The sequence below is a fragment of the Pipra filicauda genome, unplaced genomic scaffold, assembly GCF_003945595.2.
Source record: "Pipra filicauda isolate LSUMZ 115617 unplaced genomic scaffold, ASM394559v2 scaffold63_size3267554_pilon, whole genome shotgun sequence".
In the NCBI taxonomy this organism is placed as follows: domain Eukaryota; kingdom Metazoa; phylum Chordata; class Aves; order Passeriformes; family Pipridae; genus Pipra; species Pipra filicauda.
Genome location: NW_024104798.1, coordinates 1,424,483 through 1,494,559, shown reverse-complemented (window position 1 = coordinate 1,494,559; position 70,077 = coordinate 1,424,483). Strand labels below are relative to the sequence as shown.

At 41.5% G+C, this 70,077-nt stretch overlaps 4 protein-coding genes and 1 long non-coding RNA gene across 9 annotated transcripts in view; 1 reads left to right on the top strand and 4 right to left on the bottom strand.

Annotated features, from left to right (window-relative positions):
- The window catches only part of LOC113988935, a 2,454-nt gene extending 1,127 nt beyond the window's left edge, over positions 1 to 1,327 (bottom strand). Inside the window, exon 1 of one of the 3 annotated variants that reach the window (XR_005566145.1) lies at positions 1,307 to 1,327. This is a non-coding gene — a long non-coding RNA (uncharacterized LOC113988935). Of the gene's footprint in view, positions 1 to 78; positions 108 to 150; positions 271 to 1,306 lie in introns of those variants that run through there. The other 2 variants (XR_003541063.2, XR_003541064.2) reach the window with 2 other exon arrangements.
- An 8,443-nt stretch (positions 1,328 to 9,770) lies between these two features.
- EOGT (EGF domain specific O-linked N-acetylglucosamine transferase) lies at positions 9,771 to 25,992 on the bottom strand. The gene is made up of 17 exons (XM_027722990.2): positions 25,734 to 25,992; positions 25,112 to 25,158; positions 24,025 to 24,249; positions 23,561 to 23,661; positions 22,903 to 23,011; positions 22,717 to 22,811; positions 21,527 to 21,631; positions 20,288 to 20,394; positions 18,864 to 18,967; positions 16,257 to 16,349; positions 15,474 to 15,545; positions 14,873 to 14,959; positions 13,706 to 13,774; positions 12,598 to 12,659; positions 11,406 to 11,525; positions 10,372 to 10,474; positions 9,771 to 9,990 (listed from the first exon to the last, which is right to left on the bottom strand). The coding sequence occupies exons 3-17, from the start codon at positions 24,232 to 24,234 to the stop codon at positions 9,844 to 9,846; spliced, it is 1,584 nt and encodes a 527-aa protein (XP_027578791.1). The 5' UTR covers positions 24,235 to 24,249; positions 25,112 to 25,158; positions 25,734 to 25,992; the 3' UTR covers positions 9,771 to 9,843.
- Positions 25,993 to 29,513: 3,521 nt separating this feature from the next.
- TMF1 (TATA element modulatory factor 1) lies at positions 29,514 to 45,266 on the bottom strand. The gene is made up of 17 exons (XM_027722999.2): positions 44,896 to 45,266; positions 41,250 to 42,487; positions 39,667 to 39,770; positions 38,667 to 38,793; positions 37,634 to 37,739; positions 36,859 to 37,001; positions 35,982 to 36,148; positions 35,669 to 35,825; positions 35,102 to 35,194; positions 34,326 to 34,482; positions 33,440 to 33,632; positions 33,120 to 33,189; positions 32,944 to 33,036; positions 31,790 to 31,900; positions 31,357 to 31,503; positions 30,847 to 30,972; positions 29,514 to 30,044 (listed from the first exon to the last, which is right to left on the bottom strand). The coding sequence occupies exons 1-17, from the start codon at positions 45,035 to 45,037 to the stop codon at positions 29,901 to 29,903; spliced, it is 3,318 nt and encodes a 1,105-aa protein (XP_027578800.2). The 5' UTR covers positions 45,038 to 45,266; the 3' UTR covers positions 29,514 to 29,900.
- Positions 45,267 to 45,895: 629 nt separating this feature from the next.
- UBA3 (ubiquitin like modifier activating enzyme 3) lies at positions 45,896 to 57,576 on the bottom strand. 3 transcript variants are annotated; one of them, XM_027722940.2, is made up of 18 exons: positions 57,529 to 57,576; positions 57,370 to 57,411; positions 54,518 to 54,638; positions 53,533 to 53,613; positions 52,686 to 52,768; positions 52,044 to 52,124; positions 51,366 to 51,409; positions 51,013 to 51,077; positions 50,049 to 50,204; positions 49,825 to 49,927; positions 49,227 to 49,340; positions 48,696 to 48,749; positions 48,223 to 48,259; positions 48,062 to 48,143; positions 47,463 to 47,563; positions 47,279 to 47,342; positions 47,119 to 47,173; positions 45,896 to 46,670 (listed from the first exon to the last, which is right to left on the bottom strand). In XM_027722940.2, exons 1-18 carry the CDS (start codon positions 57,546 to 57,548, stop codon positions 46,582 to 46,584), a joined length of 1,392 nt encoding a protein of 463 aa, XP_027578741.1. In that variant the 5' UTR covers positions 57,549 to 57,576; the 3' UTR covers positions 45,896 to 46,581. The 3 variants fall into 3 exon arrangements, with proteins under 3 accessions (XP_027578741.1, XP_027578744.1, XP_027578742.1); XM_027722943.2 differs by having other exon boundaries at positions 57,518 to 57,571; XM_027722941.2 differs by lacking the exon at positions 57,370 to 57,411 and having other exon boundaries at positions 46,275 to 46,670; positions 57,529 to 57,563.
- Positions 57,577 to 59,136: 1,560 nt separating this feature from the next.
- ARL6IP5 (ADP ribosylation factor like GTPase 6 interacting protein 5) lies at positions 59,137 to 69,458 on the top strand. Its single transcript, XM_027722945.2, has 3 exons — positions 59,137 to 59,602; positions 67,203 to 67,420; positions 67,732 to 69,458. Exons 1-3 carry the CDS (start codon positions 59,427 to 59,429, stop codon positions 67,902 to 67,904), a joined length of 567 nt encoding a protein of 188 aa, XP_027578746.1. The 5' UTR covers positions 59,137 to 59,426; the 3' UTR covers positions 67,905 to 69,458.
- Positions 69,459 to 70,077: the final 619 nt, after the last annotated feature.

The window sequence follows — 70,077 nt, the reverse complement described above, 5'->3', positions numbered from 1 at the left end:
GATCAAAGAACTGCATCACCGTTGATGTTTAATAAATTAATGAGCTGGAAAAGCACACAAAGAATAAATGTCAAATACCAGAGAGAAGCTAGGAAAACTCCAGGGGCTCAGGAAATCTGCATGAGCAGACACACAGAAAAATAAACACACCCAGAGCACGATGCAGCCCTACTGCATAGACATGAGGATTTAAATTCACTGGAAATTGTTTCCAATAATAATTAATAGTGAAAAAGAACAAAATTAACTGGAGCTGCCTACAACAGCCCTGCCAAAACTTTTCTCTGTGGAGTGCTGGCTGGGAGAGTGGCTGGAAGGAGCAATGTTCCCATGTTCAGTGACATCAGACCCCACCTCTGACACAACCTCAGTGCCACTGAAATCCCAGGAGGGGCAAGTTGTGGATTTCAGTGAGGGCCCCATCTGAGTCCTATATCTCAGACTGATGGCAAAAATTCAAAGCATAACCAAAAGAAAAAAAAAACACCAAAAAGAAGCAGTCTGAGCCTGATTAACTCCCAGAGTAACTGAATATACTGGATGTAAATTGACACTTTCCTCCAGGGAGAGAAACTTGAGATGTCTTCTTCATAAAGAGAAAAAGGAAACAAAATTTTTAAAGTAGAAGAATGTAGATGGCCAGAATTTAAAAAGTGGTGGAAAGATAAGCTGGGGGGACAAAAAAATCTGCATGAAACGTGCTGTAATTGCCCCACAAGTCAGTGTCCAGCAAGACTTTACCCATGGTGGGATTTGCACGAGGATCTACACAGGACCCACAGTCACATTCCTTTTTACCCTTCCTCATCTAAATGTTCCAAGCATAAAATTTGATAAGCAGGTCACTGTACTGCTGCATTCAGGAGTAACCTTTCTCACACAGCAGTGCATTGCAATGCAAATATTCTCATGAAAGATGCTTTAATAAACCACTCTATTAAAAATAATCTGCCAGCAGAGGAGTATCGACTGTGCAAATATGATATTGGAGAGCTGGGAGAAAGTAAATATGAGAACAAGTAAACGTTATTTGGTCAGGAGGGGGCAAACCCCAAAAGCCCTAGAAATAAGTAAAATTGTTTATTTTTTCAAAACATAAGGCAAAAATATTTAGCCACGTGCTGAGTCAGTGGGATCTGGGAGGCCCTCAGCCAAGTCCTTTCTGCTGAGAACAAGCTCCTGCCAGGTAAACAGGGATTGTGCTTCCTCCTGTTGTCCCCAAAGTGACAAAAACATCCTCAACTGATGTTATTGCACAAAGCTAATATTAAATGCTTTCAAATATGATTAACAAAATGCAACTTACATTAAATGACCAGAAAGTTGTCAGTTTTGGTTTTCAGTCCTAGGCTTTCTCATGAGTTCCTAACTCAAAAGGAAAACACTGTGGCTATTAAGTAAGCAAAGATTGATTTATAACACAACATTCAGAAATGTTTTCTTTGAAGCATTAACAGGTTATTTAAATGTATTAACAGGTCAAATAGTTCTGACTTTTTCTTTGTTTGGAATGTTAAAAACACTCAATTGACAATATCCAGGGAGGTTTTGCAACCAAGGGCATAAGCAGGAGGTTTGGAGCAGTTGTGTTCCTCCTAATTTACTTAACCTTTTTTTGTTGTTGTTAAATTAAGGGGTTTAATATTCTGCATTGAACCAACTATCCCTTTCTCTTTTGTTAGGGAAAAGCAGGGCTACAGCCATGACGCCTTCCGGACCCCCCATTCCCGGATGCAGACCCGCCTCGCAGACGCTGCACATGGAATCTGGGGGGGTGGAATGGCACATCTGGCAGAGGTCCAAGCACCATACCCAGGGAGCAAACAGACTGCTGCAAGAATTCCAATCAAAGCATCGCTCAGGCTTCGCAGTGCGCAGACACGTTTCTCAGCCACAAACGCTCCTGTTGACAGTTACCCAACTTTGTAATTACTGACGAGACAGGGAATACTTTGTGCTCCAGGTGCACTTCCACCAAAGGGATCCCCTGCATCTCACCCACTGTCATGGTTTGAGATAGTCTCAAAATCCAATTCCCTAGCTCCATTCCCCCTCCCACATCTCAACCTAATGTGAGATGGGTTTTTCCAGACAAAACACACCAGACTCCAAAGTGGGGGAAAGGGAAATATATTACAATGACTGTACAAATAAATACCATATCACATTATACACATGATCACAAACTATCTCTATCATGACATATGTATTTACAATGGATCAGATCTCTTCTCCCCTCCAAATAAAAGTCCAGGAGGGAAAGAAGGACAGATCCCTTCCAGATCCTTCTTAGCCTCTGGGGAAAACAAGGTTCAAACCACTACACCCACGCTAACTCAGCTGCTGCTGCAGGAGGGGCTGTGACGGTGAAATGGATTTTCATGGAGTCCCGGGAGTGGGACTCCAGGTCCCAGCAGGAGCGGGGGTTCCCACCCAGCCGTCTGGGTGCTGAGAGCTGCAGTGTCCCGTTCTCTAAAGTGCCACTGAGCCACTTTCTCTCTCAGAAGAGCTCCCAGGCTTCAAAGCAACGTACATTCAAGCATCACTTCAGCACATATTCGAGTGCTTTGCTGGAGCTGCAGCGCTCGAGCTCTGGCTGCCCAATTCCTTTTGCTGCCAAGCCCTCTGCTCCTCACCAAGCAGGAGAGCTGGCGTGGGCACAGGAGGCGAGGGCTGGAGGATCAGCATCCCACCCACCCTGCCCCTTCCCTGTTGGATAGCCACCGACACGGACACACAAATAACTGGTAACATTAAGGCACTGGGGAGGAGGATATTTTGTAAAGCAGAACACAGGCTGCTTAAATAATGAATTAAGAGGCATCAAAAATGCGTATGTAAAAGGACAGAGGGGGAAGGTTTGATATTTTAGACTATGCTAGACCACAATGAATAAATTATAAGAAAGGCTGAATACTTTACTAAGTATAAAGACGTCTAGCAAAAGAAAAGTTCTTACTCTTCTCATCCCCCACTGGGTCCCAAATGATGACAGAGCTGAGAGGGCTCAGCTGGTCTGTGAGGGTTTTTTTCCATGTACATTTTCATCTGGACCGAGGCATTTTTGTTTAACAGCATCCACCCCGTCTTTAAGCCTTTCACACCAGAGACAGCCTCGCTTATTTTTCTGACGCCGCTGAAGTTCTCCCAGTCATAACAAACTAAGAACACCCAGTCAGTTTGACAAAGATGAAGTGATAGGTAGGAGGCACATTTCATTACGCTATCAAGGCTCCGGCGCGGTAATTGGTGAGGAAACAATTCGGAGCTGTCAGCTCGGCACACACGCCTTTGTGCTGATGGATGCTCAGAGCCCTTGATGGGGTAATGAATGATGTCCAGTGTGGTCACCACTGCCCTCTTACTGGTGCCAGGATCCTCACAGAGCCCTGACCAGAGTGACCATCCCTCCCCACCCCGGGCACAGCCGCCTCCTGCACGTCCCAAGCATCAGGGCAGGTTACCACACCTGACACATCACCATGATGAGCATTTTAATTACCTCCAAGATGCAAAAAAATCAAATGCCAAACAGGGATAACACCTGCTGTGGTCTCCACCAGAGCTGCCCACACTTCCCTGAGTGTTCAGGATCTGTCCAAGCTCCTCACCTGACACAGATCTGTGGAGAATGGCACAGAGATGCCAAGTTGTACCAGTCGGTTATTGACCTTCACTGTCCTCACCCTGCACCACTGAAAGCAAAATGATTTGAGGTTTCTTCACACATGGGGACACCAAAGAGCCCTGATTCAACCCAATTCAACCATCAAAGCTGAGGATGGACGTATTGCTCTTGCATCACATCTGCCCTCCTTCAGTGCTTCCACCATATTGCAAAACTCACCTGCTTTCCACCCTTCTTGCACGACAGTTCAAACAATTACTACCCTATATTAACATTTAAAGCTTATTTTTACTTTGCTCAGCTGTTGAAAGCTGTGGATCAGATGTGAGGCAGGGAAATCATCTCCACTGGCTTTAACCAATGTGCAGGGACAAGGTCAGACACCACAGCCCTCCCTGAGTCTGCCCAAAGCTTCCCAAACCTGCAAAGAGAAGTCAATCAACTCCCTTTTTAAAGACCAACTATGGAATTGGAACGTTTAGAAAGGGGGAAATCTACAAAACCAACCTATTTTTCTTTAAAAAACAAATGTCTTCATGGTAATTGCTTTTTTTTATAAACAGAATAACAACTCCACCATTTTCCAGTATTTTCTAACTGTTTTCCAAGTGTCAGTAGTTTATATTTTCACGACACCAGGTGCATATGCACACACACCCCCCCCCAGTGCACTACATGGGACAAGTAATTAGGTAGAGGAAGGTGCAGGATATATGGCATGACTGGGTAATGTGCTGCCTAAGTGGAAATCAAGATTTTGCAGCAAAACAGGAATTTCATTAACTACTAAACAAAAACAATTCAGTAAAAAGTGTTTTTAGAACAAAATGAGAAGCAGCATTTTGCAACAAAAGATTAACTGAAAATTTTTGCTGAACTGAAAAATAAACTGAAATTATTTTCCAACACCAACTAAGTTGCTTAAAGAAAACCTGGAGAAAAATATACCAATATTATAGCATCTGAATCATCCTGGGCTAAAAGCTAAAATCTCCCTGGATTAATTTCTTTTGCAGGTATTTCCTTCTGCAAACAGGAAGGTGGAAAACAAAATCGTGACTGCAGGAGCAGTTGCTTTGTTGTGCTCCTCCGTGAGCGGCTTCTGCATCTGAAATGAGATTCCCCTCGAACGTAGGAAAGGGCTCTAGTGACACCTACTGCACTCTGCCACAATAGGTAGGGAACGCTCGCCTGCCTTACCTGGAAATCGGGCGTCCCTCCGAGGCAAAAGGCATTTCCAGTCTGCAGAGAGCCCTGGGACCAGCAGGACACCGGGCTGTCACCTCCCAGCAGGGCACTGGGTGCCAGTGGGCTCTCCTGAAGGATTCGCTGAAACAGCCACGGCACTGCCAGGGAGCACGGGAGCACAGAAAGCAGATTTTAAGTGCTGAGCTGGCGTTAACCAGCATGGAAACAGAGAATCATTTAGGTTAGAAAAGGCCTTTTAGGTCACTGAGTCCAACCATTAACCCAGCACTGCCAAGGCCACCACTAAAAAGCCTCCAGGTGCCACATCTACGCATCTTTTAAACACCCCCAGGGATGGGGACTCCACCACTTCCCTGGGCAGGCTGTGCCAGTGCTTGACAACTATTTAGGTGAAGAAATTTTCCCTAATATCCAATATAAAACCTCTTCTGGTGCAACTTGAGACCATTCCCTCTCATCCCGGAAGCAGAGCCCGACTCCCACCTGGCTCCCCTCTCCCGTCAGGGAGTTGCAGAGAGCCAGAAGGTCCCCCCTGAGCCCCCTTTTCCCCAGGCTGTACCAGTGATGTCTGGTTTGGTAAGAGTTCATTTTTTCCCACATGTCTTTACTGAGAGTATTTTGTACTCAACAGCAACATTATTATCAGGACAAACTGGAAAATAACGGATCCATGCTGAACTTTTGCTTTTCAAATCACGATTGAACGTCATCTTTTCTTCAGTTTTCAACAAATCCGACACTCAAAGACCTGGCAACCAGAATTAATATTCCTGACACTGCTTTGTTCCCAAGTGATGGGGGAGCTGAGCTCCAGACAATTGATTTGTCACCCACTACTCAAAAGCTTTATAGACTTTATGTACTACATTAGTAAACACTTCTCTAAGGGCCCAAACCAGATCTGATTTAAAAAAAATACCCAAGGTAAAGAACAATGCCATTGTAGAAGTTATACATATTCAAAATAAATTTATTCTCTGTAACAGTGTCATTTTTCCTTTTTGCTACTTCTCCTTTTTGATTTGCCATGGAATGATTGGAAGGGGAAGGGAAACCAAGAAAACATAAATGAAATTAAGATACAGTTTGCAATTTGAGTTTTATTCACTTATCCAGAAGACATGGATAATAACTGAAATAGTTAATATTATGTATATTTATATATTACTGCATTTTATTCATATATAAAGGTTATTTCGTATTTATATTATATTTTTATATTATAAAAATACTTCACTTTTCTAAGAGAGGACAACAGCCAATTAAACTATACATCTGTGAATGTGCTGTCAGGTCTATCCAGCTGTGGCAACCACCCCTGGCCAGAACAAGAATTCATGAATGAACACCAAAAAGACCAGCTTCTGTGACCATTTCAGGGCCAAAGCTGGAGAGTATTTAATAGCAGTTCATTTATTTCAGACAAAAAGCCCAATCCATGAGAAATGTGTGTTCAGAGAAAGTAAGAGCGCAACTTAAGGCAAACACTGCAAATTGAAACAATTACTCAATGTTGAAATCAAACATTTTACCCTTCTGAGCACACAAAAAGCTCTCAAGGAGAACGTTTCCTTCCGTTTTTCTCCTTAAAAAAATACAAGATTAAGAAACATTCTAAACCCTGAGTTATCTCATTAATGGTACTGGTAAGATTAACAGAAAAATTAAATAATTCTATTATTATTTAACTGCTTTTAAAAATTTATTACTTTAATATTTATAATTGTACTCTTAAGATTAATAATCCTGATTTGCCACCTTCCCACGACAAACCATTTCTCACACTTACCCAACTTCTGCAGAACTTCCCAAAGAAAAAACCTGAAATTACACCTTGAAGCCTTCTGAAGTAAAAAGGAAAGACATCACGTGCATCCATAAATTATTTTTTATTTCAAATCCAGCCCCCAGTTTACACTGTACATGAGACATAGGCAATCCCATTAAGTGTTCAGGATTGGCAAGGTCATGTGAAGTCCCAAAATGAAATTCATCACGCTGATGCCAATGTGCCAGTTAAAAACAGACTCTAAACTTGGGTAAACTGGAGAGAGCAAAACAAACAAACAAAAATCAGAAATAGCAAGGAACGAGATTTCCATAGTCTGTTAGGAAACCATAATCCAGAGCTATATCCTGCCTAAAGAACAAGAGGCCCAAAAGCCTCATGGATTACTTCAAATTCCAGCTTGAATTGACAGACAGAGATGGCCCAGACCCTCTGGAAGAAAGCCACAAGCCCAGATCTTTGCTGTTGTCCAAACTCTCTCAGGATTTATTGGCAAAACCCCATTAATCCAACCAAGCCTGTTCTGCTGCCAAGATAATTTTGTGACTATTTGTAAAGTTAATCAACAAAACCAGTATTTTCATCCCAGCAATATTAAGCCATAAAGGCTGAATAATGTCCTGGCCATCAACTGTTGATGCTGCACTCAAATTTGCTGAAACTGGTGAACGTTGGCAGGATATTTTGCCCTTGGATTAAGTCCCTGCAGCCTCTCCTCCATGCATATGTTCAACCATTTGTTTTAGTGATCACTTGAAAGAGCAGCTCCTCATTAGCTGCTTCTGCACAGACTCAAGCACATGCCTGCACTCACACACTGCCTTCAGCAGCATCACCTGCACCATTAAACATATACAAATACTTTCACAAACCAGTCTTCAAATGCCTGGCACCAAAGCCATCAGTGCAGGATGGCAGCATTACCTCTAAATGATCCCCAGATGAAGAGATCTGAGTATCACTTTGGATCTCAGAATATCAGGCTGTCATGGAGGAGAAAGCAGAGACACGTGACTCCATGCAATTAACAATATTTAAAACATTTGCCTCTAAAACTTGGCAAACTATGACAAATTTTTTTTTTTAATTAAAAAGCTTTTTATTAAAAAACTCTCATGTGCATTTCATAATTAAATGTCTTCTTTATTTTGACTTGATTTCATTCAAACTCAAACATTTTACCAACTTAAGTTTCATGCATTTTTTTTCCTTTAAAAATCCCACAAGGTAAAAAACCCACACAGACACAAATACAGGAAATTGTATTTCTCGAGGGCTTTTTTCTTTTTTTCCATATGTCAAAAAGTGCAATTTTGCTTCTGTGGTTCTTTAAAGTGAAACAGTTTTCTCCCTCAGTAAAACAACACACTACAGGAAGAATTGCACCAGATACACAAGATATACAAAGGTCTCAGCTCTATCCAGCTTTCCCTATGCACTGCTTAAGGTCATGAGAGATCTATATGGAAATTGTGCTTACAGGAACTCATCCCTCCCAGTACAGCCAGGTCAGTAAATGCACCTACACTCTGTGGAATTGCCTACAACTGCTGGAGAAGGGAAGTCAATAACATCTACAATTAGACCAGTGAAATGTTTACATTCACTGGAACTCTCCTGCTTTTCCATACAAATGTATGCTCTGCCTCACGCCACCAGCACTGCATGGCTGAACTGCAAGTCTAGCACAGGAACACATTCCCCAAAAAATCTATACTTTAACATAGAACTCTGATTTTTATCTCACTGACTTGATTCTTTCACACATCCTTCCCCTTAAGAGAAGAACACAACTACTCCCTTTTTTTTCCCCACCAGCACAAACATGTCAGCCCTGGTCAGGGGGGGGCAATTTCATAAAGAACTCAGCTTTGGCTTAGTATTTCCTTCACTGGAAACAGTGAACTGTGCTACTGGTTTTGGGAAGGCTTTAAGAAGTTTTCTGGATTGACTCTTCAACATTTTGAGGAAACAAGAATATTGACAATTAGGCTTTTAACGACTCCAAGGTTCCTCATGAATTCCTTTCCTTTCAGCTGCAGCTGAAAGACACTGTACACATTTTATCATTTGTCATAAAAAAATAGAAATCCATTCCCTTTATCATCCTCAAAAAGACTCAAGTTTTATTCCAATTTGCTCAAGTTTTCCAATGCAACATGCTGGTTTATGTGAAAAAGTAGGAAACACCCAGTTTACCTGAAGCTTTAAGTATTCACTTAGGAAAAGATTGCCCTGCTCTGAGACAGAAGTCTGACTGAACCTACTGACCCGTTATATTTGAGCACTTAAAACTAAAGTGAGAGGAATCAAAGCTTATATTTAAATGTAAAAACAAAAGACTGTGCTCTCTAATGTGAAAATGTTTCTAAACTTAAAATAGGGAGTTGCCAGAGTCTCTTGACACTGTATCTACCCCAGAAAACCTTACATGAAATGGATGGACATATCTTTGTATAAAGATGAGTATTTCAGAATTTGGAATGCAAAAATACAGTGCAAAAACCAAGAGTCCTGAAAAATAGAGGTACGATGCTAAGGAGTGGTCTGACAAATTAAAGATGGGTTATTTCCCTCATAGAAGTTTACACATTTCACAACAGCACTTTGCTTCCTGTTGTTACCGTATTTTTATGGAGCATTATGAGGATGGATAAGGAGTTGGCTGTGTGGCTGCACTCAGAGTTGTGGTCAATGACTTGATGTCCAAAAGGAGATCAGTGACCTGCTGGAGCGAGTCCAGAGGAGGGACACGCAGATGATCCGAGGGCTGGAGCCCCTCTGCTCTGGAGACAGGCTGGGAGAGCTGGGGACGTCCAGCCTGGAGAAGAAAAGGCTCTGGGGAGAGCTTAGAGCTCCTTCCAGTGCCTAAAGGGGCTACAAAAAAGCTGGAGAGGGACTTTGGACAAGGGTGTGGAGTGACAGGACAAGGGGGAATGGCTTCAAAATGAAAGAGAGCAGGTTTAGATTAAATACAAGGAAAAAATTCTTCCCTGTGAGGGTGGTGAGGCCCTGGCACAGGTTACCCAGAGAAGCTGTGGATGCCCCATCCCTGGAAGTGTTCAAGGTCAGGTTGGATGGGGCTCTGAGCAACTTGGTCTAGTGGAAGGTGTCCCTGCCCATGGCAGGGGGTTGGAACTGGATGATCTTTAAGGTCCCTTCCAACCCAGGCCATTCCGTGATTATTTAAAAACAGTATTTCAGTCAGAAATCTAATTTAGAATTCATCATGTTTTACCCTAAACGGCCACTTGGAATGCTGTGAAACATGATTTGCAGCCAGAAGCACCAAGTACATAAATTCTTCCACATCAAAGGAGTAGTTTGTAAATTTTGGATGTTCTCCCAGTGTTGGGTGGTGTCCCTAGAAAAACGAGATAAGGAATTTTAGACAGAAAAAAAAAATCAATGCATCTTTATTCAAAAAAGCAAAAAAAAACATTGAAAATATGCCATTTTAATTTATTCTTTCTGATCCACTGATCTGCTCTGAGGCAAAACAATCAGCAAAGTAATTGCAGAACAGCCATGCTATGGATGGCTTGGATTAATGGCAAATTAATTTAATTTCTCTTCTTCCCTCAGCCATTAACATGAAATAATTTCAATATCACATCAGGGGAGTTAATTTGGTCTAAAGAATGAAAACTGTATTTCAAATACCAGAACACAGATAGGTTAAGCAAGATAACCCTAAAATGCTTCAGTTAGAGCACTTCACCCTCCCAGCAGTGACCATCATTACCCGATCCTGAGGGAATACTTTATTCCTTTTCCTCCAAGTGATGTAATGAATCCCTCTCAGCCTTGCCAAATCCAGGTAACAACGTTCATCTTCACAATTGTATCTAAGGACAGGCATAAAAAAACCGTATTTACCTACACAGATTGTGCTGAAGGATGAAACAGGAAAAAACTCTGCAAGTTGCAACGTCTGTTTTTCAGTTCTACGGCACCAAAACTGTGGACAAATTTCTGCTCAACTGAAAACAACTGGCCTAGGAGGCAGTTTGAGGAACATCTGCATGTCAGACATGTCCTTGTCCAGCTGCAGCAGCTCTTGGACATGTGAAAAAAACCTCTGGGTTTCTGAGCTTTACCTGGAGACTGGACAAAATACTCTCAAGCCAAGACTAGGTTGAGCTCTGCAGCCTTCCCACAGCAAAATTTCCCAGGATGGAGAATTCAGTGCTCTTCTGACAAGTGTTCTGCATTTTTGTTCAGTTCTGTAGAACTGGAGTGTCTGTTAATACCCGTACTTCGTGACAAAATACATTTAAAAGGAAGTTACAAGAGGAATCTCAGCAAAACAGAATGACACAGGGCTGACCTTGGCCAGCACACTGCTGCTCATGTCCTGAGCACAAAAAGGATAAAAAAAACCTTCAGGGGATCTCTAACACCTTGGACACGCATCTGATGGAATCAATTCACCTGGGTCACCAAAACACCCTTAGATCCCAGACACACCTGTAGGATCTGAGTAGTGAAGTTTTCCCAATGTTTGCCATTTCCCCCAAGAAATTTCTGCATTTTATTTCTACCATGGTATATTAGGAAATCACAGACTAAACCTGTATGATATAATTACACTATATTTTATAATGAAGGCTTCCTCTCTTTCAATCCCCAGAAGAAGAGGCTGCCAAAAATGAAGTATAAACAAGGATGCAAGACAGACATTCATGGTCAAATACTAGCAAGGGAGAGGTTTCATTAACACATAGCAACAGACATGAGCAGTTGTGTACAATAGAGGGGAAAGGCAGACAGACTTACAGCTCAAAAACAACAGCCCAGTCTGGTAGAAAGAGCAAATGGGTCAGTCCAGCTCCGTGCATCCCAATGAATATATCAGAGTTGTGGGTAATTCTCAATTGCTCTGAAAATTCAAGTTCCCTGTGGACAACACAACACAACTGGTCATGTGGCAGGTCTGTCCACACCAGGATCCCACACATGGAGAAAGCACAAAATTAGCTTAAGGGAATAGAGAAAGAGAGAACTGATTTTTCAAGGAAGAATACTAAGAATCACAAATGCTGCAACCAGCAATAACTCAGCATGGAACTCAAAGAAATGCAGGCAGGTTTCAAAACTTCACAAGGATCTCTTTCAAAAATATTTTCTTTCAAGTTAAAGTTTTTGTAACTTTGCGGTTTTCTTTTTATTTGCCTTTAAAATAAATTGCATCACTTCCTTAAAAAAAAGAAAACCAAACCAGAAAAAAAAACCACCTGAAAATCCAACATTAAAGACTTAAAACTGTTTCTGAACTGTATTCAATGTGATGCTGAAGTACACAAATAAACTTCCTCACATTGTCTCTGTTTTGGTCAGAACACTGGTCTCTCACTATTGTTTCAGTATCCCACTCTTCCTGCATGATCCATGGAAGCACCAGCGAGCACATGGAGCTGCTGCCATTTGGCACAGGCATGCACTATTTGGGAACCTTTCCTTCAATCCATTTCTTACTGGCACAGTGCCTGCTACACCTGGCATCCCAAACTGACCTCAAGTGGTGTCTCCAGGGGCCACCAGAGTGTTAAATAAGGAGAGTTATTATTCCTTACTAAGCTAAGGGTCACATAAAATAAGACACTGGCATCATACAAGAGAAATCCCTGTTGACCTACAGTTTCTGCAGAGCATTAGCAAATGTAAAAGGGTGATGGGAACGCAGCTGGTTTGGGGAGAAGGGATGAAACAGAAAGAAAAGTGATTTCAAAACTTGTTCATTGTGTAATAGCTTTAATCTGAACCTGTTGCTCTAGAGATTCAGTCCTAAGCAGAGCATCATAGAATGGGAGGGCTTGACTAGCTCACCCACCACTCCCTCAGTAACACTCTTCCTTCCCAGTCCTTGGATTTTGCACAGGTTGGACAGGAGGACAGACACAGCCCTGCCTGCAAACAGCTTCCCCAGCCACAGGCAGCACACACCAGATTCTTCCACCAACTTACGTACTTGTATTTGTAGTCCACCACTTTGACCTCCAACGTTGATACTGTTTTCAAAGCATTCACGAGCTGAGGAGGAGAATAAAAAGACAATGATTTGGTGTTCTCCTTCAATTAATTGCTCCCCTGCACTCCTGACCACTTCACACACTTCTCCTCCCCACCAGGGAATTGGTAACTAGAAGGATTTTCAAAAATCCATTACTAGGTCAGACTCTTACTGACATGAGAAGTGAAAACAGGTTAGACCTGGGCTTCAGAACTAAAGGGCTTTTGGAGAGTCTCCAATCCATAGCCAGCAGTAGAGGGAGAAAGAGCCAAGCATTTTCTTTTACAGAAGTATGGTAAAAATAAAACTAACTTCTCCCTTTGTCATGTGCACTTGACCAGAACTCACACTACATGCAGCAGTGAGTCACGAACTGAGGACAGTCCAGCAGATAAAGCACAAATCCTTTGTTCTGTCTGTTCTGTCACTGAGCTACTGCATCACACAAACCTCAGCTTCTCCCTAAATAAGGTGGGGATGATAATCCCAATTCATTTTTGTCAGGCACTAAACAGCAGGAATGAAAACAGGTATGAAAATATTAAATATGACCATCTGACCACAAAAGAGGCTACACTGTAAGTCCAGTAAGTTGTATGATTCGAAAACATGAATCAATATGAGAATTCATTAAGTTTTGAGTGCACATACTCAAGTACAATGGCTTATGAATTTCAATCTGCAGACATTACAAAGGGTTTTGTTACACTTCAGCACTGGGGATGCTGTAAATAAAAGAAATAATCTGAAAGCGAAGTAATTTAATTTTATTAGAAGCTCTGCAGTGTCTGTTTGCTGAGAGGAAATACTTCTAGTATTACATTTGTAGTCTCCCATTCAATATTTAGAAAGGGCAGCAAGGTCCAGTGTCTGGTGTACAGAAATGGAGACTGGCTACAAGACATATTAGAAGAAATTAATATAAGCATTGGACATATATGTCCAAGATTTGTCAGCAAATAGATGTCTTGGCTTTACCCAAAAAAAAAAAAAAAAATCAATCCAACGAGCAAAACTTAACTTCTAATAAATCTGTTTTTAAAAATAAAAATAAAAAGGACCACACCTCATTCTGGTTTAATATTTTCCTGTAATCTGTACTGCGTGCAAGTATCGTGACTCGAATTTTCCCATCCTGAGAAGAAAGAAGGAGCAGTGTGTTAGCTGAGAGGCAGACCTCACAAAAACAATCCCAGACACTTCCATATTTACTTTTGGCAAATATTTGAGCAACCAAATATGTTCCTTCCACATGTAATAAACAGATGATGTAACCATCTTAAAATTCACATCCCATTTCCCAACAGACTCAAAGTGTCAAAAACTTTGTGAAAGTCTGATTATTAACCAAGAATGAAATATTTTCTGAAAGGTTTATTTTATTCAGTACAAAAGAGCCTTTGTATTACACATTATATGGCAGTTTTTGAAAGCAGGAAAGCAGCTTTCAGGATGGCTTGTGCACAAGATCCTTGGGAAAAAATATTTTACTTCTCTAACAGTTCCTCCTTTTGCCTCTTTTAATTAATTGGACTCACAGGGGTAAGCATTCCAAGTGAAATAAAGAGATTTAACTGCATGACTTCCATTAGTGTCAGCAGGAGAAGCATAACTAAATGCCTGTGCAGAGCTCTGAATGGTGCCCCTCAGCCACAATACACAGGCTACCCTCTGGAAAATCCTTCAGCCAGCCCTGAACTGCTGTGCCCATCAATGCCACGTGCAAAAACCACCACTGGGTACAACAGTTCCCTGCCCAGGGCCACACAGATGGTGCTGGGCAAGGATGGAAGGACCAGATTCCATCGTTTCTTCCTCTGATCCGAGCTCAGCAGTACCTATGAGGGTTGATAAAGGGCACTGCTCCAAGGGATCCCTTCTGCTGGACCCAAGGGCAGCACCTTCTCAGAACATGTAACACGTATTACTTAACCAGGAAGGACACCAAGGCCTTTGGCAGAGAGAATGGATACAGGGATGAGACCCTTAGAATGTTCTAAAGTCTGTCCTATGGAAAAAAAGACAAAAGGGCAACTTTCACAAATACACACAGTTTGCTGAAGGCTTTTGCAGAACAGGCTGACTTACTAGGCAAAAAATCCCAGGCATCACAGGAAAAGACAAAAAGGGCACAATACACCCTCATTCCCCACTGGCTCCTATTTCCTAATGCTGTTTCTCTGTTAAGAGCCATCAGCTCCACATTACAGTTGCCATTATTCAGTTATCATACCTTGGGTCCTTCTTGTGTAATATTTAACCTGTGTAACACATGCTGAGAAAACGCTCTGAACAGCCCTGTACCGTGACAGCCAGAGATCTGAAATTAAAAAAGCAATTGTTAACATACAGAGTTATTTTGCTCAGAAAACTGTGCTTTGTGATCAGTTTTTTTGCCATTCTTGTGGAACAAAAGCCCAGTATCATGCACTGTGCTAAACATGTCACTATTCACTGCAACACAAGTGGCACTTTCATTTAGAAAGAAATATAACTCTCTCTAGTGTTAGAGCCTGAATGCATGAGCTAATACCATTGGGAAAGTCTGACTGTGTTCAAGGTCTTGTGCTCTGCAAAAATACCAGTAAGTTCACAGTGCTCACCCATTAAAGAAGAACAATATGCATCTCCTGAGCTGTGACAGAGGGGACTGCACACAACCAGCTAAAGAACCTCAAAATCCTAATCTTCAGGGGAGATCATTCCATTTGGAGTTGGACCTTCCCTGCGGTACATTCCATGATAGCTCAGCTGGATACTGGAGGGATTCATCAGCTCAGATTTCACAGTCACACACACATGCAGTTAACAGTGGATGGTTAAATGGGACTCACCAGTGGAGTGTTGTAGAACAAGCCATATCGCATCCGAGGCAGCAGCGAGAACACTGCTTCTTTAAAGCACACCTGCAAAGGAGATCACAGGGAGTTACACCCCACTGCCACCTTCCACTGCCTCCTTCACTGGGATCCCTGCTTCTAATGAGCCAGCAATTACTGCTCCCATCAAGAGCAACCCCACTTCCTTGACTGTGCAAGTGAACAGAACAAAGACAATCCTGATCCCAAAAGAGCTCTCACTTGGGACCCTATGGATGCAAGTGTGAGGTGAGGTGAAAAAAACACCCTGAAACAGAACAAACATGAACTAAATAGAAGTAAGCCAGTTAATGAGTTTAAGACTGGATTTAAGAGACTAAAATGAGCTGTGAATGAATGGCTACATTTTGTGGTGTAAAATTTTTTTAATGATAAGCAGCAGGTATGCCAGAGGTTACAGGGGAAAAGAAACACCTCGGGAGGAGTCAGAAGACTTAGAAAGACAGAACCCTTAACTTCAGTAATGGGTCCCTGCAGAAGGAAACCCCACATATGAATACCACCATCTCTCAGGAGACAAAACTAAGGTCCATCTACATAAAGGATAGACACACCACAGAATTAGGTTACAGCTCTGACTCTCGTTTCTAAGGTAGAATACTCATATTACACAAATTAAACATGCATGGGAGGTATTAATGCTTTCATCTGAAACACCCATAACCACAAGCAGCTTGAGAAGTTGTCATATTTGCTCCCTAGTGACTATGTATTCAAACAACATATAAAATTCCATACCCTTTTAGAGTCAAAGGTCTTCAAGTGTATTATTTCGTAGTCAGTAAATGCCTTCCATGTCTCACTGAACAGGTCACCGTAGCCATACGAGCTCTGGGAGGAAAGCAAAAAACACAAGGGCATAAGGATTACATAAATGCATATTAGAACCTCTCTTCATGATTCAAGCTCTGTATACAAGTTCTAATACACGATTAATATGTGCAACACCATCACAGTACCCAAAACAGCCTAGCACAGAACACAGACATGACACAACACCAAACTCTCTCTTTACAGTGAAAGATAACTCAAATTACCTGTCAGGTAGTTAATTTTTAATAAAAACTTCTATAAATTAGCAATCTAGATGAGTATCAGTAGCAGATTAAAATTTCTGAGTCAGAGAGAGAAGTACCAACTACTTTTCCCAGAGACAACAAGTTAAATTTGAAGTAAAAGAAACACAGGGATGGTAGAGGGTGCAAACCTCAAGTCCTGAGACTAGTCCTGAGACTAAAAACCACCTGGGAATTCATGTGCAGCAGTAAGGTTTGAGGTAAAAAGTCACAACAAGCTTGTTTTGCCTTTGCCTCTCCTCTGGAATTGTCACTTGCATATTGCACATGTATCACAAACCGAAGGCAACGATGTGATTTGATGGGAGAAACAGCTCAGAAGTTTCTATACAGGGCAGTAAAAAACTTTTCCCTTTGCAGCAACACTCTGTGGAACCTTTAAAGAGCCATTTACTCCCTATAACATCAGCCTGTCCCCAGGGGCTCTTGCCTTCCAATCTCTCACATTTCCTGCACATCCCAGGGCTGAGTCACCACCTCTTGCTCTTTGAACGCAATTAAACGTGCCCTCAGTAGCCCTGGTGCAGATTCCTCACTTAAAGCTTCCTTTCAACTCCGGGGCTGGTTCAGGCTGATGGGAAAGTTATGTGGGAATATTCTCGACAAGAAATTTGAAAATCAGACTACAAATGATCACAGAAAAGAACATATATCTACTGAGATGTAAAAATCTAAAGGGCACCAGATTTCCTTCAGCTGACAAGGCGCTTTCCTTCCTCTTCCTCTGCCATTAGGTTTTAATGGATTTTACAATCCAAACTACTTTCTGGTCATCTGTATCACAAGAACTGCTCTTACGGGTTAAAAGTAGAGAACTGATGAAAGTACCACTTTCTAACCCTCTCTGCTCTCCTTAAAAGTGCTTCATAAACATTTCCTCCCTGCATTTGCAGAGACGGTCTCCAAACCAATCCCCCCTCATTTTCTGCTTTGTTTAACCTACATGTAAGGGCACTACTGTTTAATAAGAACAGTAGTTAGGAAGTATGGTCAAATCTAATTGCATCAAGCTAAAAAAAGAAAAAAAGAGAATGAATAATAAGCTCAAGTCCACCTTTTGATCAGCACAGACAGTTGACTGGTGCCATCACCTGGCTGTACACAGCAATGAACTCGAGCAGCCTGAGCAGGTAAAGCTCATTTAAAATGATAGTACTGTGACAGTACTTTGAACGGGACATTTGAAAGAGTTATTTGATTCAACAATGAGATATAAGACAAAGAGTTGCTTTTCAAAGTAATTTACAATGCTGTCTGACATCTGATCTTTTTGAAAAGTCATAAAATCTGGATTAACAGGTCCCTGCATAACATCTAGAGAGCTCACTTATCTAGCAGATGGCATTTTATCTTTAAAAATGTAATAGAAAAAAAAAAAAAAGGGTCTCTTCCAGTCAAAGAGGTTTCTCATTAAATAGCAAGCAGTTCTCTATTGAATTTTAGCTGTCCTAGCAGTAAATACTCAGAAAGAAAACACAGCACTTCACGAGCACAGAACAGACATGTGACAATACCATACTCCAGAACTGTGTTATTTCTGGACCTGATTATACACATTATCTGGCATATTACAAATTCCTCAGTTGTTCATTATTTAGTTTAACAGTCTCTTATACCACCTAAATACTGGGCAGTAAAACTAATATTACTCTTAAATACAGTCATGGTTTCAACTCAGCAGTACAACAGAAACAGCCCCACTTAAAAACTTGTTTTATATGTCATCAAGGTATTCTGAGAGGTGATGGAGAGAAGTAACTGCAAGAAGGCTACTTAAAGAAATTAAATATTAGACCCTGTTTTGATACATATACAAGGATTTAATCTAGTTGTTTTCTTTATTACAGGTTGCACATTACTGATTTAGAGAAATGCAAGACTGCACTCTTTTTAAATAGAAAAGAAACAGTTGAGTAAATCTTCAATATTCTGAGAGAAAAAAAGCCTACAGAAAAGAGCATGAAATGTTCAAATGCTACAAACTAGAAAAAGTGATCATATTATTTTTGAGGTCACACAAAAAAAAGCCATAACTACACACCAGCAAAAGCTGAGTGACAGAGTAGTGTTCCAATAGCACATGGTTTATCAGGGAAAATCTGTTCCCCAGCTCTTGTTCATGCACCTGTATTAAAAGTGTCCAAAAATTTATCAGTTCCACATGGTTAAGCCCACAGGAAAGCCAGGGAATGGCTACTAAAGCCTTCAGAGTCTCTACAAAGCAGAAATACAACTCATTACAAATATGTCAAAAGCACAGCAGACTTACAGTGTCCCACATGACTATGTTGACATCAGTACTGAAGGAATTATTGATATGTTGAGTAATGTAAAGATTGACGAAATCACAGAAGTGATGGTACATGTTGACACCTGAGAAAGAGAGAATTGTTAGCAAAGCACAGCATCATTCCTTCCACCTGTATTGGTTCATGCATTTTTCCTTAGCAGTATCCTGTATTTTATGTTAGTTTTCCCCTACTTCTGACTGAATGCTTCTAATATACCCTAAAAAAAGCAAACTTATAAAGGGAAGGAATCATGGTAAAAAATCTGAAGTAAAACACGGTTTTACAAAGTACAGAGAAGTTAGTAGAGTGGCCAAAAGAAAGCATAAGAAACAGATAAGTTTCATGTGCTATTTCTCATTACAGTCTGCAGCTGCTTTCTGAAGGATATGAAAGGAACTCCTGCTTTAACACAAGCCAGTTTGACACACAGGAAACACGAAAGCTGGCCCTGGGCACTGATCTTGGTTCTGCTTTAGTGGGGCTAAGGAAGCTCTGTCTGCAGAGCTGCAAGACAGAACTTGTACTTGCACACAAGCCAAAGCCCAATTAATTCCTCAGGTTCTCTCTCAGAGCATTCTTGTTCATTCTTGGTTTCTTAAGCTTAATACCTGGGTGCATAAAAAACTACCACGAAACAAAGGAGGTAACGCAGTCCAGTTCCTTACAACAGCTTTGCTTAAAAGGGAAGACATTGGCACGAGAGGAGGATGAATTCAGGTTACAGTTGCCATGTGTCACAGGGACAGAACCCAGCACACAACCATCCTGTTCAAACCACAGCTCACCCCAGTGCAGCTGCTTTGTCTGAACACATCCTGAGCACCCTCTGCCATTAACAGCTGTCTGCAAACTGTGCTGTACCAACAAAAAGGCTGGTGAAGCTCAAAAAATGTCAGATACCACTGGCTGATTCCCAGAGGTGCCTGAGTGCTGCCCCTCCTGAAATACCACTTCTCTTCCATATCATCCAATACACTCAGAATCCTGTTACTGAGCACATACTACAAGACACAGACACCCACAGGTTGTGTTTCACAGTATGAAACCTGTCATAAAGAAACATAGCCAAAGACTCTGTAGAGAACAGACTCTGGCACAAAGACAAACACTCTCAAACCACAGTCAAGAGAACCACTGTGCAAGGCAGCAGGAAATTATTTTGATTTTTTTAAAATCATCTGTGGGAAAAAATAAGATTTTCAAATTTAAGTTTCCGAGTTCATCACTGGAACTAGAAGGGGAAAAAAAGGAAGGAAAAATCACATCATTTTTCAAAAAAATAAAAATATATTACAAGTGAACTTAACAATCACAAAGGTATAATGTAGATGGGCAAGTTGAATACGGACTTTTTATACTGCAGTACTGTAGGACAAAAAAATAAACTAAAGATACCAATTACCTGCATCTAATTTCATGAAGTACGTTGGTTTTTCAATAACAATGTCACACTTTTCATCTTCTAGAGGCCTGAAGTCTAATGCAGTAAATGTCTGGAGTTCCGCAAACCTAGAAAGATTCAATCACACAGAATATGCTCTGACATTAACACACTTATACAAATGTAGTTCATATGCCTAAGGTTTAGTAACTGTCCATCCAGTCCATCTGATTTAACAGGACTGCTGAAAACTGATAGAGTCTGACAAATTAAAATGATTTGAAATTATAATGGAGGGTTCCTCAGTTTATGAGCTTCTGGAGGTTAAACTGCCTTTGATCTCAAGAGTGAACAGCACCTTTGATCTACAAATCAAGGCAGCAGAGATGTAACAAAGAGCCTTAGAGCCCGGGTCTGTGGGTCCATCCAACTTGATCTGCATTGACAAAGACACTCAAGCAAAATCTCCATGCTTTGGTCAGAATAATGAATGTATACGTAGTTTTTTTTATTCCTGGATCTAAACAAGGATGAGCAGTTGCAATGACAATAGCAGGTAGAGAAGAAAAGTCCTTTCCTCCTCTGCAGCTGTTCTCGACTGAAATTAGCCATCAAGGCAAAACCAGGGGAGGAAAAAAATCCAAACATGAGAAAAGCACAAAATGAATTATAATATGGACCTTAATGGCTCCAATTCCTTCATCTCTCATCAATTAACTGGCAATGCAGCTTTGAAGTGCTAACATGCAAACTGTGATACTCTGCACTTCCTACTCAGCCTCAGTGTGTTGCCCATCTCACATTCCAAGCACAGGCTCCCTGGGAACACTGTGTGAACACATCCAGCTCAGGCGCTGCATTGGCCCCATCATCACCACGGACTGTGTGAACTAACACACAGGTGCCAATTTCAAGGCATTTCACAACAAAACAATTATCTCCTCCTACAGGCAGGTTAGGCTGAGAGCCAGCATCTTGCCCAGAAAATACCTGAAAGTTAGAACTCCCAATTACAAGACATTTTCAGATCTTTTGCTGCTGTAAATTAGGCAGGACACCATTACCCACAGCATAGTTCAGACATTCTGCATGGAGCAATTACCAGAGGTATCTACTATGAACTCTCAAACTGACCCTAAAAGGAGCAACTCTTTCCTCAGTATGAAATCCCCTACACACAGCTGCTAATGCCAATGCCAAAAAATCAAAAATAATTAGTGAGTGAACTTGGAAGCAGAATCCTTGACAAGAGATTCTTACCAGGACTGCAGAGGGCTCTTGCGCTGACCTTCAGCCAAAAATGCTTTAACGTCGAGGGTGCAATGACCTCCAATCTCTCCCTTCTGGAAAAAGTCTTCTTTGAACCTAATGCAAATTAGGAAAAGTCGATCAGCTTTGGTGCAACAGAGCTAACCAGTGCCCTGCAATCTCAATTACATACTCAAGGCAGTGCTGGTTAGTCTCAGTTCAGCAAGGCACTTCACACATATTTAAAACCTGAGTGTTTTCTTAAATAAAGGATTTCCCACAATTCCCACATAAAGACAGTGGTGTCCTTGAAGTTCTAGAAAACACAGAAAACAGCACTAATCCACCCAGACTGTTATTAGGAATCATTTTCACATACCTGAATGAGTAACTTAATTAGATTTTGCTCCATGATTACTCACAGGAGCATGTTAGTTGGAGTTTTTGTTTGTTTTTAACATCTTCTAGCTGAAATTCACCTCAGATTTCACAACTCAGTTCGCTATGCAAGGATTTTATACAACATATGAAGAGTGAGGTGCAAGAACAAATTTCATGAAAACAAAATGCCAACTAAAAGTACTGTCTAAATTAGCTTTCAGGACAGGCTGAGAAGAGACAAAACCCATTCTGAGGGGTATTGTCAGTCATGAAACACCTGCTTTGCAGTCATGTGCCCCAAGACACTGACTTCAGAAATAAGACAGGAGGGGATGCCAGCATCAGCAGTATGATTTTTACCCAGTTTTCCAACGTGTACCGTTTTAAATTGGGATATGGAAGATCCAGGCTCAGATCTCTCTTCAGTCACACTGTGTCTAAAAATGCAGTTCCTGGATCTGGTATAAAGGTACCCAGCACAGGAAAGGTCTTGGTGGTTCAGATGGAAACTTTCTGTTTTGCATATCATCTGATCAAGAAAGGACATGACCGAAGACACAGAAAAGTCTTCCTCTCTTCTATCATAAGGGAGTATTTCAATCACCCCCCATTACTCCATAAAACTGACCACTTAGGTTTTTAAACAACCTGTACTGCTGACAGCAACAGCAGAAGAGGTGTAACCCTCAATGAGACTTCATCAACAAGTCTCTGACCAGCAGAAAAGCCCACGGCAACAAGCACACCAGCTTTGTTAAGCAAAGTCTCAAATCCTTTTCCCTGCCACCCCGTTCTCACTGTAACACAAGCAAACCAGACACCTGTCATGGTTTCTCTTCACAGTCCTTAAATCAATGTACAAGTTTGTTGCTCTGCAGTGCTGAAGGTACTGGGAACAGGTCAGAGATGAATCCCCCTGTTAAGAAAAGATCAAGCAGAATTCTGTCAATAACAAAAATTATGTCTGAAAACAAGTGCAAAGTATCACATGTACCAGAAACACCTACTGTTGCTGCAGGCTTACAGTGGGTCTTCATTTCATTGAGCCTCTCTCGAACATAACCAAAATCAGCTTGTTTCCAGAATATCTGCTGGGCTGTCTCAATGTCACTTGCCCTGATGTGTGAAGGGCAGAGGAAAAAAAATCAAGGTCTATTGCTTATTTCTAGTAATAACTTTTAACAGAAAACATTTTTTTTCACTGAAAGTGGAAGAGAAGAACCAGTCAATTACTTTATTGGCATTTAAGATGCAAAACAGGAAGCACTTATCAGCTCCATGTAAATGAAAACATCAATGACAATTTAAAGCTATTCTCCCGTAAAAGGGTATAAAATTTTTTTTAACATTTTTTCCCCTCTGTTTTTAAAGCTAAGAAAGGAAATACACAGTTATTTTAGGAATCTGAAATCAAGGCTAAATCAGAATAACGAAAACATTCTGGCAGGAAGCATTTCCAACAGTATTTTCTTCATTAAAAAGTTAAATTTTTAAAATCATGTTATGTATAAATACACACATTATACATACACACAAGTCTCTACAAAGAATCATCCTTTAAATTCTAAATATCACAACAACGTTGACTTCACAGCTAATATCAAAGTGACCACTACACTCTTTTTTTTACCATAATGGACAGTATATTTTTAAAATTAAACTTACCATCCAGTTTCAACATAATCACATACTGGGTAACTGAACCTGTTATCTGATCTGCAAGATTTCTCATAACCCCAGCAGGATTTTAGTTTCTTCAAGTGTTTCTGTAACAAAGAATAACTGAATTGGTTTTGCAACAGCAAAATAGGAAATGACTTAAGTTAGTCGTTAGATTTTAAACAACCCCTTGCTCATAAATCTTGCATAAAAGGCTTTTGGTCTGGTTTGTTTTCAAACAATTTCAGAAAGAACATCCAGATTCTTCATCCACAACAGAGGCTCCAAAGAGGACACACATCCACAGCAACTTTATTCTTGTCTAAAACGTGTCTGTTCTAGGCCAAACCCTTTTCCTGACTAATTGGCAAGGAGACCAATTAATCACCATCTTTATGGTGATTATGACTCCAAGAACAAACCACCTCAATATAACATTTAAACAAACAAACAAACAAAAGTAAACTTACTTTATATGGGCAAAGAGCATCCTGCTTACAGATGTCAGCAACATGCTGGTTATTGTGCAGAAAGTATGGAATATGCTCATCTGGCAAGTTGATAGCTTTGTAGTCATACAATGGCTCCTCTGGAATGTTTCTGAATTCAGTAGGATTTTCAGCTTGGGAATTAGCCAGAATTTCTTGCAGTAGCAATGCAAACACAAGCAACATAAACATGGCAACCCGTGAGTTCTGTATTTATTAAAAAACAAAAAGACAAAAAAAAAAAAAAGACATTTAACTTTTCTGCAGCATTTCAAGCACACAAGACGAATTTCAGTCAAAGTCACATACTCAAAGAATTTGTACTTGCACTTCTGGAGTGGTTTCTTTTTCCTGTGAAGAGCAAACTTTCACTGAGAGACCAGACTGTACAACCTCAGGATTATCTTTGAATCATTAGTCATCGAGGGTTATTACGCACCACCAACTCCCAGTCAAACTAAAAGGGGTGTGTTTACTTTAGCTAATTCCCAAGGGATCCTGAGAGTTCAGCGTGGAAACTAAGTATAGAGCATGTAATATCCAGTCAGAAGGGAGAAAAATGTAGAACTACTGGGGGGAAGGGTGAGAAAAGAAGGATTTTTAGTTTTAAAATAAGTATAAAAATATTTTCTCCACTTTGAACTAATCATTAGCTGAAGGAAATCTACAGTCACAAATAAATGGTCACAGATAGGTCTGTTACAGGATGCCTGGTTTTAGTGCTTAACATCATGTTAAAGAAACTTGACTGCTGAGTTATGTACTTTACATATAAAAGTTATATATATAATCATATATATAAAGAGTATATATATATATATCTTTATACACACATACTTTAACTACAGGCCCACGCATATCTGTATACTCTGAAGCTGACTGCATACCTTTCTGGTAATACAACCTTCTCATCAAACACCCCTGCTCTGAACCATTAAACTTCCTGGGGTAAAAAATGCGTGGCCTGTATCTAAACCCCACCTTTTTTGGCATTATAATTTGCTAAAATTTGCATGCTTGCTTTCAACCGAAGCCTTTAGCAAAATTCCTACGTTACAAGTAGTTTTACCTGTTTGGTTTGAGGAGAACCGTTTCAGATTTCCCAAGTGCAGAAACCTAATGCAGGAGGAGGAAAAGTGGAGTTAGGTATGTCCTGTAAAAGGAGTTTTCCTTGGGACACTGTCCTGCTTCTTGAGACCCATTCCCAGCAATGAGAGCAGCCTTCCACAGCCCGGGAACGCTGCTGACCCGCCGGGTGGCTGCAAGAAACCATTTCTCTTGCCCTGTGGGGCGGGAGGGGGATATCGGGAGGATCACACCGTGCCCATCACAGCTCAAAGCCATCAGTAACCTGCGGTGTGCCCAGGGCTGGGTGGCCCCTGGGTGCCGGTTGAGAGTCTGTCACTTCGGGAAGGCGCCCGGCACCCAGTGCCGGGCCGTGCTGGTGCCATGGGGGACCCAGAACTGGACCCAGAACTGGAACCAGCCTCCGGCCCGGCTGGACCCGGGTCTGACCCACGCTGGTCATGCCCCTGCTGGACCCGATGCCGGGCCCACAGCGAGCCCCGTGCGGCACCCCCGTCCCGTCTCGTCCCGTCCCACCCAGCGCACCGCGTGTCACCGCACATCACACCCCATCGCCGCACCGCGTGTCACCGCTCCGCACATCTCATCACATCCCATCACCGCACCTCAGCCCCGCCGGCCCCGGGCAGCCCCGCGGCCCATGGCACCGGCCGCTCCTCCCGGTACGCGCTCGCCGATGGCCTCAATCCTCATGTCCGGGGGGAGCGCCCGGCCCGGCCCCGCGGGGGCAGCGCCCGTGTGTGAGAGCTGCTCTCCCCGCGGGTGTGAGGGAGGGGAAGGAGGGAGGGGAAGGAGGGAGGACCGGGCGGCACCGCCGCCCCCGCCCCGGGAACAGCCGCGGCCGGAGCTCCGCGGCCGCCGGGACCGCCCCGCCCGGGGGCGGCGGGAGCCGGGGAAGGAGGGAGGGAAGGAGGGAGCGAAGGAGGAGCCCGGCCCGGCTCCCGGGAAGCGGGCGGGGGTCGCGGGTCGGGCTCCGGCGGCGCTCAGGTGGGTCCGGGGCGGGGGGCACCTGCCCGCGGGGGATCAGCAGGGGATCAGCGGCGCGTCTTCCTTTTGCTGCCGGAAATCAAGCGCTGCCGCCCCGGGAGCGGCGATGGCAGGATGCGGAGGAAAAGGGCCTTTTCCTGCCGCCGCTCGGCAGGAAGCGGAGCTTCCCGGCACCCCATTGTTCCAGGGGCTCCCCCCGAGCCCCGGGAGCGGGGCCGGCCCGGTGGCACCGCCGCGCTCAGACACTGCCCCGCTCCAGGGACGGAGGTGGATGAACGCCCTGCCCCCGCTGAGATGCGGGGCAGGCACATGACAGCGCTCCTGCCGGGATTGGGAACCCGCAACCTCCTTCGGTTTGACCCAATTCCTGCAGCGCCGAGCGCCGGAGGGGCACAGGCGACAACACTCAAGGGCTATGAGTCCTCCACGCCGGCACAGAGCTCTTCTCCCCTCGTTCGCAGGTGGGGAATGAAGAACAAACGCCCAGCCTGCCACAGGAAACCTGCGGGAGAACACGGGACAGAGCGCGCCGGCAGACGGGCTGACACCGCTTACCTGAATAAAGGAATTTAGTCTGAATTTCACATTAGCCGTAATCCCATCACTGCAGTGCATTTATAAATAAACCACCCTCTTCTACCTCAATACCCGCAGCACCACAAGAATTGAACTGGCATCTGTAATTCCAGCTAGATCTGGTATCTCTTGACTTGAGTGGTATTTTCGTTTCACACCACCAGGTTCACACCCATCCACCCACCACGGAACTGTTTTAACTCTTTTCTCAGAGAACCAGAGCACACTCTTAGCACAAAATTTTATTTTACCCTGACCCGTGCTTTTTACACACTTATACACATTTTACAACTAGAAACCAAGGGGTTTAATTTTACCGTGCAATAACCATTTTGCCTCATACTCAGGATCATTATAGCCCTTAGTAAAACATAAGCATGTAAATTAAAACAAACTTTTAGGGAAAGAAAAATAAGTAGAACTAACCCTTCTCTCATGGGACTTTGAACATGTGTTCTTAAAGGAAGCAAGTACAGAGGAGTCTATTCCTCATCCACACCCACCCACATCCACACAGGCTTTTCCATCACCTAGGCTGGGAATTCAGCCCCCTCTGAACACTGTACTTTGAGTAAACCTTTAAATAGCATTTCTTCATACTTGCATATGCACTGAAAAATGAGATCTAAATTAGTTGCATTCAGAAGGAATGTCCTAAAATAATAAATTTGAACAGACATGGATATTAGAATTCTGACCTAAGACCTTTAATTTTGCATGTTACTCTTCTAGGCAAACTCAATAAGAGCAATGAACAAAACGTGTCCACGCAGACATTAATGTTTCTTCAAAACAAGCATACAAGAATTATGCCAACCATGACCAAACCAGAATACTTTAAAGTCTATGTTACCTTCCAACAGCCACCTTGTTTTCTAAGGCTTTGATGATTAAGACACAGAAGGCCATCTGATTCTCAGGTGATAGTAAAGGTTGCACTAAATGGGAATAAAGAATCCAAAAATAGTCAATAAAAATATTTACATCTACTTTTGTAAAATTTAAAAATCTAATACCTGTCAAATGTTTTTACATTGAAAACAGTTAATGCTGACTGCATATTAAAATTTCCCATTTACAAAGCTCTTCCTGAAAACCCAAGATAGCCCAAGATATTCTCAGAACTGCCTGTGTCAGCCCTTCAGGAGCATCTACTCACAAATTACACAGGAAATGTTACCTTCAAAAGCACTGGCAGCAAAGATCCCAATAAAAGTTCAAAGGATGATTTTTTTTGGTTTTAGAGAACTGCATTTGTCTACCAAGATTGTAAAAAAGTGCTGAAAACAAGCAATTTATTGATTTCCTGTAGTAGATAAAAGCTGAACAGAATTTCTAATCTTTGACCATCATAAGAGTTGTTTTCTTAAAAGAAGGCTGAACTAACCTTTGCCCATCATAATTCTAATACACAATAAATCAGTAAAGCTCCAGAAAGTGCTTTTATAAGAAGTGGTTTTTTGTTTGGGGTTGGTTGGTTTGGGGCTTTTTTGAAACTCAGAGCAACCAACTGTGCTTCAATATGAAGGAAAAGTGTTAAATTCTGAAGTTTTCAGGAAAAAAATGAAATCACCATGGTTTCCAAATCTGAAATGAAAACAGTAAGAGGATAGTTCCCTCCCACCTCCCCATTAAAAAAAAAAAAAAAAAAAAAAAAGGAAAAGAAAAAAGTATTTAATATTAAAGTAGTTAAAGTTTCTATGACAGATGGGGAGTTATAACAAATTTTAGTGTTTTTGCTCTATGGCATTATTGAAATGTTCAGAGTAACTGCCTGAATCTCAAATTGGACTAGGATTTTACAGGAACATACCCTTGCCTGTGTACCTTCAGTGAATTAACTGTTCTCCCAGTGAGGAATAAATCCTTAACACCAATAGTAAAACCATGTTACCGAGAGACTTTTCTCCAGAAGCAATTTCTCATCCTTTACGTCCTTTGTCTCTCTCAGGCCACCGAATACCCAAGCAGGAAGAGAGTTCCCAAATTACAACGTGCACAGATCTGGGAAAAAAAACCCCTTTCCCAACAGAGGCACTGGTATGATAAGCAAAGAATTTCGACTGCCGAATATTTCACACGAGTAGGTTCCGAAATGCAGCAAAATATTTGGCCTCTGGAATGCAGAGAGGAAGGCGAAAACTCCTTCCCGCGATTCTCAGCATTCCCAAGGGTCCAATTCAAACGTTTCCTCTGACATTACCAAAAATGCAGCTCAACTCCAAGTCACATGGATACTGTTTGACCAATACCTTGCTTAAGGAATGGCATGAGAAATACTTTGAAGCCACTGGAGACTTGCTTGAAAAGTATATTAAGTCACAGTACAATTTTACAGAAAGTCTAAACCCTGCTACTTGTATACAAGGGACCATGAGAGCTGCAGCAACTTATTTTTAAAAAAGAACGAGTTTTCTGCATTCTTCTGAACTGTTTTAGCTACTGTTATAAAATCAGCAACTAAATCTAGGATAAATATTTAGTAGCTCAGATTTCTGGTGTTAAAATTAGACACATTTACAATTACAAGCAGAGCTGTTGTCTCTACACTGTTCATAAGAACATGAGCAATATACAAGATGAAGCTGTAATTTAAAGTGTCATCTGAGCCTCACACTCTGCTTTAGAGGACTTAGTGTAAAATAGTCAGACTAATCTGATTTAAGAATAATCACCCTAACATGTTCAGATGTTGCAAGTACAAATGTAAGATTCTGCTGTCATAAAAATATCCACCAATTATGCTTCAGACAGCAAGTCACTGCTATTTTGTTATTAAAAATTAACTGATGAGGTTTTAGAAAAACTCATACGAAGAACACTTAGGAAAGACTTCTAATGTGATTTTCATAGGTTTACAGGAATTACGAATCAAGGGCTGTTTTAGTACAACTCATGCCTTCCAGTGCTGTCTCATGAGGTAACAACCATCATTTCTGCTACTGTTTACAAGTAAAATGACCCACCATTTAGCAAAGACTTAAATAAAGGGATGACTGAAAAAAAAAATTAAATATTGCACAAATAATTTAACTGCAGACAGAATGGGACACTTAAAGCATTGATTTTTCTGTCAACATAGGAACTCTATGATATAGTCACATTTTCTATAATACAGTTATTTTTTACAAGACATTTAAATTCAGCATTTACATAAACAGTTATCTTTACAGTCTGTTAACATATAATGTTAAGAGTTCCAGCAGGAATTAATTTTGTCTTTGTCTTAAAAGTTCATCTATCTGAGTCTTGTACATGTTTTTCACATCTTCCAGATCCAGTCGGAGTTCCTCAGCTTCCTCTGCCTTCTCTCCATACATCTGGAGAATTGTGTTGTATCTTTGATCCAAATCCTGCAAGGACAAGTTTGTTATCTGACTGGTTTTCAACATTAAAAAAGTTGCTCCTGGGACAGTGTTTTACACTACTCAGGGAAGTAAGTGTAGCATTGCTTTATCAAAATATAACGACAATGAAGCACACCATAAACTCTTCAGAAATACTTTGTGTTTGAACATGGCTAGATTTATACTCCAGATATTAAAAAGAAGATATTCCAAAGATCCTACAGAGAATTAGTGCTGGCTTCAGAGGCTGTACTAAAGCACCTTTAGAGCTATAAGCACTAAAAACAGTTAGAAAACTACACAGTTTTACTACAGGAATTACCAATTTGTGAAATATTTCAGCAGAAAACTGAACATTCTGTATGTATAGAATAATGATAATTCCCAAATATTTCAATTTAAATTCTTAAACATGAGGATTAAACTATTTGTCCTCTTTCCTGTATTTCTACCGGACACTCATTCAGCTTCTGCATCAACCTCTCAAATCCATGCTATTTATCAAAACACCCCCTCTACTAAAAAGTCCAGTTCCAGCCAAGTGTCTTAAATAACAGAAACAAGAATGTTCCCTCCCTAATTTAGTACAAAATCTTCTGCACAGCACACATTTCCAACAACTGTGTTTTGAGGTCACTACCCAGCTACAGAGTGGGCATTTTCAGATTTTACTCTGTAAAAATCCCAAATCCTCAGTCATTTATTATTAGGGAGAGACTTGAATATAATCCTAAACTGGTAGAGGCATTCCTAATAAAAACTCCAGTTACATAAATTTGACATGGATTTACAACAGAAATACATTTACCTTTAACTGTGTGCGTAATTTTGGTATTTCCTTCACTTTTTCTTCCAGTTCATCATTTTGATTTGTTAATTTAACCAGTTCTTCTGCCATTATTGATCGAGTTTTCTCAAGGTTTCCTATTTCCAGCTGAGGTAAACACATACAACAATAAGGAGAAGGAAAGAATTTACTGTATTTATTAAAAAAAAAATACTTTGATGCAGTAATTAAGGTTTTTTATTATGTCAGACTCTTGAGACAGCACACCTTGGAAGCACTCTCACTTTCTTCTCTAATCTGATCAGTGCTTTGGGGTTTTTCCCTTTTTTGTTTATCTGACAAGTTTTCTGGATAGGTCCTTGCCCAAACAAAGGTGCTCATCCCTACACATACCTCCAGCAGCTACTCTGGTTCACAGAACTGCCATAAAAGTGACCAAGCTTTCTGAATAAAAACCCACAACATAACATCAATTGCATTAGTATTTACACTTGTAAACGCTGCTTGGGTATGTAAGAGTGACCACAGTACCTGTAGATGTGAAATCTCTCCTTCTCTTAGTTTTAGCTGTGACTGAAGGTTTTCAATTATACTTGAACCTGCTCCCATCCTTATGGCATCATAGAGGTTGCTCCCACTAGTAGCTATTGGTCCAAACGAGTGATCATGAGGATCATCCTACAAACAGAAGGTTAGAGAAGCTTAAAATTAAATTAAAACATGCACACTTTGAAATCCTCCTTCTCCTAAGTATTGCATCCTTTGAGATTTACAATTATACTGTGATAGGCAAGCATTTTGATGTTTAAAGTTTGTTTTTAAAACAAAACCTTAAGGTAAATAGGCGCGGTTTGGGATAGCTCCTTACATGTGAACTCATTTTCTACATTAATAAAACTTCTTGAGGAGCAAAATAAGTAGTCTGTCAAAAAAAATAAAAGGCAATATAGGTGATATATCCTACCTGTGAGAGGAAAGAGGTTTGAAGACCTGCCATTTCCACCCCACTTATGGAACTAGAGCGTGACATTGATGGAGTACTTGAAACAGTTTCAACTGTAAATGACTTCCGATCCTTAAACACAAACAACAACAGACAACATCACCAGTTAGACAAAGAAAAAAGTTCACAACATTGCAAAAGACAGATTCTGTAAAAAGACTGCCTTTTTTCACCACTATAGGACACTATAGGACACTATGTGATAGATAAACTTTCTATTTCCTTTATTCCTAAAACATATGAAAGTTCAACAACGAAGAGTATCTGTGCTATAACACTTTTAGTCTCTGACCAAGTTCTCAGACTTTTCTGGAAATGAAGACAGAAGCTGCAAATTACACCAAAAGAGTTCCTCTCAAGTAGCCAAGGGAGATTCAGAGGCAGTTTTGTATGCCCAAACGGAAGAGTATCTCACACCCAGAAGGAAGTCTCTTTTTACAATGAATGTTAATACTTTTTTTTTTCCCAAATAAAGTGTATGAATTAAATTCTGAGATTTCTCACATACTTTACTAATATACCTTCCTAATAGACTGGTCTCTTTTTCCAGGCAGCATCTACAAGAATGCTGGCCTCTGAAGGATAAAGAACTTAGATTTTAGAACTGGAGAAGGTAAGAAACCAATCATACAAACAGTTCTACTTGAATACCAACTGCTAATTAGCAGTAGCAAAGTTAATGACTAGTGAGGACTGCTCTGAGACTTGTGACTTCAGCTGGAAAGCATGTGGTAATTACACACAATCATGTGAAACAAAACAGGAATTGAGTGGAAGCAATGCTAGTAGTCTAAGCAAAGAAAACAAGTAACTTCAGAAGAGAGAGAATACAAGAGCACTCAAAAACCTCAGATGATTAAAACAATAATTATCCATATTTTATCTCTTCTCAAGTAAATAGTCAAAATGTATTTCAGTGAGTCTAACACAACATTTATTTCACTGGGAATAAAAGGCAGTCACAATAAAGAGAGAGCCAAGTCCCCAGTGCCCAAGCTGACAGCATGTGCTGTATATACTGCCAGGTATAGATATCTACTCTAAGTTTCAGGTTATAGATATCTACTAAAATAATGATAATATCAATAAGACTTCAAGATGTTGGGCTTTGGTACCTTCTCCTTTGCTGCTTCCTGCACGAGAATTGCCTTCTTTCTTTCCTGTTCCACTTTCATCCTCTCCATTTCTAACTGAGTAGCCAGCAGTGTCTGCACAAATAAATACAGGCTGTTAACATCCTGCTAGCTCAGACTTCAATGATAACACAGAATAAAGATGCACTAGGCAATACCTTTTCTTTCTTTGCATCTTCCAAGGTTTTTGCATACTCATCTTTGAGCCCTTCTAGTTCAACCTCATACCTACATTGAGGAAGGAAACAGGTAGAGAAAGTCACTAAGTATTTTCTGTTTACTTTCGATTCCTATGTTTTTAAAACAAACATAGCTATAAAACATTATGAATGTAACACCCTCCAATCTTTAGCATGAAACACAATATCCTTAACAAGTTGGACAACATCAACAGCTGCCAACATTTTGCATAGTCATACCAACGCTCCATTTCACTACAATTTTAACGAAATGCTGTTTAACCAAAAATGCAACTCACCTACTGTTTTCATTTTCCATTTTCTTCAATTTGGTTCTCTCCACTTCCAGCTGAGCCTGAAGGCGTGTATTTTCTTGCCTTAAAAGACTATTCTGAGATTCAGAAGAAGACATCTGAATTTTATTAGCAAGAAGTTCTTCTGTAGCAGCCCGTTCTCTCTCAGCAGCTGCTGCTAGAAGAGTTTGAGACTCACCTAATATTAGGAAAAACATGGAATTTAACATTTTTTCATCAAACATCTATAACAGGGGCCATTTATTTATGCATCAAAACTGAATTTGAGGGTTTTTTAAAAATATATCTTGTTTTCTTTTGTAAAGGAAATTAGGTATTTTCCACCACAGTCAGAGGATCAGAGCGACACAGGAGAGAGATTTCATACTCTTTCAGAATGCAATATACAACTACAGACTGTCTCCAGAAAGGAAATAATTTCTCTTAAAAAAGCCCCCACCTATGGGCTTTTTAAGCATTTTTCATTTAAAGCTATAGGTTACTACTGTATCAACAAATATATGTATCATCACCTATGCAGTTAGGTAAATAAACGATTCCAAATTCTACAATTTGGAATCTAAGCACCAGCCTCCATGCTGGGATACTTTCAGTGTCTCAGTGCCCATCCTTCTGTTAGATGCTGTAAGGACATGAAAACCTTAACACCTCCATCTCATCTTATATTGTGTTTTAAAGAGAAACAGTGGATTACCTGGCCAAGAACCTTGGCATAATTCCCCCCTCACCATTTCCTTAAAGGAAAGCATTTTGTGCTCATCTTTTCTGATCCACCAGCTACGCACCAGGGAAGTGTCAAGTCCTTTACCTTCAGGCATCTCACATTTTCATCAAGAGCCTCACAGCTCAGTAAAAGCTAAAAATATCTTACCCAGTCTGTCAGAAAGGTTCTTTTCCAGTTTTTCCCATGCAGAGGTCTGTGCTCCCAGTGTGGCCTGAAGATTTTCTATCTGCCGGAGCAGGGGCCGTGTAGCGGATGTGACACTTTGGCTCAGTTCTTGGTTCCTGTTCTCTGCTTCTTGGAGTCTCTGAAATCACAAATTAAATATAACTAAGCTTTGAAATCATGTGATGGATTCAAAGATTAATAGAGAATTCAGCTAAATGCACAGCAGCTGCTTAACATTCTAAGATTACTGCTTTACAGCTAATGTTTATGGGTTCAAACTCCTAGGTGTCATATTCCAAGAGAGAAGTTTAACATTTTTATTACATAAATCACAGAGCAAGGGTCCAGAAATGTCCAGCCCTCTGGAACATCATTTGAAACATTTTGGCAACAATCTATCTCCTGGACCTGAAAACCATAAAAATATTTTAAGAAGCAGCTAAAGAGTCATTCAAAACACATTTGTCAGCAATTTTAGATGACTACCACAAACTTCATGTCTGTACTTTGTCTTATATTAAAAGGACAGCATTACATTTAAGAGGCATCATAAAAAAATACTATTTTGTCCACCATGTGATTTAAAAAACCATTTCCTTTAATATTTTTATTTTTCCTCTACACAGGACAAATCATGCAGGTAACAAGGAAAACAAATGCTCTCTTTCAGGCTATTAATGCCATGGTAGCATTTTACTTTCAGTTTTTAGAAACCCTCCTTGCAGATACAAGTTGGCATCACCTCTTTGTTATAGTACCTGTTGTAGTTCACCAATTTCCTGGCGTAAATAATCTTCCTTTCTTGCTGCCTGCTGCTCTGCACGTTGAAGTGCCAGCCTCAGGTCTGCCACCTAAGTAAGCAAGTAATTGTTACTAAACTCTTGCTGAAAGTTATAGTATCACCTCTTCAGTGCCACAGTCCTACACCATTTTTAAACACTGTTAGACAGGGTATGTCTGTTTACAAGCAAAGGCTTTGTTTTTGCGTGCAAATAGTTACACTGATTATCACTAAAAAATTCCATACATTTCTTGAATTTTGCACCATGGTAAGGCTATTACAACCTTAACACAGAGCCTGTCAAAGTAATTTCATTTATACAATTATAAGTATTTTTAAATAAAATTAGTATTTTAAAGCTTAGCACAACTACTGCTCAAGACTGAACAAATTCAACTGGAAAGAAATCCACTGGGTATTTGCCAAGTAAACAAAAATGAGTTCCACCTCATACTGCAGCTGGTTCATGATGTCAGGTGCACACTCCACCTCAGCACAGTCATTTGTTCAGTTAAGAAGTTTATTGACTGTATTCAAGACCCACCTGAATTGCCAAAGCTTCTTGTTGCTGCCGAGCCTCCTCCTGGGCCTTTTCCAGAGCTAACCCAAGCTCTTCCTTTGCCTTCATTTCCCTACTTAAGGCTGCTTCCTGAGCCTCGCTGTCCTTTGTAGCATTAGCTTTATGAAGATCTGCAAGTTCCCTGGGGAGAAAAATAAACAAACAAACAAAAAAACCTCAACGCATTTACAGTTTATACAATGCCAACAGTGACTTTGCAAATAACTTTTTTATATATAAACATTTCACAAGCATTGCACAAGAAAGAGGCACAGAATCTGCAGATGTGATTGCTTACTTGTATGCACTGTCAAGTGCTGCCTGGACACTTCTATTCCTTTCTTCAAGGTCTTCCACCTCTGCCTGAAGTTTAGCAAGATCCTTTTCTTGTCGCTCTACAACACTGTTCAGTTGTTTAATGCTGTCTCGATGCTGCTTCTCAAGGTCCTCCTTGCCATCAAGCACCTGTCAGAGTGCAAACAAGACATGAGACAGTCCCCAGGACCTGGGGCAGGTGATGCTGTCTGAGCACAGCAACAACTGTGGCAACCAATTTGGGATGAAGTTACATAAAATGACTAAAGCCATCTGACACTTTGCTAAAAGGGAAAGGTTTTGCTCCCCCACCTTCCTCATAGGAGGGGGCTGCTCTTCACCAGTTTCACATACTTACTGAGTCTGCTGCTTGTAAGATCTTGATTAAATCACAGCCCAAATTTTGCTGGTGCATGTTTTCCAACCAAAATTCAGTGTATTGAATTTGGGTGGCTCACCTGGCAACAGCAGTGCAAGTGCAAACAAGCAGCTGGAAAGACACCTGACTGCAGTTTTAATGAGAATATACACATAAATCACAACTCAGTGTTCCAATAATGTGAAATGGTGAGGCCCTGGCACAGGTTGCCCAGAGAAGTTGTAGCTGGAAGTGTTCAAGGCCAGGTTGGATGAAGCTCTGAGAAACCCGGTCTAGTGGAAGGTGTCCCTGCCCATGGCAGGGGGGTTGGGACAAGATGATCTTTAAGGTGCCTTCCATCCCAAACCATTCTATGATTCTATGAAATAGGGAAGTCTCCCAGAAACAAAAAGAATATTCAGTCTGTCAAGAGCCCCCCTGAAAGGCAACTCTGCAGTTAATATAAAAAGTTGTAAAAAAAAAAAATCAACAAATATCTCACCTGTTTTAAATGCTGCAACTCCTCTTCCAATTCCTTAATCTTTTTGCTCTGTTTTGTGTTAATATTTTCTCTCTCTTTCTCTTTGGCTCTTAATTTCTTAATAATGTTGGAATTGTGCAGCTGCTGTTTGGAAAGCTTTTCTCCTGTGAAGAAAATCAATATAAAGCTAATGCATATTGCTGATATTCTATGGATTCTCTCTATTCACATCTGCCTTGCTCCTCAGTCCCATGAAAATAATAACCAAATAAGTATGGAAATGCTTATTCTTGCATTTTTTCATGAAAGTTCTTAAGTTTTAAATCTACCTTATCCAGGGATGACCTTGTTACACTCAGCTATAGTGAGACAGGATGTGAATTGCTTTGAAAGTGAAGCAAATGAGCTCATCATATCAGGAAAAAAATAAAATGGTCTGTTTAGAAACTATATTTTACTTTCAAAATTAAACAGTATTAAAGGAGACAGTGTAGAAATGCCTTAACAATGCCCTAATTAGATTTCTGCTGAATGGAACACAGTGTGTTGTACTGCACACACTGGTTTTATCTCACAGCCCCTTTAATGCTTCCTGCAGGAAGCACCTCTCCAGCCACCTGCACCTGCCTGACCCCTCCTGTTGCTCTTTGCTGTTCAATGAATGCTTCAAATGTTCAGAAACATGCAAAAAGCTTCCAATTTTGCATTTTTTGCATAAAAAAGACTTGTATGCAAGAGCAGTACATTTCAAACTACTCTCCACTTTTTTACTGTTTAAAAAAAATTTAATTCTCACCTTCCTCCATTAATCCTTTGATTTGCTCTTCTTTTTCTTTCAGTAATTCAGCAGTTTCGTTGGTATTAAGTCTAGTAGCCAGTTCTTCTTTAACAGTCTTTACTTCCTAAATAGTAGGATAAAATACTTAGAACCATTTATTACAATACATTTAGGAAAAAACATGCAGTGAGCTCCACTGATCACCTTTTTATTCTCACCCCTTCCTCTCAAAAAAGGAGGAAATTTTCATGGAAAACAATTTAGGTTGGAAGGGAACTCTGGAGATTATCTGATCAAAACAGATTGCTCAGAGCCTTATTCCATCAAGTTTTAAAAACCTCCAAGGATTGAGAGTCTGTAAATCCTCCGTACAATTTGTTCCAACTCCTCCATCCATTTAATTTGCTATTCTTGAAACTTCTGCAATGTTGCAAAAACAACCTGTCCTATTCATACACAGGTATTGGGTAAATTTTCTATTTCAACTCACTACTGTGTCAACAGAGTGACACCTACAGTGACAAACAACTGTGAAAAATATTTGTATTCCAGTCACAGATTTGAGTTTCCTTTTTTGCATTAAGCTACGAAATGTAATGCTGTGATATCAGGTCAGGAACGTTTAAACCCCATAAACTTTGTTGCTGCAGATTTCTTTGCTCATTCCAAATCAATCTGTCATCAGCCCTTAATTTTCCTACCAGTTAATCCTCTAAAGAAGCTGTTCCCATTCTTCACCACTTCCTCACTTCCTCACATCCTCAGGCCATTCTCCCTCACACCAATGCAAATGCATATATATATGGGTACAAGGCGAATGAGAGCAGACCTTAAACCCTTTTTCTTCCCCAAACCAGACTAACTTAAAAACACCAAGGAAATACCAAGCAGCCTGGATGGCTAAAACCAGCTTATGCTGGTTTCTAACAGCATCAGACAGCACCTGTCAGACTCAGGCTTTTCCCTAGCTCAATTTTTAGCAATTAAACCTCAAGAAATATAACTGTGTCCTAAAATAATAAGTATTAATTTCACTAAAAAGCCAAATTACCTTTTTAGCTGCATCTCTCTCCTTGCAGGCTAGCTGGAGCTTCTTCTCAGCATCTGCAATTCGCTGAGCAAACTCCTCTTTAAGAGATGAAAGGCTACTGCTCTCTTCTTTCATTCGAAACATTTCACTACATTTAAAATTAACAGTTCAGAACAGTTGCATCATTATGTCACATCCCAAAGAGTTTGCAACAGGTTGTCTTAAATGCTTTTAAAAAGTGTTTTGTTTATTTATTTTACACACGTTAAGCAGAGGTCAAAAAAAACCCCACATCCATATTAGAAATACTAATCAAAGATCTTTATTAATTCTGTAATTTACCCATGAAAACAATTAAATAGTTGATTTATCTTAAATGTTTTGCCCCTTAATAAAGTACTTTGTAATTAACCATAGTCTGCACCATATATAGGGCAAATTATTTAATGTGTTTTTTAAGTTTAAGATCAATTTAGTCATTAAACAGTAGCTTCACAGATCATCTTCGAATTTTTAAACTTGGTATTTGATCAGTGAACTGGTAAATACAACTTTCCATTTTTTCCCCTTTTAATTTTAACCAAATTAAATAATGAATTCAGGTTTTTCCTAAAAACAGCCCTTCTACCACACTTTCACTGCCTACATTTTAGTTAGCAAAGTACTTAGTAAACTGGGTTTATACCTCTGTATCAGAAAAGTCAGTCTCCCTTAATAGCTGAATCCAGTGATATTATAAAGATCTTTATTAATAACCAAGCCTGACTCTACATGTTTGTCATTCCTACTGCTTGCTCACTGAAAAATCTTTCACCAGCCTCTTCCCAAAAGAGATTTTGGCCCCAAGAAACAACATTATCTTTAAAAATCCCATCACAGCATATGCAATTGTTATTTCCACCCTTCCCAAGCAGTGCAACCTTTGCTCTAGACATGAAGGTACTTGGTTTATGTATTGTCTAAGACTGTATTACAGCAAAGTCACAGTTACACCCACTACTGTGTGGATTTTCATACTTACTCTTTTAGGTTATCATAAGCTTCTTCCAGGCGTGCCTTTTCTTTACTAGCACTTAATAACTGTATTTCCCTCTTCTCCAGTTTCTCAGTTAATGAATCAATCATCTGGACAATGTTTTTACAGATAAAGATCAGATGAATGGGACAATTAAAACACCAGAGGGGCAGGCTTCCCCTTTCCCCCCCACCATTCCCTCCCAAGACCATTTAAAGCTCAAATTGTCAAAGCTTTTAAGAATTTGAGGTAAAAGTCAGTGAGGATTACCATGTTTCTGCCACATTCTTTTAGAACTAAGCAATATCTAAACACAAAGATAACTGTTTTATACAGCTGTAAGAAATCCTACTAAATCAGCACATGTGGCTCAGTTAAGTTCCTCAACAAAATCATCAACAGATATATTTAATTATAAATGAAGTTTTTAAGCAGAGTTGACAGCCTATAAATCTATAGCTTACATTAAGCATTAAGACTTCCAGGGCTCCTTATACCTTTCTTTACAGAATCACAGAATAACTTAATATGGGAAAGTCTCTTCTGTGAAACATTAGCACAAAGCATCAGAACAGCATCAGACGGGGCAAGAAAACTTTCAAGCAGGGTCAAGAGCTCTTAGATCACATCATCAAAGTAATTTCTTAATACCAGAGTTTTGGAAAGCTGAATATAGAAAAATAACAAACATACAAGCAAATGTACAAATATGAACAAATGGAAGAGATTCTGTATGTGTAGCTCAATATGGCCAATGAAAGACAAAATTTGCTGGGGTCCACTATCACTGTTCCCTACAAAATATAAACAAAGTGGTCATAGAAAATGGGAAAAAATAGTTACTCACTAAATTAGCAGAATGGGACAAAACACACTGCTGCAAACTCCAGTTTAGCCTCCACATGCTTGAGTATTGTCACACTTCTAGTCATTCCATCTATCTAAACTAGCCATGCACATTTCATTGAATCAGTTCATTATCCATATCTTCTTTAAAAAGTCTGCTCTGCCTCCTTTTTAAAAGTAAAGATTATTTTTGCTCAAAACAAACATTAATTTATCTAGTAAAAATGACTTATCTACACTAACTACTGCTATCCTCAGAAAACATGCATCATACTCCTGGAATGTAATCCAATTTTGATAGCTCTCCGTGGAAAAAAAAAATGCTTGCAAAAAATTTTCTTGATTATTGCTTAAATACTAAAGGCTTGTAGTTTTGCAATTCAAATCAAAATATTCCAAGGAATCTCTTCCACCTTTCACAGAAAAAAAATTACACTAAAGAATTAAAATAACACATTTGACTTATCAAGCTCTGACCTACTGAAGTGCTGTTTGCCAGCACTACTCACACTTCACAATTATGTTAAACAGGTGGGTCGGGTGTAACCCAAAACTATCTGACCAGAAATTTCACCAGTATTGTTCTTTTGCAGGACATCAAGCACAGTTTTCTACAGGGTGAGATAATTCATTCAAATAGGGTGAAGCTGATATTGGAGACATAGGACAAGCTAATGTAAGGAGATGTCAGGAGTTTCACTTGAAATCAAAGGGTGTGTTTGCAATACATGTTTCACAGTTACCTTTTTAAACTCTTGCTTTTCAGTGTCCTCTTCTACCACTTGCTCCACAGCATCCTGCTGTGGCTCGGCCTCCTCCTTCACCACCTGTTCTTCGGGAGCTTGCACAGCAGCAACCAGAACATCTGGCTGTTCAGAATTAACAGGGGTTGCACTTCTCCCACTCTCTTCCATCTCAGCTTCCTCAGCGTGTAACACAGGAGCATCACTCAAGATTTCAGGTTTATTTTTCAGGGCATCGACCGTTTCTGTCTTTGGCACAGCAGGACTGACAGCGGCAGACGCTGAGGCGGAAGCCCTGCCCGATAACTCATCATCTGAGTTTATTTCACTCACACTTCTGCTGTCTAAGGACTGGACACTGAATGAGTCAATCCTTTCGAAAGCATCAGAGGAGCCACAGCTCTCTGTCATTTTTTGGAAGTCATCTAAGCGATTATAATCCGCGCAGGCAGAGGTGGATAAAAGCTGGAACGACGTCTGCATGAGGTGAAGGCTGGATTTGGAATCTGCAGCTTCTTGTCTTGAACTCACAGAGCTCTCACTTATCACACTTTCATGGTCCAGCACTTCAATGTCACTGGTTGTGGAAGTGCCCGAGGAGAAAGTGCTAATGGGAGGTGATGGGGTATTGCTTTGTCTGTCCTCAGTCTTTCTCTCCTTTCCTTCCAGACCCATGTCTTTTGTGCCTGCACCAAGAGGCTGTGAAGTGCCTTCCGGTGCACCCACTGCTCCTTCCCCTCCTACACTGGATTTTTCACTAGGAGCATCCTCAGGTTCTTCCAAATTTAGAGCAGATGCCTTTTTGTCAGTAATTTCATCTGTGCTTGCTTCATGCTTGGTGTCAGATTTCAGCCCAGAATTCTCTTCTGATTTCTCCTTGGGAATATCGAGGCTTTTTAAGTCCAGGCCAGCTACGGAGGAATCCTTCACTTCTGCCTCTGTGGTCACCGGCACTTCCAGCTGACTGGGGTGCTGAGACTCCTTCAAAGTGCTTTTCACCTCCTCTTTGGGTCGCTGTGATTTGGCTGGGGGTTTGGACACCACTGGGTTTTTCTGTATACTCTGAACGTCCGTTGGGGAGAGAAAGGCACTGAAGAAGTTTTCGGATTCATCCACTACCGTCCTCCTCACCGGCTTGGTGATTGCTGTGGGCGACACCGGCTGATTCTGGGGTTCTGTAGTCGAACTCAAGCCCCAGGAAGATGTATCCCATCCTCCACTTATGAGGGAATTTGTTCCTGAAACAAGAGATAAAAAAAAAGAGAAATAGGCAAAAAAAAAAAATAAAATGTATTCTTTTTCAATATTTATCTTTTTAGATGCAACAGTTCAAAAAAGAACATATTCAACATCATACAACTTAAAGTGAATATTATACACAAACAGCATCGTTTTTGTTACTACTTCCTTACAAAGCTTGGAACCAATTTTTAAACAAAGCAAAAGAAAATTACTTCATGTCTCCCTTAAGCTTAAGACTTAAGCTGGACACAGACACCTCTGCAAAGCAGGAGTACCTGAACAGAACCAACTTGCTCTCTCCCAGTTAAACAGTAACTTTAAAGCAGAAAGAACCCAAACACAAACTGCACCGGTAAATCCAAGAGTGACAATTCCAGAAAGCAGATGGAGAGAAGTGTCAGGGAAGGGGAAACAAGCCCACAGAGCATTCTGAGAGCTGTAAGGGCAGGGCTGTGCTATTTGGGCACAAAAAGCAAGCACTGCTTTTGCAAAGGGAACCGGCAAAAGCAAATGTGGTGTCCTGCTTCCTACAGCGTGAGGAGGCCAGGCAAAACAACCTGAAAATCTGTAGTGAGGAGAACATACAGATTACAAAAGAGAAAACTATTACTAGGTGTTAAAAGTTATCTGCCAGTAGCACACAAACACTTCACACACCACGGCAGAAAACAGAGGGGAAAAGCTTTAAATATTTACAGAATTTACACCAAGAGAAGGGTTCTTGCCCTTTCAGTTTGTGACAGGCTTCGTATTTTTCCTCACACACCAAGCACCAGCATGGAGCTGACAATACACATCGTCAGCAGCCCAGCTGAGAGCTTTTTTCTCCTCCTGTGGAGAAATACTGAATTGTTTAATTCTGAAGCTGGTCTAAAACAACATCCTATTATTGTACTTCTTGCAGGTTTTCCAGGACTTGTCAACAGCAAGAATAATGAGAATTTCAGCATCAAATTTCAGTGGCATCCCAGGTAAGAAAGATAAATCAAAAAATGATACCCAATTTGATTTTGTACCTGCAAATATAATCTGGTAACGCAATTATTTCAGGCTACTTAAAAACAAGCTCACTTTATACAGCATCACCTATGAAAAACACCAAGTTATAGTATTTAAAACTGTCTTCCACTTTCAGGAACTGTTGATAGCTGTTGGCCTCAAGTCTCAAATTCAGATAACTACTGCTCTCACTGCCCAAAATACTACAAATGTGTGATTTATTACCACAAACATCTGGTTTCTTACTACCTTGTTCATGATTCATTTGCTGCAGAAAAAGCTCTGAGTGAACTGTTAACACTCAGAACGTATTTTGACATCTTTTAAAAACAAGTATGTTTTTCCTGAAACCAGATGCATGCTGATCTTTGCTGCTTTCCTTATGAATTACAGGACTACTATAAATACTCAGATATAAATTAAAATTAAAAAATGTTTAGACAAGTCTAAAATTTTAATAAATTAAGCAAGACACCGTTTTCTACAAACAATTCCAGTGATTTAAGACGACACTTGACTGACTGCCAAGCCCACAAAGGGACAAAGACATGCAAAACTGACCTTTGCTGAGCAACCAGCTTGGAAAACACTTTCAATTGCTACAGCTTTCAGTTTTCAGAAATCTCACCCTGATGCGGGTTCACCTGGAAATAATCTTCTCCTACAAATACATACACATCTTCTACATATAGCTGTAATAAGGACACTGATTTCAGATGATTTAGTTTCCCATCCTTTTGTTTATTTATTCTTATCTGTAAGATATTATTTATGGAACAGAAAAGAAGTTTCTAATGAGAGAGCTCCTTTTTGCTCTTTCATTTCCAAACAGCAACTTAGGACTGACCATTCCTTCAGGTTCCACGTTAGCACACGTAAAAGAGGGACACTCAGGGCCATGACAACTTTTCCACCAACACATTCCTTTCAACAGATATTAGAAGATTATGAACTTGATGCCAGGGAAAGTGGAACCTTCACTTGGTTTATGTGGACCAGCCTTTCAGCTCCTATTCTGCTATCGCAAAGAGCAAATCCATGAATGCCTCTGGAAGGGCACGGTTTCTCCTTTTTTATTACTGAGCACGTTTTATCACTTCTTAGCCCGTCAGCCAAAATAAATAACGCCTTAAGGAACACGGATGTGAAGCTCAGGGCAATAAAGGCAGGACACAGATGACAGCAGCGGGGCACTGAGCTGAGCCTGCCCCAGCTCTGTGCGGGTGTCACCCTGCAGGGGGGCACCAGAGGACCAGGGGGTGGGTTATATAAACCAGAGGGGGCTTGGGACGGAGGGGGCGGGTTAAACCTCCCCAGTTAAGGGGTTAAACGGGAGACAGCGGAGAGGGAGAGCCAGGGAAGGGGGCAGTGAGGGAGGTGAGGGGGCTCGGCCGGCCGCCCTTACCGTCACCGTAGTCGGGGATGACGGCGTCGGGCCAGGGGCTCTCCTCGGCCTGGATGTCCAGCACCCGGTCGATGGACTTCTGCGCCTGCGACAGCGCCTGCTTGGCGAAGCTGGACAGCTGCGAGGCGTTGAACCAGCTCATCCTCGGCGGCTCCGGGGGGACCCCCGCCCACAGCTCAGAGCCCTCCGGCGCTGCCCGGCGGGGCCGCGGGCTCGGCTCGGCGCTGAGGGAAGCGAAGGGAAGGGAAGGGAAGCGAAGGGAGGCCCCGCGCAGGCGCCGCCGGATCCACGTCGCACTCGGGCCCGGGCGCAGCCGCGCTCCGGCCCCGGCACGGCCCGGGAGGAGGAGCCGGAACCGCGCCGGGAACCGCCGGGAAGGGGCGGAGGGTCCTGCCCTGCCGGGGGGCTGTTCGGCCTAGGTTCCTGCCCTCCTGGCTTCCTGCCCGCGCCTCCAGACCCGCCGATAAACACAGCCTCAGTTCCTGCTTCCCAGCGCACCCTTCGGCCGCTCAACGAAAGGCACTCACCGGGATGTGGCAGAATCGTAATCACAGAATGGTTTTGTTGGAAAGGGGCCTTAAAGCCCATCTCATCCCAGCCTCTGCCATGGGCAGGGACACCTTCCACTAGACCAGTTGTTCCAACCTGGCCTTGGACACTTCCAGGGATGGGGCAGCCACAGCTCCTCTGGGCAGCCTGTGCCAGGGCCTCACCACCCTCACAGCCAAAAATTCCTTCCTAATATCTAGCCTGAATTTCCCCTGTTTCAATTTGTACCCATTACTCCTTGTCCCATCACTACTAAGCTGGAAAGCTGACCCACAGTTCATATTTTAACAGATGTAAAATTTAAACACTGTTAACACATAAAATCAGAATTCAGACTGAGGTACCCCGAGCTGCTTAGAGAGATGTCTCTGACCAAAGCAGCCAAGTGATGCCCTAGAATTTTTAACTGAGGCTATAAACACTCTTGAATGTCCACAGATTAGTCACAAACTCAGGTGTCTTTATGATTTTTATTAATAAATATCTTAACAGCACCAATGATATTTGAACATAATCTTGCAATGCTGTGCATGGCGGCTGTCTGGGGACAGTGAGGAGACTATTTTCATGTACAGCTGATCATTTTGTCCTTTTGTGTTTTCTTGTAAACAAAGTCATCTCTCCCATACTTAAAGCCTTTCATAAAATTGATCAAATCAATATCTAATAAGAGGAAAATGTTCATTTTAATTTACTGCCTCTTCTGGTTTAAGGTGACTCAGCAAGTCCAAAGGAGTGCTACAACTAAAAATCAGATCACTGTGGTTCCTTTTAAAAGGTCCTTTCTTTGCATATACGTGTGCAGATGTGTTAAAAACGAGACTTTTAGCCACCTTAAGTTCCATGTGTCTGAAAGTACATTAACATGAACATTTTGACCAAAAAAAAAGGGGAAAAAATGTATTTCTATACATCAGAGATCTGTACATGAATAAGCATTTATACAAATATAATCCACCAAATATTGGCTTCTACGTACAATTCTGAAATATGGTGATTTGTTTGGATTTCCTAACCTTCAACCACGCTAGCACTTACAGGAACATTTCAGGCTGCTTTAACACCCACAGAGTATATTTGTTTTACAAGGTGGGCACAGATTTCTCTTGCTGTATTTGCACTTTACTTATGAATAAATTAAGTGGTAAAGTGAAGCTTGAACAACATAGTCTGTGGTGTTGTAACGTCAGCAACTGCAAGTTCTTGGCCATCCACAAGCCCCAGTTCTGAAACAGAAAGAAAAGTTGAATTAATTTAACTAAACCCATGAGGTTTGCTGCTTTTTTGTTAATTTTAAAAACCCCAAAAAGTTATGAATGCTATTTCCACATACCATAAATACGATGAAATAAAGCTGCAAACAGCTCACTGGCTAAATAAATATTAATCTAATTTAATCAGGAAACTAAGAAACCTTGTCAAGAAATATATATAAAACTCTACTGAAGTATGTTTAATTTACAGCACTTATCTGCTTGCTTCATTGCAATCTGCTCTGCACCTGCCTGCACTTCACCTTTAAACAATTCATATACCTGAGAAAGGTGTATTGCATGTAAAAGGACAATGAACCACATTTTACTGCACAGTGCAAAATAAAACTAAACATCCATACAGAGGGATGGAACTGACTTTCTGTAACCTGAAAATCTACATGTGACAACTCCATGATACCTTTTAGTGTCTTGGAAAGATTTGGCCTTGTTCGTTCTTCAATTGAAGCTACTGTCTGCAAATTAAAAACAAAAAAAAGCCAAAGATTTCCTTTCAAGTTCTGAAAAATAACTTTAAATACATTAAGATTATTAAAGATAATTATTTATGTTCAGATTACCTGTAAATAAAGTGTTTTATTTCCCCCAAACATAGTTGCTGTGATTGCAGGAGATTTCATTTGCCTATACATAAAACATTTTAAAAAAAAAAGAACAAAACAGACAATAAGGTAAAAATACATTTACAAATTATCTTTTTGAAACACTAAACTACCAAAAAAGTTGGCATAGTTGCACACTTACAATGAAGCATTATTTGTCAAGTAATCCAAGATCTCCTGCAATTTAGCTGATGGGGAAATCTCTATCTTTTGGGGAAGTTGGCTGCAGGCTGGACAGTTCTCCTATAACAAAGAATACACGTTATGATAGATACCATTTTAGAAATGCTGCCAATAAGGTCTCAAAAGTGTTTGTGTTGTGGGTTTTTTTAAAGTTTTAGCTCTAGAAATATTAATACTGTTGCAAATACTAATGACAAAACCCAATTCCTCATGAAGTTTGTCACTGTTTGACTGACTCCCAACAGCAGCCAAGTATTTATGAATGACAAATTTCAACTGACAAAAAATCTAACACTACAAACCTTGAAATCAATCGTTGTCAGAACCTCTTTTTGAGAAGATTTGCCTATGAGTCATCTTAAATTTGCATATCATTTTGTATTTCTACTCTGTAGAAGTAACAGACTGGTAACATTGTAGATTCCACTATTTAAACGTCAGAAATATTATTATTCAGTGCTAGGGGCCAAGAGATTCGATATTGGAGTTCAGAAACACACACAAACTGCATAAATAAAAATCATGGAAACAACCCTTCAAGCCTTTAATGGCACTAACCTTCCTTTCAGCTTCAAAGGTGTATGTATATAATCCATCCACATCATTAAACACCAAGTAGTTGTTAAGAGGAACGTATGCACTGCAATGGCAAACAGGTTAGTGTTGATACATGGCATTACGCTGGAAATCACGTCTGTTATTAATAAGAAATTAAATACCTTGTGGCTATTTTGAAAACTTCAGTGGCGCAAACAGCTGAAATGAGAAAAAACGAATCAATGTCTTCACTTTCTAGCTCTATCAGACATTAGTGCACACAGCTGTACCAAAGAAGTGACAAAAAAAAACGAACTTCAACAATATGCAACAAGAAAAAGAAGTATCTGAAGGCAGCTGGTAGTTCTATGCATTAGATTTGGCACTAATCTGACACTATGTTGAGACTATGTACTGTGTTTCCCCATTTTTTTTCCCAGTCTCAAATGCTTTGCTCACTCCCACAGTCAAACACGAGCTTAATGTTTATACAGTCACATCCAGTTTCTCGATGGAAAAAAGAAATGAGACTGTAAGAATAAATCAGACCATTTAAAAATTACTATTATCCTTACCAAGTTCTCAATTACAAATTTGTGTTCTACAAAACTCTCAAGTCAGTCAAGCAGAAGTGAAATGAGCTCTTCCACCATACCTGCAATTACTGCATTTGTAGAAGCTACTGCTGGAATAATTCGTTTAACCACCCCTGTAAAAACAAAACATACAGCTCTGTTATTAAATGACTGTCAGCATTCTGCACTTGCCTGTGAACAGAGGCATGGACAGCAGTGAGGAACAGATGCCAGTCTTAACCAGCCTAAACTGGCATAAATGTTGCCATTGCTAAAATCACATTCTTTTGTTGCTACTCTTTGACCCAGCAGAAGTGGTCATAGTGTAATGTAAACTGTGGAGCTGCTCCAGGTTAAAAATAAAATGGCAAAAAGAATGTTCAGTTTTGTCCCAGATAAGTTCCCCTGATTTATCATAAATGCCTCAACATCTGATTCATCATAAAAATATTTGTGCTGGCACAGGAAATGAGCTGCTTATTTCTGTTTTAAGGCAGAAAAGAACTATTTCTTTCTCAGCAGAGCTGCCAGCTTAGTCGTAACAAATACAAAGAATGCCAATCCAGCCTAAGTGCAAATGTCACAAACCTGGTGAAATGCCATCCCCTTACCTTGGGTGAGTCTGTAGGTAACACCTTTAATATTAAATTGTGATGCTCTTTCTAAAGACTTCTGGTAAATCCACTGTATATGTTCAGGGTCATCTCCATCCAATGCAACACCTTCTACAGTAAAGTTAACAATTTACAGGTAAGTTGCAATTACAAAAGTTCTTCAGAAATACAGCATTCTTATAGTCTAAAAAGAGTCCCTTTGTTTTCACTGGAGTTAAAACAAATACTCCATGAAGCTTTTAAAACTTGACACTTTAAATAACCAAAGTACATTTTTACAAACATCTTTGGTTTTAACACGTCCTATACACAAACTATCTTAACTGCACAGATTTATAGAGCTGCTACAGGTTACATTTTAAGTCAGGTAAGAAATTGTGCAGTGTGAGAAACACATGAGCAAATATGGAACTGGACAGCAAGTTCAAGGAGTGAAAATCCATCTCCAGCTCAGAGGAGGCTTAGATTCAATATGACAATGAGTCACATGAGGTTGAGAGGTAGGATTGTTTTATTAGAAGTAGCTGTATATTCCCAACTCAAGTTAGTTAAAAGGAGAAATGGCAATTTAGCACCAGTGTAATACACTAATTACCTCCAAAAGGTTGCTCCTTTGGCCACTGTAATATCCTGACATACTCAATACAATGCTCTGGCAATCTGGGCATGGATGCAATAGTGCACATGGGAAAATTGACCTGGTTGGGCAGGGGAAGAAAACCATAAGAAACCAGGTAATACACTATATATAGTATTAGGAAAAGAATCCAGCAAATCAGAAGAATATATAAAAAATGGAAATATCACTGGTTGAATTACCTGTGGGGGATAAAGCTCAAGTGTGCACTCAACACATGCTGTCATACCAGGAATGATCACACGAGCGTTTCCTTTGAAACCTTCCGTCCCTCCATCTATTAAAGGTATGATGGAACTTTGATCCAGTGCCTTATCTTCATAATTTAAAAAGGACATCTAATGAATAAAGGTAGGGGGGGTGTTGGTTTTTGTTTGGTTGGATTTTTTAAACAAGTTGCAGGAAGAAAACATATTCTAAAAATTTTATTCTTAAGGCTACACCGTAAGATTGAAGGCCTAACACACAGTTTATTTTAAGGGTGCACAGTATATAAAACACTACTTATTTGTCAGTGCATAAGACTTTTATCTACCACCTCCACCCTCCATCTCCTCCCCTGATAAATGCTGTTATTTCCTTACAGCATATCAGAACAAATGGTTGGTTGGTTTGAAGGATTTGGGGTTTTGATGCTTGGTTTGCTGTTTTGGTTTTTATAAATACAGGTACATACTCCAGATCCTTGTTTTGTAAACAAATTCACAATGATAAAACTACCTAGTTCAATGACCAGCTTTCTGAACTGGTCTGAACTCTGTAACACTGCAGCTCCAAAAGATGGCATTTACAAAAAGCACTGTTTGGGTAATGAAGACAAAGTTCACAATGGGAGCATCCAGAGAAGAACTCTCCTTCATATGACTTTCAAAAGCTGGCTGCACAAGGCCACAAACAATGCAATCTAACTCTGAAATTACCCCTGTAGGGCACTGCACAAATGTTGGCTAACACTCCTCAAGAAAAGGGCAGGTAAGAGAGCGTGCATTTCACCCTGTTCACAGAAAGAAAACAGAAATAGATACAGAAAACTGTGAGCTTCAACAGCCCTCATTCATTTTAATGACATGTTCTACAACAACATGTTTAATTTTAGTTATCTATACCCAAGCAATAATCAGGCCTTAAAGAGATTGAAGAGTTTACCAGCATGCCATTTATCCATCTTCTTGCAATTATAGAGTCCAGCCCACAAACAATAATATGGAACTCTAGAGGGAAAAAAAAACATTTAAATCTATACTAACGCACATTTCTGAAAACAGGCAAATATTCTGTCCATAACAGTCCACAGACAGTGACTGTGGTTTAACTGTCTCCCCTAGATTACCTGTATCACAGATGTATTTAAATTTTATTTGCTACTTTTATTTCCAGTATATTGTAGAAGACTAAAATAATTAGCAATCTAACTCCCAGGAAAAGCAGTGAGCAGCAACAACTGCAAGGTTCCCCTAAAGCACTGGTGGGTGTTTGGCAGGCACACAAATTCCACTTACGTCGATAGAAGCTTTCATCCATGTCCTGGATCTTTTTAAAATACCTGAATGTAAGCCCAGTAAAGGAATATATTTATAGTTAAGTTTACTGTTTCCTATTTGCTAACCTAAGGCCAAAATATTATCTGATTTATTGCTATAGTTTTATACAAGACTTTTTAAAAAAAAACTATGGGATTTGAGATTCAAAATTCCCACAGCTGCAGCTGTAATATCTGACAAAACAAGTAAGAGACACAATGTAATAGTCACAAACAGGAGAAAGTTCAGTTGGCAAAATATTTAGGAAGCTCAAAACATGGGCTCTCACAAAGTCCCCTATCAGCAAGTGCTGCTCTAAGTTTATAAACTAATGTCTCCTACCAGTTAGTACTCAAAACACTCTGGTGAGAAAACCTGTAGTTCCAGTATCTCAGTGAAAATTACAATATTGCATTTGAATAAAAACACTCAGTGGAAAAACACAAAACAGTTTCTTAAAGCTGAGCCTTTCCCATGCATATTCCCTGGATGCTAATGTCGCCGAGAAAGAATTCTCAATCCCCAGCTGAATGAATCCGTTCTCTATTGTACGAAAAAGAGAGGATGGCAGCAAAATACTTTAGATACTCTTACCACCTACAGAGTTTTCTAGGATTTTGAAGCCTTCAGGGCCACTACTTCTCTACAAAAGGATACGGTACAACGGCACAGTTGGGAATGCGGCTGTTCAGGAATTCTGCTGCAACTTCAGCTTTTGGTCGCCCCACATCCTTCGGTCTGGGAAAACCCAAGCAATTCCAAATGCATTATTTTAGCAGATTCAATCTCTCCAGTCTCTATGCATTGCAATACCAAATTAAGTGACTAACTGTTACTTTAGGACAATTTACTGACGTGATAATATTAAAGCATCCAACCCAAAGCATTCTACGATCCCTGTAAAGCATCAGATACGAGATATTCAGAGTTACCTGAATATGTGCATGTAACTACAGTTTTCAGTACCAAAAAAAAATCCAACAATTTTTCATTGTGCTTAGAAGAAATTGCCATAAGAAAATCTGAGATTTCAGTCTGTGTACATTATTTTTTAGTGTGACTTTTTCCATTAGCTCTACTGCAATGGCAAGGAACAAGAATTTTCTTCACACTCAAACTATGACACCACAGATCCCCAAAGAAGTTTAGCAACATTTAGTTTATTCTGAGTACTACTGTGATATGAAGGTTCAGTAATCTTTAACGACATCTTGTCCAACCAAAATAATGATCACAGTCACGTGTTTTGTTTAGGTACATTTAAAAATCCAGAAGCTGAACTGTGAAAACACCACTTACCGAAACAGAAACTGCCGGTTAAGGTTAGAGACATCTATAGTATCCATGTCAATAACATGGATCTGTCTGAAGCCAGACAGTGCCTGTGAAAAGAGAAGAGGAAATAAAAAGCTTACAGAGCCCCGGATTTCATTCCACGTGCCAAAAAAAGCAAGTTTTAGAGGACCAAAGGTATTTGCTCCTCATTCCGTGTGCAGACAGGTACCTGGTCATTCTTTGTTGGGCTGTTAGTGCTGGTACTTACAGATGGAATTACTAACACTTCAACAGTCAAAGACAATGTTCTACTGAAGGCAGTATTGCTTTATCCTACCTAATCCTAACACAGGGAAGCCAAGAAAACTACAGAACACCTCCTGGTATTCTGTACAGCAGGGAAATCCTGTGTTAAGGTTGTGGTTGGACTCAGTGATCTTTTCCAACCTAAATGATTCTATGAGTCTGTGATTTTCACCACTGTATTCCAAACAGTCCTTTCTTGTACCATTATGAGCATGATTTGTTCTTAGTTCACTTTGTTTATGTGGATCAGGTAATTATGGAGAATCACCAACATCAGACTCTCTCTAAGGCTGCACATGAACTTTTGGCTACACTCCATAAACAGCAGCATGTTGTCCCTTAGGACAAACTTTGAGACAGCTGAATAAATAACATGCAACATATTAGACTACCACCTTTCAAGCTTATTAACAACATTCTTCAAGTTTATTGTCTGTATCATCATCTATTTTACACATAATTAGAACTCGGAAATCTAGTAGCTATATATAATAAAATATTATATAAATTCTCTAGTTAAAAAGAGAAGATTCTAAGAAGCAAAGGGTGAAAGCTGTGTAATTACCAGATTTTTCAGGAGTTCACATCCTAATCCTCCTGCTCCAATGACTAGTACTTTACATGTGCTTAACAAAAAATCAAGGGCCTGCAGAAAACATAAAACAAAAGATTAATACAATTTGTCCTTTGTTTCATAACCCTTATAAACACGTCACCATAAATTTTCAGTGACTAGTGAGTTACAGATAAAGCAACTTTGTGTTTCCAGGACTTTAATCAGCAGTTCCTATATCCCAATTTAGAGTAAAGCAAGACCTTTATTGGTATCAGTATTATCTTTATATTAATTTTGACCATGAAAAAAACCAAGCTCCACTTTTATTATTATTTGGCTTAAGGAGGTAATGTTTTCCTCCTTCAAATATTTCACTGATATACATATATATACACATTACTAAATAAATCTAAACAGACAGGTAACATTGCTGGCCAAAAAGAACTGAAATCTTTAACTATATAACTGCTTTCTTTGAACTGTTCCACTACACCCCAGCCTCCAACTAGTAAATAATGGAACAGTACATTAAAAAGATAATAGTAAAATACTTTCAACTGCAAGCTCTAAAACAAAATGTACAAAAAAGAAAAAGCAGAAGAAATAATTAAGACAGCCTAAATTTTGCTTTTGCTTACTAAACATCTTTCTCAGTTCTCCAAGTACCCATATTAACAGTAATTTCTTCAAGTACAATGAATTTCTCACTGTATCAAATTATTTAAAAATGGAAGATAAATGCTGCTATTTTTCATGTAAAACTCAAAGACAGAGCATAATTCATATGTTGTTATATATTTATATATGATAACAGCAAGCTTAAAAAAAGAGCACAGTATGTTCTTCTGGGACCACAATGTTCAATCGATTAAAATACAAGTTCTTCATGCAGTTTTAGTACTCACACATTGCTGGTGGGTCAGTTAATGAACCTGTTTACATTACTTTGCAACACACACTATAGATTTTGTTATTGAAAGTAAGTGTTTCTCACTTGAGTGCCTGGCTCGAAATCGGGATGTCTGAATGGTCCAGATCGCTCGAGGAACTTCTTTACATGGTTCCAGCGACCTCCCCAGTCTCCAGTGTCCCCACACCCACCATCAACAGCCATTCTGCACAGAACACAGTAAATTCAGCTGCAAAATCATAAGGAAAAAGCCACACCTCCAACTCTTCTATATTAAAAAACACCTAAATTATTGACCATTCATACAAATGCATCTGCATGTTCTGCGTGTGTGTTACGCGTGTGAGCATTTGCACGAGTGGGTTTTATTTGTGCAACTAGAAAACAACAATATAAATACGCATAGAGGGGGGAAAAACCTCAAGCATTGCAATAAACCCATTGATTTAACTGCTACTAGTAAAAGTTGACCTGAAGTGAAAAAGGGGTCTAGCCTAATTCCTTTTATTCCCCTCATATTTAAAGAAGACATAGAAAAAGAGCTTGTCCCTTTAGATTTTGAGGGTGGTTTTTTTTCATCTGTAAAGTCTTGTATCCTTTTTTTGACTGATTTTTTAAGTTCATAAATTTAGAATTACCAGTATGTAACACCAATTGTGAGGCACTGAATAAATAACAGTAACGTGCCCCAACATTGTCCTCTGAATCTTCAGAGTAGTTAATTTGAACAAGTGTTAAAAAAGACATAAATCTTGAATGCTCTTCACCCTCAGATGGTACTATGTAATTTAGAACACGCCCATTTTTCTGTCATCCCTGAGCCTGTCAGCAGTAAGTCTCACTTGCAAAAAGGAAAGTTTGTAGTTATCTTCCTTTGAATTTTCAAGGCAGATTTTTACACAAAATACCCCAGTACCCTTTTTCTGCTTTTGCAGGTCACTTTTAGTAGTACATGAGTATAAATTTAAACTGCAGAGACTTATTGGAATAGTTTAAAATCAGCTCTCAAGTAATTTTCTAGTGCAAGACCATCAGCTACTCCCCTTTTTAAACAGAAGCTCCACTCAATACATATGATTGTGTTCTACACTGATACAAAACTAAACTTATTATAGAAGAGCTTTCCCAATCCTGAGTATAAAAGGTTGTGCCACCATTGATAAGGAGTGTTATTTGCTTCCTTCTGTGAAGCCCTATGAAAAGCACTTGGCTAACAACTGTTGGGTAACATTTAGAATTTATTACAACTTCCTGGTGACTCGAAAATGTAGTGAAAACATCTAGAGTGAATTCCTTTATCTTCACAGCATTCAGAACATGGACAACACAGCATGTCCACAGTAACTTCAAGTTACAGACAACTGATTTTACAAAAGATTTTCAGTAACAGGGAAAAAGTCTAAACTGCAGGAATAAATAAATCATAATTCACCTGTTTTGGGCAGCTGTCCCTGGCCAGAGGCTGGAATGAGATGATCTTTAAGGTCCCTTCCAACCCAAACTATGCTAGGATTCTATGATATTTTGACTGCAGACTGAACTCCTTCCTGATTAACTGTCGAGATAAGTTAGTTCCTCTATGAGCGGTTAAATAAAAGCTATAAAAATTATTTGAATTCATAAGGGGACTTTGACCTGTTCTGCACTTTTGTACCTTCTCCAGTTTTCACAATAATGTGAAAATACACATATTTCTCACAATGGGAAATGGTGTAAAAAACACAACACTCCCCCTACAGAACCCCTCACCTGTTGTACACCAGGTTTCAGGACATGCACTAAGCACTGACTTAAGCAAATAAAAAAGGTCAGTAGGCATCACAAAAACTGTTTTTGTGGATATTATAATTTTTAGCTTTTCTGTAAATGAGTGTAGAAGCTGTGTTTGGTGGTACTGAGAACAACTTTTTCTCATCCTTTTATATAGCCCCTATAAACAGCCATTAAGCAGCACCATTCCTTGTGTGTTTAAACATCTCTATCCCTTTATAAGTAAGGCAAAATAGTAAGATCTAGTTTCACTTTTGCAATTGTACTACAGTTTGGTTTTTGCAGGGTTGGACATTGTGGAGATCTGAAAAACATCAATAATTCAACCTGAGATTTTATATTTCAGAGACTTTTTTAAAAGTGTTTATTTTCTGTGCTGTTACAGCATTACCAAGTATCACGAGAGTTTAACAAAATTCTTAATTATTTCACCGAGTTGCTTTCATTTTAAATTTCGTTTAAGATCTCAGAGCACCACAGTCCTTATATTGCTTTAAGCTCAGACTTTTCCCTGCCACTTTCTCCGAAGCTCCATGCTTTTGAGGGACTTGGCATGCACCCCTCCCATCCAACATGCCCAGAGATTTTCGTGACCCTCATCCCGACACACACATGCACTGCCTGCGAGCCCGGTGCTCGGGCAGGCCGGCTTTGTGATCCCTGGGAAGAGAGGCACAGGCAGATGGAAGGGAGCAGCTAAGGGACGGAAGCAGATGATGCTGAAGATTTCCCAGCATTAGTTTTTAAGGCAGGTGCATAGAATTTAGAGCTTTTAACAAGCAGAGGCCAACTGTTCCGCGGCCTGAATTTTTTTAAATTTTTCAGCCAAAAAATTTAGCCACCTGCTTCTAGCCTGGAGGCCCTCCCCGCTCCCTGGCCGGCAAGGCAGCTCCCCCCGTGTCGTCCCCAAGCTCCTGAGCACACCATGCCAAGCTGCGAGCCCGCAACTCCCGGGCGAGCCCCTCGGCCAGGCTCCTCTCCCTCAGCCCCTGCCGTCCGAGCCCTGCCCCGCCTCTGACATCCTTCCTGGGGCTCCCTCCTCCCTGCCCGCGCCTCCCCCGTCCCTCATCCCCCGCGGGGCTGCGGCTCTCCCTGCCTTGCCCTGCCCTGCCCCCGCCCCGCCAAGCGCTGCCCCTGCCCCCGCTGGCCCGCAGCCCCGCACTAACCCATCCGCCAGCAGCTCCTCTAGCCTCCTTCTTTTCTTCTCCCTAAAAGAGAGAGAATAAAAGAAGGGTCAGTATCGCGCTACAGAGACCGGGGAGGAGGGAGGGGGTTCCCCGGGCGCGGGGCGGAGGCGGCCGAGCACACACATACAGGGCACTTACGATTCCTCACGATCCGCCATAGCTCCCTCTGCTTCCCACAGTGCCCCGCGCGGGGCGGGGCCGGGCCCGAGGGGTTGTTTCCCGCGCGGGGGGGGCCGATAATCGCGATAAGCGCCCTGGTGAGGCGGGGGGGGAGCCTTGCGGAACCCCTGATGCATGAGACAGAGGCTCTCGCCTTCCCTGGCGAGCTGAGGGGTCTCCCTGGGCCCACCTCCCTGATGATCACAGAGCCATGGAATGGTTCGGGTTGGAAGGGACCTCAGAGATCATCCTGTTCCAACCTGCCATGGGCAGGGACACCTTCCACTAGACCAGGTTGCTCCAAGCCCTGTCCAACCTGGCCTTGAACGCTTCCCGGGATGGGGCAGCCGCAGCTTCTGTGGGCAACATGTGCCAGGGCCTCACCACCCTCACAATAAAGAGTTTTTTCCTAATATCTAATCTAAACCTGCCCTCTCTCAGTTTGAAGCCAATCCATCTTATTCTGTCACTCCATGTTCTTGTAAAAAGTCCCTTTCTTGTAGGTTCCCATCAGGTACTGGAAGGCAGCAACTGGGTCACCCGTAAGCCTTCTCTTTTCCAGGCTCAACAGTCCCAGTTCTCTCAGCCTTTCCTCACAGCAGAGATGCTCCATCCCTCTGCTCATCTTGGTGGCCTCCTCTGAACTCAGAGTTACCCAGGAGGGCATTCTCAGGGCACGTTAGAGCCTATAGGATGACTAGGGACCAAACGTGGGTGTGGGAGCAGCCTGGAGCTGGTCACTGCCCACCACAATGGCTTTTGCCTTGTCAGCACTCCCTGGACAGAGGCTGGACAGGCTGTGCCCATGGCTCTCCTGGGATCAAATATAAACCAGAACTGAGCACAGGACGGGAAGCAGATGAGCAGGACTCACGAGGGTTGCTCTCAAGCCTTGGACTCCCAAACTTTAGAAGCAGCTGCCAGCCTCCTGGCTTACCATTCTGCATTTTGAGAAGGACTTTGATGCCTGCAGCAAACCCGGTGTGTTGTGTGGTACACACATGGTGGGTGAAGTGTGAAAGCCTGAAACCACAAGTGCTCCAACACGGACTGCTGGGATTGAACCACCACAGCTGCTGCCACCAACCTTTCCCTCCAAAGGCACAATCATCCTGTTGCCGATTTTAGGAGCTCTCTAAACACAGACACAGAGTCTAGTTTAGGAAGGAGACGTTATTTTGCGCAGGGCGCAAGGTGTAGGTTTCCACAAATCAAGCATCCCAAGGGGGTTACATGTTTTATAAGTAAAATTTACATAAACCCGCCTGTCTAATACATATTCCCCGCCCACCTAATGCATATTTATTTGGGTGATCTAATCTTACGCAATGCTTGAAAACACAACGTTCTTTTCTTCATTTAACAACTTGTATTGTTGAAGTTATCTGACATCAATTACGTTTAAAAAAGGCGAGAAAACTCAGCCTGAGGACAGAAAATTCACCTTGAAGACAGCACCCCCACTAGCAGAGCCAATCTGCAATGGGACACCCCCCAGAGCCCCCGTGGCTGGGGCTGACACTCCCCCTGTCTCACAGATGATGGGGAGCGGGTTCGGCACGTGAATATTAAGCGTGCATCACCATTTGCTGAGGGAACAATGAATTCGCAGCGGTTATTGACAGCAGCCCGTGTCAGCTGCCATCCCTGGGCGTGTGGCGGGCGGTGACACAGACCGTCGCTTGTGCTGCTGCTGCCGCTCGTTCGCTCGCGGTCTCAGCAGCGAGGAGCGGGGCCGGGGCCGGTGCTAGTGCGCGTTTCGGTGTCGGTGTGTCCGTCGGTGCCGGTGTCCGTCTGTCGGTGCGGGTGCGGCGGTGCCGGAGCCGCCCCGGGGCGGTGCCCGCCTCTCCCGAGCCTGCGCGGCGGTGGCGGCGGCCATGGAGGTGCAGGTGGCCCCGCTGCGGGCCTGGGACGATTTCTTCCCCGGCTCGGACCGCTTCGCCCTGCCCGACCTCAAGGACATCTCGAAATGGAACAACCGCGTGGTCAGCAACCTGCTCTACTACCAGACCAACTACCTGATGGTGGCCGCCGCGCTCATCTCCATCGTGGGGTCAGTGCGCGGCCTCGCAGCGCGGCCGGGCCGGGGGCGGCGGGATGGGGGGCCCTGGTCCCCGGGCCGGGAGCGCTGACACCCGGCCCGGTGCCACGGGAAGGGGCCCGGCCCGGCCCTAGGCGGGATGTCGGGCTGCGGGGCCGGGGGAGCTGCTCCCCCCCCCTTTCTTTTCTCCCCTATTCTCTTTTCCCACCATTCTCCTAACCCCCATTCTCCTTCCCCACCCCCGCCTTTCCCCCTTCCTCCACTCCCCTTTCTCCCCCCCTCCCCTTTCCCCCCACTTCCGCTTTCCCTCTCATTCCCTCCCCCTTTTTCTCCCCTTTACCCTCCCTATTTCCCCCCTTTCCCCTCCTGCCTTCCCTTAAGGCTCTGGTATCTCTTAAAAATGCAGGAGGGGCTTGAGAGGAGTCGGGTTTATGACAGTTTATTGGTGCGGTCTCACTGATGTTACTGTTACCTCCCTGTTTCACGGGCTGCTCCTCAAGCCCTTTGCCCGAGGGAGAGGCAGCGGGCACCCAGCCTGGCAGAAGGTACCGATGATTTTTATGTGCAATGTGCAGGATGTCGCTGCTCGCAGAAAACGGAGCTGCATCCTGTGCAGCGACTTGTGCTTCCTCCTGAACCTGTCCAGTGGGGCTGTGCAAGCTCAGACATGCTCTGCTGTGAATTTAAAAAAAAAATAGATAGATAAATTCTGCCTTCTTCAAGACAGGAGCATCTGCTGGTATGATATTGTCTGAGGCCCAACTTTCCTGAAGAGAATTAGGGAATAACCTTATAATCATCTTCTGAATCAAAGCCTATGTGATTCTTGAGGTATTGCTTCGGCATCTTTGGTCCGAAAGCTCTTAAGGAAGACATGCAGCAGAAGCTGATGATTAAGCTTTTAATATGGAAACTGGAATAGTCCACTCTTCTCAGCAAAGACTGTGCAAATGCTTAAATTGGAGGATTGCCCAGCCACTAGGCCAGAGTGGTTTTGGCTGAAGTACATCTTATCTTTTATGTTGCAGAGTCTTAAAATTATTCCTCTAAATCCATTTTTTTTGGTGTAAGCATTCTGCATCCTGTTAGGGCTTCTGAAGCTATTGACCCAGCATCTCAAGTTGGTGAAGATTCTATGGCTCACAGGGAGCTTTGGCCTGTGCTCTGTGGAAGGATAGGCTCAGAATCCTGCTTTTTCTTCTGGTTGCATATGATGGTTAAGGGTTTGGCATAGTGGCATAGGCTTTCTGCTTTTTAATTTGTTGGGGATATGCTGCAGTGAGCTTTACAGACTACAAGTCTGGTAAAATGACACTTCCATGACCTTGCCTTTCTTATACCACCTTGCTCTAAACTTCTGTGTTCATTTATGCCTGTTTAGCAGCATGATGCTGTAGCCACCTCCCAATGAATCACAGGTGAATCACAGTGTCCCTGGAAGGCAGAGGGATAAACTCCTCTGCCCAAGAAGGTTGGGAAAAAATGTAAACAATTTCAATATTCCTGGTCAGAAAACAAGGATGGCAGAAGCTTTTACTCACTCTCCTAAATTCCTGCTTTTGAACTCTGATTTCAGATCAAGGGAGATTCATCTCCCACTTGTTTCCCACTAATGTGCTGAGGTGGGAGGTGGAAGAGGAAGAGAGCCACAGGAGATGCAAACTAATATGAGAACTGCAATTCCAATACCTTAATATTGAGTGATAACCCTCTAAGTTGAAAACTTACAGATGAACAATGCCTGGAATGGAATCTTGATCTCAAATATTTTTTATAGCATGTCTTAGAGCCTTTGTGTATGATGAACCTGATCCTTCTAACACTGAAGTAAAATCAAATGGTAGAAGAACTCTAAAGGAAATGGGATAATACCTCAATAGAGAAAAAGTGTCCATTTCTTTGAATAAAAATATTTTTCATTTGGCCAGACTGTAGCTTTGGGAGAAAGGTAAAGAAAGTTCTCCTGATAAATTTAAATAGATGTTGCACTTAACTCTGTACTGGGCAGGAACCTCCGAGTGATAAATGATGAATCATGGCTTTTTAGGAACTCCAGGGCTGTATACAGGCCTAAGGGCAGGATTATTGAAACCACTAATGTAGTGGTCTTCCCGTGATCAAAACTAAACTTAGCCCATAACCAACTCTACCTGTTCTTAAACCATCTAACTGTATAGACAGACTTGTAATGTGAAGATAAGATTTTCAGCTATTGCAATACTTGGCAAGTGTGGTTGTGTTGGGCTGACTCAGAAATTGTAGCCTAGGGCTTTCTTGATACTGGAAGTACAGTGCTCATTGCCACAGCTTTAGTTTACTGCCTCTCCTACAGCAAAGGTGACCTCTCCAGCCTTTTACCCTCTCTTCAAGGTGTGGAAGAACCTTACCATGAACGTAGTGGAATTGCAATGATCTCTACTGCATCATGTCCCTGCCTTTCTCCTTCCATGTGTCTTCTCCCAAAACTACTGTTACATGTAAATGAAGTTCTGGGCTTTGCAGTAATGTAGATTTTACTTTCAGCCTGCAGGACTGGGTAGAAAATAATAAATCAGTGAACAAAAAGCTAAAACTGCTAAATTAGTGCCACTCCACAAATACAGGCTGGTGGTAGCAGCCTTGTCTCTTCCATGCTCCCTCCCTGCAAATTCCTTTAAGAATGGCTCTGGACTTGGGTGCTTTTCTTTTCCCCCCCTCTACAACTCAGTTGCAGTAGATCACTGATAAAAAAAAAGATCTTTACAAAATCAAGATCTTTACAAAATTGTGCCCTTTCACCCAGTTATAGAGGAACTGGACTCCCCATTCTTACCCTGAGCCAGGGCCCTGTCACTGTGAGTCCTATTGGGATTTTTATTAAAATTGGTGCCTTCAGTGCCTCCCACAACAGCTTGTAACTCCCCTCAAACAGTCAATTTGGTTAATAAGTGGAATTTGTCTCTTCTTCCACCTACTCCAACAAGGCCTCTCTGTCATGTAGTTCAAACTTAACTGCTTAAATTAATATAATTTCATCTAGGCTTTTGTTGCCATGTACTTGCTAAAAATTAGCTTCTAAATCTGACAGTTTTAAAAAGCATACTGGATTTCAGAGTGCTGTATCTATGTGAACATCAGAGTGCTCATTCTCTTTTGCAATAATGTTCTCCTCGCAGCCTGAGGTTTGATGTCTCTTTTCTTTGCCACTTTTTAAAAACATCTACTGTCCATCTGCACAAACCCAGCAATCAATGACTGCCTGTCTTTTTCTTCTTTTTTTTCCTTCCCCTGCCTGAGGTACCTGTAGTGATTCCCTCTGCTGAAACAAAAACTCCAGAGCAGCAAAATCCTTAGTTTCTCTGATGAAAGATTAAGAATGAGCGAGCAAAACACATCATTTCAAAACATATGTTGCATAATTATATTAGTATATAGCTTCCTAAAGGTCTGGCAGTTCTGCAAGAAGGATTCAGTCTCCTGTTCTCAAAACAATGCAAGTAAACAACAGTAGGTACAGAGGCATTGCTAAATCCATGGATGCTGAGGGCTGTCACCTGAAATAACATGCTATTTATAGTTTTATGTGCTACATCTCATTACAGCTGTATAACCTCAGTGGAGCTCAAAGTATGGGGAGAGAGGAGGCAGAACTTCATCTTTCAAGTTATTTAATTTAATACAAATGAGGGAGGAAGCATTTTAGTGCTCTGACCTTCCCACTGCTTAGGCCATGGTAGAGCAAAAGGCCTTCTAAAAGGGAATTTTCATGCTTATTTGGTGCAACAGCCTAACTGAGCTGCTGTAAGTAAAAAAATGTGGTTCACGATGACCGCCAGTCTCCTACTCAGTGCCTTTGTTCAGACTTCCCTGGTCACAGGCAAAAGAAACAGATGTGACAGCAACTGCTGAATAATCACCTCAATACAGTCATCTAAATTGGAGCTGATTTGAGGATGGAGCTTTTGCTTTTTATGTGGCCTGTCCTATTTCTGGGCTTGTGCTGCTGGAGGCTTCTTGTCTTCCACAAAGGATGTGTCTTGCCAAGCTCTTTTTCCCTACACTACAGCTCTGTGTCCTCCCTGTCTCCTGCTGTAAGGCTGTACAAGTGTGCAGGTATGAAACAGCCTGACAAGGAGAGGTGATGTGGTAACTCACTGAAAGCAGAACTTTTTTGGGCTTTCCTGAACCTGTGTGAGAGTTCTAACCTGTGATGCAGAGCCTAGAAATATGAATCTAGTTTAAAATAAGAAAGTATTTCATCTTCATCTGTTTCTGCTGGCCTGGGGTAGCTGCCAGTACTTCCTCCCACACAACTGCACCTCCAGCATTTCATCTCCCGTGAGGCTCCTTCCAGAATACAAAGTGTCCTGCGGCCCAGCTTGGCACAGGACAATACCTGTGTCTCTGCAGCCAGGCAGGATGTGTATTTTATTTATTTTCCCTGTCTCTTTACTTTGCATTGAGGTAGGTGCTCAAGGAAGCCTGGTCTTTGCAGGGCAGCAGGGGGGCAATGGCAAGTCCCACTGTGACACTGTTGAAACTGAATCCGAGTGATGGCTTTTCCTTATCAGTTTGTCCTGGCTGTACTCGAGGTCACAGCATCCTACCAGGGCTGTACCTTGTCCACCACAGAGAACAAGTGAGGAGATCATCCACACAAGATACTCTAGGCCATTAGCACATCCAAATGCCATTAGTCCTGCCATTCTAGCTTCTTTCAAGGTCATAGAAGTTGGTGGTTTTCATGTCCAACCCTAAAAGAGTTTTTCCTCCCCTGAGTCATCTGAGCAGTATAAACTCAAGCCACCACACCCCTGCCATGCTGATAGTTATGTGCATTACATTTTTAGGTATTTGAGAGGTCTCATAAATCCCTGCTAAAGGGAATTATATTTAGAAAGTATCTTGTAACATACTTAATGGCTGGTCACTTACCTTGTCTCTGCAGCATTGAAAGTCTTCCAGCCTCCTTGCCTGAGCACAAATTTGTCATATTGCGTTCTGACCTCTGGATAAATAAGGCCAATACCAATGTTGGTGGTTCAGCTGTAAGGTGACTCCTAGGGCTGTTACACAGCTTGCTTTTTCCCCATGCCCTGGTGTTCTAAAATAACGTGTCCATGTTTTTTCCTTTCTAGTCTTTAGCTATTGTGTTATTGAGAGCAGCCTGCCAACAGATCTGAGTGAAACGATAATGGAGGTCTGCCTTCTTGAAAAATGCCATTGCTGGAGAAGAATTTTCTATATATGAATTTCTAGGGTAATCTTAGTGCTGTAAATTACGCTGTGGGCGAGTCAAGCAATAAAGGGGAGCTTGGCATATGACACCCTATCCAGTACTGCAATCAGCAGCAGTGAAGTCTGTGGACACATGGCTGATAACTTGAATACCAGTTTTTAGTGGCAACTGCAATCCCCATCTGTGTTCATGTGGCTCTGAATGCCTTCACTTGATACTTCAGTTCACTGTTCCCTTGTATGCGTTGGAATGCAGCCCACTTCAGAAAACATGTAATTCAAATCACTTTCCTTAGGAAAGTGGGATCTTCTGAATGCATTGTGCCTCCCCCCCACTCCTCTTTATATCCCTTACAGCCAGTCAGTTATACAGAATCTGTGTAATACCAGAAAAAAGTGTAGACCAGAGAATTATTTGGTCTCTTCCTTATAAATATGGAGGGATAGCTCTTCACCACAAGTTTCTGAAGTTGTAATAAGAGTAGAGGGAAGAGCAGGGAAGATAAGGCTTTGAGAGCATTTAGCAGGCATGTGGAAAATGTAGAGTGGAGCTCTGCCTAGCTCTTTGTTGCTTCTAGGATTATCTTGTCTGGGGATTTTTTTGGCAACAAAAAATTATTTACTGCGAGTTGTCTGAGTAAGTTTGGCCATTTCTGCTCCAAGATAGCTGTGATGTGGAGATGACTTCTGCTTTAGGAATCTCATATGTCCAGTAGTATGTATATAAGCCAGGCACCAGTGTGGTCCAGTCATGAGTCACCCTCCTTCTCCTGCTGCAAAGGAGCACAGATGAAACCGATTTCCTTCCAGAGCAATGCTGTTCACTTTTTCCAGCCTGGAAACTTTAGATTGACAATTCAAAGCTAAATATAAACTGGCTGGCTACAGGGAGTGACTCAGATGCAACAACCAAGTCTGCCCTATCACCACTTCCAAAAAGCCCTGTTGGCTTTTCAGCGTGAGGAGCAGAAGCAGGTGGGGAACTAGTCTGAATTTTAATCTTTTTCTGTCCACTTGTCCTGTCTCCTGTTGGCACAACTGACTTAAAGAATCAAGAGCCAGTCCTTGCTCTGAAATAATTCTTGGGGATTCTTCCTTCTCTGGGGAACTGTTCCCTGGCACTGCAGGTGGAGTGTTGACATACCAGCCCATTTCTTGTGCCTGTGCCGGATATGAAGCACAGACCACAAACCAAACTTCCTCCTCAGCAGTGGGGAGGAGTGGTGAATCACTGTGCCTGTTAGCTTTGGAACAGCAAGATGTGCTGCAAAGTCTACGAGGGGAAATCTTGAGTATGTCTGGCTTTGTCAGGGCGGTGTTGTCCTGCTGCCATAGTTGTAATAGCTCAGAGCCCTCAGCTGCTGTGTAACCAGAGCAGTGCATGTGCAGGCCAGTAAATCAGAATGCACATGAAATCACATAACTTTTTACTCTATAAGTGAAATATCATAGAGCCTTGACTTTGTGTGAGTACAGAAACAAGCTCAGCTAAGCGATTGCTGAAAGCTTGACTCTGAACAAGCTCTAAATAGTTGGGAAAGTGGTTTGAGCAGGTGATTTTCTTGCACTGGTCCAAAAAAGGGACTTGCTGTTTATAGTCCAAAGCTGATCCACTTGGTGGCTTGCTTTGCTTGGAAACTCTGATAGCAATAATAGAACACAAACCTCAGCAGTGACTCTCTTCCCAGGCCTGGCTCCTCTTCCTATAAAACCTTTATCCCATACTCCAGTTCCTTCTGACTCTCAGGCATGCTTGCTTGGGACTGGGCTTCCATCTCTTGCACTGATGGTGGCAAGCTCCTTCTGAAAGTTCATACAATTCTTTTGTTTGGTTGTAAACCAGTAAGAAGGTTTATTCAGAAATGAGAAAGAGTAACTTCCTTTAGTGTTCTCCTACCTTTCCCATTTTGCAAACCTAGACAAGATACTATGAAAAGCTAGTTCATCTGAAGGCCTAGCCTGATCCTGGTTTTGCTGTGTGGAGGGAAAAGATCAGTCCCTTGGGCCAATGTTGACTCCATCTGCTCTCTGGATATGTTAACTCTGGGTGTGATATCAAATGAGTTGATTGCAGAGGTAGGAAGGGTCCTGGTGGGAAGTGCCTCTGTTATGAGGTGCTGCAGAAACTCATTATCCTCAGCTAAGTTCAAGAAGAGAACATAAAGACAAAGATTATCTAAATTCAGTGCTAAGAGTTGCTTGTTCAAGTTGCACTTGTTGCTTTATTTAGGTTCTGCTAAAGACCTTGGTAAAGGTCTTAACAGCAGCAACTGCCTTCTCAATGACTTACCTCCCTGGTAACATTACTACCAAGCGAGCTGTTCCTTTGTGGACACAAGTCATGAAGGCTCTGAAATGGAACACTTTTTTTGTTCTTGTTCCTTCTTCTCTGCAGATTTCTGAGTCCCCTGAACATGGTCATTGGTGGTACCGTGGTGGTGCTGGTGTTCCTGGGGTTTGTGTGGATGTCGCACAACAAGGATATTCTCCGCAAGCTGAAGAAGCAGTATCCAACCACGTTTGTGGTGGCCATCATGCTGTCTAGCTACTTCTTGATCTCCTACCTGGGAGATGTCATGGTGTTCATGTTTGGGATCACACTTCCTCTCCTCTGTAAGTAATTTTTCTCTTCTCTGCAGGCCTAGAGGGGTCTGACTTAAGTCTGCAGATTCTAAATTGGCTGTTGCCTTCGCTATCTCTGTTTAAATGATCCCAAAGCAGAATTGTGGGGGAGTGGACATAAAACAGCACAAGCCATCTTTAATATCATTATTAAATGGATACCTGTGGTTACTTAAACAGTCATTGATACGTCATCATCTTCCACTGATGTCATGGTGCTGGAATGTGTCTTAAGATGAGTGCTGCAAGAACTATGCATTCCCTGAGTATTAACAATTCATGAGTGTGTTTGTGTCCTGCAGTGATGTTTGTCCATGCTTCTCTGAGGCTCCGGAACATACAGAACAAGCTGCAGAACAAGATGGAGGGAATAGGCTTGAAGAAGACCCCAATGGGCATCATCCTGGATGCTCTAGAACAGCAGGAGGATAGCATCAACAAAATCGCTGACTACATATCTAAAGTGAAGGAGTAAGCAGCTGCAACATGGCATTTTCACCTGTTGCAGGAGTGTAGTTGCTATTTACTATTGTTCAAGCTTGCTTTCAGTTTGTGTACAAAACAGGAAATGCATGTGGTACAGGTTAATAGTTGCAGGATACAGGTATTCCAAGGTCTTCAGGGCTCCTCTAAGAACATAAGAGCAGCAACTTTTTTCTATTGTATAGCAAAATGTTCTGGTGTTTACACAAATACATACTAACTTAGTCATGTTTGCTTGTCTCTTCTTCTGGGGGTAGAGGAGGAAGAGATGGAAACTTATGGAATGCAGTCTCTCAAACTGTCTTGTAACAAATTTGTCTATTAAAGTAACATCCCCTTCATCTCAGTTCTAAAAGATTGCAGTTTAGCCAGGTTATGCCGGGTAGCACCTTCAGCCTGGTGATGATCAAGGTGAGCTGGAATGTATCAAAATTAGGTATCTCTTGCATCCTCCAAATCCCTCCCAGCTTAACTGGCAAGGGGTAAAACTGTGCAGTACTTGTAACGAGTCTGGGTTCTGTCCTCACCTCACACTCCTCCTTCAGCAGCCGTGAAAGAGTCTAAATAGATGTAAGCATGAAGGGTACATGTGGCACTGTGCCTGCCAGCTCCAGTAAAATGTACCTTTGCTCTTTCCAAAATCCTGATCTGTAGAAACTGCTCCTTTCTGCAGGAGAGTCCAAGTTCCCTGTGTGCCAGCTAAACTGTGGCCAAGCACAGGAGAAGAAGAAATGTGCAGATAGGTTGGATAAGCTGGGTTTCTACCCCATTGATGTTTTTAAATACTGCTACTTAAGGACTTACCTTGTTCTGCTTTAGTCTGTATAGGCTGTTTGTAGATGGAGGTGTATGTGTGTTTTCGAGCGTGGGTCATCTTTTTCTTTCCTCTTAACCAGAATGCAAAGATATAAGTCAAACATGCATCCTTTGACTCTGTAACTTCTGGTACTCATCAAAGGAATAAACTGGGTTTCAGGTTTACAAGTAAAAGCAATAAATGTCAAGATACAGTTTTTGAAAACCCATTCCAAATTCATGAAGATATTTGCCTGTTAGAACTCTTGAAGCTGAGAACAGTGTGGGGGATTCTTTTACATATATAGATTTTAACTGCCAGCTCTGATGGAATCATCTTGATAACAGGAGCTTGCCAACAATGTGGGGGGAAGTTGTCCAGGTGACACTCCATTTCAAATAATCTTGCATTTCTCTTTTCTAACCAAGTAATTAATTTAATAAAAAAGGAAGGATCCTTGAAGTTGAAGCTTTTATGTAACTTGCCATGCTGTTTTCATAGTGAACTGCGTAGAAATCTGAACATGTCATTCCATTTAAGTGTTAAAGTGATCAGTATTTATCAAAAATGTCTGTATATTCCAGCAGAAGAGTCAATGGCCTGTTCCTCACTTGTAGCGCATGGTCTTTGTTTTTTGAAAGCTGTTTCCACACTTAAAGAACATAGTAGCCTATGACTTCATCATTACTGTAGAATTTTAAGAACTGCACAGTTACGACGAAAAATAAATTCTAAGGATTTGAAACTGAAGCTTGTGGCTGTTTCTGTGTTTGGTGGAACTCCAGGAGGGGGGGTGGGAGATCTGCTGTCACCCAGCAGCTCGTGCTGCAAGCCCGTGAAGGGGATTAAGCTTCTGGCTTTGCCTGCTCCGTGTCTGTATTAGCTTTGCTGGGGCACGAGGGACCTCTGAACTGCAATGTTACAGCCTTGCTCTTGCATCCTTAAAAAGGCTGCTCTGCAGAGGTGAAATACTTAAGGTATTTGTTCATGCTTTTCCAGTCTCTTATATAACTCTACTTAACTGGGAGTTCACTTTTCTTTTAATTACCTGAGAGGGATTTCTGCACCTCGGAGTACTGGGAGCTGTGCCTTGAGCAGTACTAGGAAGCCAGCTCTGCTGCAGTCAAACTGATGGTGTGATCTCTGTATCTGGCTGCCTGGCTCCTCCTGGGATCACTGGAGAGGCTGCTCGGTGGGAGAACACGGATCAGAGCAGGGCTCCACAGGTCCTGCTCTGTACACCCTGGTAAGACGTGCTTGGCAGCTTCTGGGTAAAGCAGTAATTTGTGCCTGGCAGCTCGAGCTGGAGACTGTAAAGCACTATATTATATTTTCCTTTGTGCTTCCCTGTCCCAACTGCTGAAGTCTG

Bases quoted from the DNA above. Each gene is read 5' to 3' on its own strand.
- UBA3 (XM_027722940.2), bottom strand. From the start codon at position 57,548: ATGGCGGATCGTGAGGAATC. The intron at 53,614-54,517 runs GTGAGAAACACT...TGTTTTCTGCAG, and splicing joins ATTTCGAGCCAGGCACTCAA to GCCCTTGATTTTTTGTTAAG. The intron at 50,205-51,012 runs GTAAACTCTTCA...TTTATTCATTAG, and splicing joins GATGGATAAATGGCATGCTG to ATGTCCTTTTTAAATTATGA.
- TMF1 (XM_027722999.2), bottom strand. From the start codon at position 45,037: ATGAGCTGGTTCAACGCCTCGCAGCTGTCCAGCTTCGCCAAGCAGGCG. The intron at 34,483-35,101 runs GTACTATAACAA...TTGTGATTTCAG, and splicing joins AAATTGGTGAACTACAACAG to AGACTCCAAGAAGCAGAGAA. The intron at 33,190-33,439 runs GTGAGTTGCATT...TCCTCAATGTAG, and splicing joins ATGGAAAATGAAAACAGTAG to GTATGAGGTTGAACTAGAAG.
- ARL6IP5 (XM_027722945.2), top strand. From the start codon at position 59,427: ATGGAGGTGCAGGTGGCCCCGCTGCGGGCCTGGGACGATTTCTTCCCC. The intron at 59,603-67,202 runs GTCAGTGCGCGG...TCTTCTCTGCAG, and splicing joins GCGCTCATCTCCATCGTGGG to ATTTCTGAGTCCCCTGAACA. The intron at 67,421-67,731 runs GTAAGTAATTTT...TGTGTCCTGCAG, and splicing joins GATCACACTTCCTCTCCTCT to TGATGTTTGTCCATGCTTCT.
- EOGT (XM_027722990.2), bottom strand. From the start codon at position 24,234: ATGTTTATGTTGCTTGTGTTTGCATTGCTACTGCAAGAAATTCTGGCT. The intron at 20,395-21,526 runs GTAAGAATCTCT...GAATCTTTCTAG, and splicing joins AAGAGCCCTCTGCAGTCCTG to GTTTGCGGAACTCCAGACAT. The intron at 9,991-10,371 runs GTAATGATGGTC...TCGTTTTTCTAG, and splicing joins AAGTATTCCCTCAGGATCGG to GGACACCACCCAACACTGGG.